At 37.5% G+C, this 72,089-nt stretch overlaps 1 protein-coding gene across 1 annotated transcript; it reads left to right on the top strand.

Annotated features, from left to right (window-relative positions):
• Positions 1–39,402: 39,402 nt before the first annotated feature.
• LOC149248424 (microtubule-associated protein 70-1-like) lies at positions 39,403–61,644 on the top strand. The gene is made up of 11 exons (XM_089458422.1): positions 39,403–40,592; positions 42,073–42,158; positions 42,261–42,326; positions 42,483–42,653; positions 42,764–42,934; positions 43,088–43,243; positions 43,378–43,524; positions 43,636–43,707; positions 43,808–44,365; positions 44,497–44,684; positions 61,051–61,644. Exons 1-11 carry the CDS (start codon positions 40,337–40,339, stop codon positions 61,067–61,069), a joined length of 1,890 nt encoding a protein of 629 aa, XP_089314548.1. The 5' UTR covers positions 39,403–40,336; the 3' UTR covers positions 61,070–61,644.
• The last annotated feature ends 10,445 nt before the right edge of the window (positions 61,645–72,089 follow it).

The following is a 72,089-nucleotide window of genomic DNA, read 5'->3' as shown; positions in this document are numbered from 1 at the left end:
AGATTGTGCGAGAGAGAAGAGGGAATTACAACAGATCTGTTGTAGGTTGTATCTCTTCATTTTGTTGGATAATATAAAAGGAAGGATTGGTTGTTTCTCTGTGGACATAGCCCAAACTGGGTGAACCACGTATATCTGTGTCTCTCTTATTTTATGTGTTTTCTATGTTTATATTTCTGCAATATTTTATGTGTTCCATTGCTCTGTAATGTATCATTTTCTAACACATTACTCCTCGATAACTGCAGTCAGAAAGCAACTTGTAATAGATGTTCAGGGAAATATCTCGTTGTGTCCATGTCCAGTTCATGCCAAGGAACTGCTGCTATGCACAATTGCATCCAGTAAGTATGCAGACATATAAAACCTTTCTTGCTCATCCTTGGGTAGATTTTGAGCCTTAGCCACGTGGGACTTCAATTATTGAGCCAGCAGATCCAACCAGTTGAATGTCCTCCCATCATTCACCAACTGGTTTAGTAAGACTTCCCACCCTTCAGGAAAGGTTTTTATGCTCTCTTGACCATATATTCTACAAGAAAAGATAATTAAGAACCAGTACGCTATCCTGAGGGACTTTGTCTTGTAAACATGGGTGGGTGTCTGCTGAAACTTCGATGGCTTTTTCATCCAGTGCTTGACAATGTCTCTTGTGTTCACATAGCTATATGTGGCATAGAAGAGTGAGTCCATGCACTTCACTGGCTTGAGCAAGTGATACATTTGCTGAAAGTCTTCTGCCCTAAAGGTGGCAAGCTTCTGCCCGTTGGCATTACTCAATGTCATAATTTGTTCATCTGTATGTGAGACAATCCAGCTAATGATGTGCGCACAAGGGAAGGCGGGGTACCTGCATGAAACCTTATACATCCCTGACTATCGGATACTAAGATAAACATTTCGGTCCTCCAAATCTCCCTCAAAGTCTTTTGCAAAAATGTATTTGATCTGTTACCATATCAGTGTTGTTCCCTTCTCAATAAACAATTGAGTATTAGCATGCACTGGTAAATGAACTGATGTCTTCTCAACTGCTTCCCCATTACTGCTCTCGGTGGTTTCCTTTGATGCAACTCTCTTTGATGTCATGTTAATTATGACTATTGAAGATGCTTAATAACTGTTGTTCCTGTGGGACAGAGAGGACACTCATGGCAAACAAATGTCAGTTTAAAACCAAAACAACTTCAAGGAAAGTTCAAGTAGCAAGTTGGGTGCTTGATGTGAGGGATTGTGCAATTTTCTTGACAGGGGTGACTTGCTGGCTATGGGAACTATTCAGTCCCAACAGTCAGGGTGGAAGCTTGATGACTGGAATTGCGCAATGTGCAGTTTAGCCTGGGCAAAGGCCTGGGAGAGACAGCACATTATGCAGTCTTGGTGGCCAAGCTAGGAGGTTGGCTCCTCGAACTTCATAGTGCGCAGTTGGAGCCGGAACAGGCTATGCTCTATTAAATTTCAGAGGCCAAGCTAGTGGCTTGAGCCTTTATATTGCGCAACGCAAGTTGTGCAAAGTAAGATCTGGCCAAGGGAAACCTGGATCTACCCAAGGGAAGTGTGAAAACAAGAAGATCTGAGAGATAGTGTGAAGATGAGTGCAGATATGACTAAGTGTAGATGCATGCATGTGAAACAAGTGCAACAATTGATTAAACAAAAGGAAAACGAAGAATGTGAGGAGAGTCGTCGCAACGACGACTATTGGTGCAAAAATAGGAAAACTCATGCGACACTTGGGAAAGGAAATATATAACTTGAAACAACACTTCTACAAGTTAAAATGCTAGAAACCATGCAGAGAAACAAGTGAAACAACACTCACACAAGCCAAACAACAAAAAGCGACAAAAAAAGCGGCAAAAGACGACAAAAGAAAAACTCACCTGGAAAAGTGATGATGATCGCACCGAAGGCTCCTTGATCTCCTTGGGAATGCTAGAGCTCCAAGATTGAGTGTGAAAATGAGCTCTAGCAATGTCGATTAAATAGATTTGGACAAATTCAGGTTTATGAAGCGCATGCCTAAAATCAAGGAAAAAGAGACACTCGGCGGAAGTTTCTAAAAATAACTCAAGTTCCTCCTTTGGGATGCTAAAAATAGATCCCTCTTTTTTAGAGATGCTTTTTTCTTTTTCTGTGGAAACTTTCCATGCACACTGCTGGGAAAGACAGCGCAGTTCTAGGAACTGGGCAACTTTCCGGCTCAATGCATTATGCAGTTTTCGAGCTCAATGAGGGTTGCATAATTTTTGGGCTCAGTGTTGGGCTTCCCCCTCATGACTATGCATTTTCTAAGCTCAAGGTTCACTAGCAGTCAAAATTGCGCAATTCCCAACAGTAAGACTAGTTTTCCTCAAGAATTGCGCAATTTCTGGGGGCAAGCCTAGAACTGTTGTGGGGCCAAGTCAGGAGATCAACTTGTGAGTTAGAAAATCAACTAAGTAAGCAAACACAAGCCAAAATGAAAAGATAAGTCTCATTTAAAGCATGAATACCTGGATCAGTGTGAGATGAGTTATTGTGGTTAAGAAGGAAGGCTCCAAAATAGAAGCATATGCAATGTTTTGGAGGGTGGTTGTAGCAGCTACAACATTGGCGACACACGGGTAGAACTCCAACTCTTTGTATGAACCTTGTTTCATGCAAAGTGAGTCTAACTCTTCCAGAAGTATTGTTTAGTTCTTCGATTATCATAGCTTCTTCACCTAGATTGAGTTAAAGATGTAGTCCCTACCATTCTCTTCATCAGCAACACACATACCAAACCAAGTCAAACTAATTTGTTTTGATTGGGTATGAGGGGTATATAGATGCACAAGTAAACTAGGTTGTCAGAGTTTTAGTTTCATCTTTGATGTTGCTCTGCTGCCAGCAAGCCTGGACAATGCCCCATCGAAGTCACTTCAGGAACACAAGAATTGCTCTGTTGTCATCGAGCCTGGACAATACCCCGACAGAGTTACTTGCTTCACCTCTCTACACTTGAAACCTTTCTCTTTTTTTTCCTTTATTTCATTTTTTTCTTTTGTTTAAATAATTGTGCATAAGCACTTATTTATTTCATGAGGTAGAAGAGGGATCCCGACTTATTGAGAGAAGAAGAGGTTGTCCCTTCAGAGAAGGATATATATATAGATATATATATATATATATATGACATACGTGTTAAGTTTTTCCCCTTCTCCTTACTCTACTTGACTGAGTTGACATGGGTTAATTGAAAATAGAAAATCGATTAGACTAAGTTGTACTAGTTGAGAGTGCAAGCATCGTGATTTCTCTACGACTCTCTCCGAAAGGTACGTATTTTCCATCAGGGTATCATCGACTAGAATAAATTCAAGATTCACATAAAGAGAGGGAATAGATAGATAACCAAGTGTTGATAATAGTAAAAGTTCCTCTTGAACTTCACCCTGCTTGTCTAAGAAGCCAAACATGGTTTCACGTGAAAACTAACCTACAAGCACAAAAGCAAACAAACAAAGGAAAGAAGCGGGGTAAAGAAAAACGAAGTAAAGAAAATCAAGAAATAAACAAGAAAAGCAAAACTACTCTTACTCCTAACCAATTAGAACATAGGCCAACTCACATAACGTGATACTTCCAATGCAGCCATCGGCACATTGGTTGGCCCATGTAGGCAAGAGCATGAATGTCAAAAAAGATATGCAAGCAAACCAACAAACAAGAAAGATAAGACAATGCAAACCAAAATGTTTGAAGAGAATGCATCTGCAGAAAAGTAAACATGAAAAGCGCATGAAAATCATTTTATGGATGTACCATGGTGTCCTAACACATTGTGAGTGGAAGAAAAGCATGTACACACTTTCGAACTTGAAAAAGGAGCAAACATGAAGAAAGAAGAAAACTTCTATTTTGCAATGGTGCTTTCTACGTATGACTCTTCTAGTGATTGATTGAAGGTATCGTGTGATACAAATGGACGGTGTGAAACTTGTAAGATAGATTTATTTTTAGTGTGAACACCAGAGTGATGAGGAACCTAGAAAGATTCAAGACATTTATGATCGGAAGTGGAACTGACCTCAAGACTACGAGAACCTGACATAACCATCAACTTGAGCTGAAGTGCCTCGACAGTGTGGGGAGGTTCCAGTTCATCAGAAGATAGATCATCAAATATCAGTGGCTTAGAAAGATCAACAGTGGACAAACCATAATCGTGATCAGATGAATGAATGAAAAGATCACGACAACCACGATTAGAAAGTTCAAGATCACGAACAGGGACATCCTCATGATCTAACGAATCATAAAAAGGGGATAACGGAAAACGAAAAATTTCACCCTTTATGTTTCCATAAAGGTAAGATGAGAGATTAGGAAGATCAAGGGAGACAGAATTGTCCTCTCCGCATTCAAATGAAAAATTGGCATTCCACGTATTGTGTGAATGATCAAAAGTAGAAACATCTAGAAATGAATTTGGAGAAGATTGAACAGGAATGACAAAATCGTGGAAGATGTCAGGATAGTGTGGAAGAGGTGTGGATGGAAGGAGGTCATCCTTCACCGCAAGCTCTTGTTCAGATTCCCACACATACTCATCAAAAATGATATCGCAGGTTGGTTGTTCAACACCAACTCTGTCCAGAACTTGATCCTCATGAACATGACAAGAGAGATCTAAGACAAATGAACTCAACACACCAAAATTTGAAGGATCAAAGGGATTGAAGGATGGAGGACGAGGAGATAGCACTTCATGAAAACCATCAGAGTTACAATCCAAATCTACATAGAAATTCTGAGCAGGTTGGGTAGGAGGAGATGGAGGTAGATCAACAGGTGGATTCTCAACTTCTCCCTCCTCAACCTGTGGAGCTAGAGTTGTTTAATGAGAAGGGGATGGAGGATCACTTATGACAACAACCTTTTATGTCTCAGATTTAGAAGCTCTAACACCGAGGTATGTTGGGACAGGTTCGAAAGATTCTAACTCATGTGGATTTTCATAAATGTGAACAAGATATTGAAATATTCTAGTTAAAAGTTCCTAGTGAACTTCATATTCAGGAAATTCAAAATAGAAATGATTAAAACGATCATGAAAATCTTGAAGAGATTCGTCAAGTGATTTTTGCAATTTTTTTATTAAGGGATTTACGATCACAAAGAACGAAAGCATGACATGATTCACCAACAAACTGATTGAAAGAGTGTATGGAGGTTGTGGGCAATGTGTGACACGATTGCTTTGAGTGCCCTCCGAACGTGAAAGCAAACAACCCACAGGAAACATCCTCAGACGAGATGTCATGCCTGTCACAAAAACCAAGAAAAGAAATTGTGTGCCTGAGTTAGGTTATTCCACCCTCGTCATTGAACTTAATTATGGAAAATTCATTTAAAATGCTCGTCGACTCTTCCCAATTTGCAGAGTTAGAAAAACATGTCGGGGTTATAATTATGGAAGATGTCATGAAATATGTGCAGAAATTCAAAACAGACTTCAAGGGCTCAACTTGTCATCTGACCCTCCTTCTAGTGCCAGAAATGTTGACGGTGTTGGACCCGTCAACATTCAGGGGATCTCCCCGATATGAAGTCCCAACTAGACCTCACACCGTTTGGAGTAGGAGTTTGGAGTAGGAGTCCCAAGAATGGGTGGTAATGTTATGCCTTGATCGCAAAAACGCGAAGAGGAAAGTATGATAATTTTGGGTAAGAGAAAGTATGTGACCCTGCAAACAGTCAAGTGCGATGTATGAAGGTTCTAACACACGAAGGGGAAAAGGAAGTGCGCCCCTTGGAAGCATGTAAGAGTACACAACTTGAAAGGAACACATGAGCGAAATGACATCAAAAGCTAAAATGCAGAATAGTCCACAAGTTAAAGTGATGAGTTAATCCAACAACACACATTCAACATGATTCATACAAATGCAAACAATGTAGTTCATAAGCATATGTGTAATTTAAATAAGATACATTGCCAATACAAAAAGAATAGTCCTATTATATTAACAACATATGCATGAAAGCGTGATGGCTCTGATTTTATTATTATAAGTGAAAGTTCCATCCATACATGCAACATTGACGACCACTAGCCCCAGTAGTGGAACATTACATTCGAGAACACCTGCTCCTCCAAACAGGTATACTCGCTCTACGCTATGGAAAAGTCAAGGCTCTTCACAATACTCCCAAGCTCTTTCTAAGCCTAATCCTAGCCAAAAGTTTGGCTCCCAAAAGTTTGTTCTATGAGTTATGAGGTTCTATTTATAAAAAGAGGGGGTGACTCTTCAACTCCCCTTTGTGACTTTTGGACTACCCTCATGACTCTTCAACTTCTTCACAAAGTGACACATTACATTACATGGTGACTTTTCATATTCTAATATTGACACTTGGAATTTCACTTACGACATAATTACAAATAATATTACATTTTCCACTCGTACCCATATAAGACAAAATAGGGTAGAGATAGCCTAACAAGACATAACACTATGGTTCTGAAGTTTGGGAAATCCAGCTCAACAGCCTCCAATTGCTGCTTCTCGGTCACATATTGGTGCCAAGCTTGGTATTGTGTGATGGTGTCCCCAAACTGCTTAACGATGTCTTTATGAAAGTGGACTCTAGCCTCCATGGCATCCAGGTGTCCAACTCGTTCTGAAGAATGAAAAACATTGTCTTGACCTTGACAGGACCACCGATGTATTTCTACATGTTGTTTGTGTTCAACTCCAAGTCTTTCCTGGTGGCTTATTTCCTTAGCTACTACAAGTACTCATCAATCTCCTACCATACTTGGTTTTTGGGTTTAACATCGATGAGGGAACCGATTGATGGGATCTGGTGTTTTCTCACCAAGGCATCCAAACTAGTGTACAATCGCACATATGAGGCCTGTGTGCTGCCAATGAATGAGGTGAGTTTCTCATTGTCCTGGATCAACATTCGAACCTTTGCTTTCTCCAACTCTGCTTATGGATTCATCTTCTTCACTAAGGAAAGTGGGGCCCCTTTGTACCGCATTATCCATTCTTGTACATGGGTAATGTTAGCATGTATGTTTTTGATTGTTTTAACAAACTCCTTGCTCCATTATCGTAGGCCATGTAAACAGACAACTACTTTATGCACAGTGACAAATCCATCATAGAGCTTCCACATGGTTTCTCCAAGTGCCAATACTTCAGCAAGTATCGTTGTCCTCATCTCCCCCAATGCAGAAACTACATTCTACGTTGTTGCTTAGAGTTGTTCTGCCTCTTTCCTGGTAGCCTACAAGTTCTTTTCCAGTTGCTCATTCTCAATCTAAGATACTGAACATTTGAGCTGGTTGCTCCTGCATAGGCCAAGTTGGCTTCAGCAATGCCAGTTGGATGCTTCCTAGTGTCCGACACTACAACCCTTTCTTTGATGAATGTAGGTGATGCATGATCATCCATAAAGTGCTTCCTTCATGCATGTACAATCCTCTTCTATAACTCATCAAATGATATATTTTACACATCCATGACCGAATAATCATCAAGGATAACAACATCTCCTTGCTTGCTCAAGGCTAGCTCTACTGCTGGAGGTGGTGGAGACTGAGGGATGACTGGTGGTGCTCTCGACATCAGGTCAACATCTTCATTTTTTGTTATGTTCCAACTCCATGTCTATCACTTCGATCAATTTCTCAATCTGCTAAGCAAGATCCTGATCCTGCATTTGTTCACCTTCCTCCTTAGTTGATGGTTGTTCGGCTCTTCAACCTGTATCGATGTTGTTTCCTCTGTCATTGCTTCTTTCCTTTGTTCTTCTTCCTACTTCTACTTCTCTTATAGTTATCTCCTCCTCAACTCTTATTACTCCTTTAACTTCTTCTATGTCTCCTGCAACCTATGCTTTTCTCTCTTCCTCTGCTCTGCTCTCTTCATCCTTTTCTCCCTTTCTACTTCCACTGCCAAAGTTGCCTTCGTGATAATAGGATCTGCCTTGATTTTGCAGCTTTTCTCTCCCTCTGGATTGTCAGCAATCTTCCTCTTTCCCTTGTCCTGCACTGGATTTATGCCTCCTACTGTTGTTGTTGTTGCTTCTCGAGTTGCTCCTATCCATGGAGGAGATTTCCAAGTCCTTGTTATACTAATCGACTTGTTGAGTTTGGAGGAATTGTAGTTGTACATCCAAGGATCCTCTTGTGGCCAATGAAATGCCCTGATGATCCATGGAAAGTAGACTCTCGTACAATGGTCCTTGCAAATACTGTGGGGATTATATAGATTAAATTCCTTGGTGCTGAACTCGAATTTCACTATGTCCTTAGCCTCAACATCTACATATTTCAAGTTCTTAATCTCGTATGATCCGATCCACAAAAGAAGAGTGGGTCATGGAACTTTCTTCTTCCTATGTAGTCCTGCTGACAACCCTGTAGCAAGGTTGTATAATACTTCTTGCATGATTAGTTTGTTAGTGGCATATCTTGGTAAGACATGTGGAGGCTTCTCTCCACCAAAGACTCCGATGAAGGTGCCATTTAGTGAGGCATACCAATCTGCAATGTCTACTATCACCTCCATTATTTCTCGGGACATGCAAGTTGAATCTTGCTCAAATATAAGCTTGTATATAGGGACGATAAAGTGGTTGGTCAACCTTACCATTACTCCTCGATAACTGTAGTTGAAAAGCAACTTGCAATAGATATTCACGATAGTCTCTCATGGTGTCCATGTCCAGTTCATGCTAGGGAACTATTGTTGTGCACAGATTGCATCCAGTAAGTATGCAGACATATAAAACCTTGCTTGCTCATTCTTGGGCGGATTCCGAGCCTTAGCCACATGGGACTTCAATTGTTGAGCCAACATATCTGACTAGTTGAATGGCCTCCCATCATTCACCAACTCATCCAGTAAGACTACCCACCCTTAAGGAAAGGTTTATGTGATCTCTTCACCATATATTATGCAAGCAAAGACGATCAAGAACTTGTAAGCCTTACTGAGGGACTTTGCCTTATAAACATGGGTGGGTGTCTGCTGAAACTTCGATGGATCTTTCACCTAGTGCTTGACAATGTCTCTTGTGTTCACATAGCTATGGGTGGCATAGAAGAGTGATTCCATGTGCTTCACCAGCTCGGGCAAGTGATACATCTGCTTAAAGTCTTCTGGCTTGAATGTGGCAAGATTCTGCTCGTTGGCACTGCTCAATGTCATAATCCGTTCATCTGTATGTGAGACAATTGTGGGGTACTTGCATGCAACCTTGTATAGCCCTGAAATTCAGATACTAAGATAAACCTGACAGTCTTCCAAATTTGCCTCAAAGTCCTTTGCAAAAATATCTTTGATCTGTTGCCATATCAATGTTGTTCCCTTCTCAATAAACAACTGAGTATCAGCATGCACTGGTAAATCAACTAATGTCTTCTCGACTACTTCCCTAGTACTGATCTCAGTGGTTTCCTTTGATGCAACTCTCTTTGATGCCATGTTAATTGTGACTGCTCGAGAGATGCTCAACAACTATTTTTCCTGCGGGACGGAGAGGACACTCATGGCAAGAAAATGTCAGTTTAAAACCCAAACAACTTCAAGGAAAGTTGAAGCAGTAAGCTGGGTGCTTGATGTGAGGGATTGTGTAGTTTTTCTTGACAGGAGTGACAAGCTAACTGTGGGAACTGTGTTGTCCCAACAGTCAGGTTGGAAGCTTGATGCCTGAAACTGCGTAATGCACTTTTCATCTTGGGCAAAGGCATGGGAGAGACTGCACATTGTGCGGTCTCAATGCCCAAGCTAGGAGGTTGGCTCCTAAAACTGTGCAATTGAAACCAACTCAAGTTATGCTCGGCACAATTCCAGGGGCCAAGCTAGTGGCTTGAGCCTCCAGATTGCGCAATGCAAGCTGTGCAAAGTGAGATCCGACCAACAGAAACCCATATCTGCGAAAGGAAAGTGTGAAAACAAGAATATCTGGGAGATAGTGTGAAGTTGAGTGCAGATCTGACTAACTGTAGATGCATGCATGTGAAATAAGTGTAACAATTGATTAAACGGAAGGAAAATGAAGAGTGTGAGGATAATCGCTGCAATGGCGACCGTTGGTGCAAAAACAGGAAAACTCATGCGACACTTGGGAAAGGAAATCTATAACTTCAAACAACACTTATATAAGTTAAAACGGCAGCAACCATGTAGAGAAACAAGTGAGACAACACTCACACAAGCCAAATGACAAAAAGCAACAGAAAAAAGCGACAAGAGACAACAAAAGCAAAACTCACCCGAAAAAGTGACGACAATTACATCGAAGGCTCCTTGATCTCCTTGGGAATGCTAGAGATCCAACATCAAGTGTGAAAATGAGCTTTAGCAATGCTGATTAAATAGATTTGGATAAATTAGGGTTTATGACGCACATGCCTAAAATCAAGGAAAAAGCGACACTTGGCGGAAGTTTATTAAAATAACGCAAGTGCCTCCTTTACGATGGTAAAAATAGATCCCTCTTTTTTAGATATGCTTTTTGTTTTTTTTCGGGGAAACTTGCCATGCACACTACTAGGAAAGACAACGCATTTTCGGGAACTGGGCAACTTTCTGGCTCAGTGCATTGAGCAATTTCCGAGCTCAATGAGGGTTATGCAATATATGGGCTCAGTGTTGTGTTGCCCCCTCATGACTACGCATTTTTTGAGCTCAAGGCTCACTGGTAGTCATAACTATGGATTCCCAACAACAAGGTTGGTTGCCTTAAGAATTGTGCAGTTTCTGGGGGCAATCCTAGAACTGTTGTGGGACCAAGTCAAGAGATCAACTTGTGAGTTCAAAAATAAACTATGTAAACACAAGCCAAAATGAAAAGATAACTCTCAGTCGAAGCACGGATAACTAGATAAGTGCGAGATGAGTTGTTGTGGTTAAGAAGGAAGGCTCCAAAATCGAAGCAAAGGCAATATTTTGGAGGGTGGTTGTAGCCGCTACAACACAACATAAAATCCTATTCTTACAAGAGTGTGGTTTAGTAGCACATTGTTAAATGAATGAGCTTGTGTTAGTCATATATTAGGTTTAAAACTAGCGCATTGTTAGATGAATGAGCTTGAATTAATGTCCGATATTGGGTTTAAAACTCATTGAGTGGATACTAATGAGGTAAGGTGCAAGTTTTTGGTTATTTTAATGATATAGAAATACCCTCATAGCATAACCACTAAACTTCAGGATGACTAGAAGCAACGTTTCATAAAAAAAATGAAGTGAACATTAAAAAGTTTTAATTTGTGTTTAAATGCTCATGGGGCACATGTTTAAGTTGTCTTTTTTGAAGGGAACTTGCGTATTGGATGGAAGACCCAAGAACAAGGTCATGTCATTTCAATTATTCTAGCTCCAAGGTTCATTTCATCTTGCATGGAGACTACATAGTTTAGCAAAAATGCTTATATTATGCTTGAAGGATTTTACATCGTGTCATTAGCGAGACTTGAACCCCAACGAAGGCTACATTACCACCACACTTTTACCAATTTAACAAGCCATTGTTGACAAGAAACGTGACTTATCTATGTGAATATAAACTCAACAAATGGCAATAAAGACGATGAAACTTAAGAATCTAAACCATGAAACTAGACATTAGTCTAAGGTACATATATTGTTGTCATAAAAACGTAAGGTATTAAATCAATAAAGATCGACGTGTTATGCAAAGTAATTGTAGTATGAGTTCAACCTAACAAGTATTAAAATCTATGAGAAAAAGAATATGAGAATGCAACAACCTTGGTGAAAATTCCATGTAAAATTATATAAATACCACGGATGATGGGACACGTATTCCAAGCTGAATGGTGGGCAAGACATCCTAGTGTGGGTGTTCATTTGGTTGTTTGTGGCTAAGGAAATTGGCAAAGGAAATGACTAAGGCTTTGGAAAGGCAAAATGACATTTTTGGCACATTTATTTATCAAAATAATGGAAATTATGAGAAAAGGAAGGTGAAAGGTCACAGGTTGCATGTGAGGAGGAAAATGAAGGAAAAATAATGGAAAATGAAGAAAATAGAGGCCTCATTGATAAGAATGATTTTGAGGATCAGTGGGCAAGGCTTGATCATTTCAGTTTTGGATCTCTCTCTCTCTCTCACACTCTTGGACACTTAGAGTTTCTTGGAGCGCTTTGGCATTGGAGAAAGAAAGGAAAAGAAGGTGAGAGGAAGCAAAGATCAAGCAGGGAAAGGCAGGATCAAGCAGCTACGGTAGTCTTCATTGCAGGTATCAACTTGCATGTGTATTTTCCTTGCTAGATTTGGCATGCATGGGATTGCATGTGGTTCTTTTCTATCATGGCATGGGTTTTGCCCGGTGTAACAGTATTTTCAGCCTAGCCTTTCCATTTCCTAATAGCATTGATGAGATGGGTTCTCCCATTCGGTTTATGTGGGATGGTCGGATTGGAGCTTATGCCTGATTCCGAAAGTGGGAAAAAGGACAGAGATTCCTTGGGATTTCCCGGGTGTTGTGAAACTTTCGATGCCTGCTGGTCATACTAGTTTAGCAGATGGTGCCGGGACTGTTACATAAAGTAATAAATAACAAAATGAATGTAATGTCCCTTAATAATAAATAATAAATAATAAAAACTTAACTTCGGGACGAAGTTCCTTAAAGTGGGGGAGTATGTAATGTCCCTTAATAATAAATAATAAATAATAAATAATATAATATAATATAATAGTAAATAAATAAATAAAATAGTAATAATAAATTCATAAATTAATTACGTGCTCTAAATAAATATAAATAAGAATAAAACAAGAAAGCGGTGAAAAACCAGTAAAGCTATCAAAAAGGAAAAACAAAAGAATAAAACAAGAAAGCAGTAAAGTTGCATATGGACACATGGAGTGTGTGCATGTGGTTCCCCTTCCACTGTTTGCTCTATTTAATAGATGGGGAGGAAGATGAGAGACATTCCATCATTCCATGATTCCACCATCCATTCTCCTGGGAGAATAGTGTTGTGAGACAAAGGATACCCTGGCAGTAGTACGTTGATTGAGGGCTCGGGGGTGGCCAGTTGTAGCAATATTTTGTGCAATTGAGCCTACGGTTGGGCAGAGAGTCATCCCCAAGACTTTGTTGCGGGTAGAAAAATTCAACTAGTGTTCCATAGGTAAGTTGTCTCTCTCTTCAAACAATTACTTGAATCTCTTGGTGGAAACGCGCGCGCTGCTCTGAACCGCGGAGCCGAGAGTAGGTTTGCCGCCGCCACAGTTCTTGGACGCAGCCATGAGTGGAGCTGGGGGTGGGGAGTCCGCTCCCACCCCACCATTATCCTCCGAAGATGCATTTCGAAGACTGTTAACGCAGAAAGGGAAGAAGCAACAGCACTCTGAGGTGCCGAAATTCATAAAAAAGCTCGATGAAATACCAGAGATAGCACTTCCAGAGGAACAACCGATTAAAATTGCTCTTGCGCTGTCTGACAAAGGCCTGGTAGGGCAGTTTATGGGCCGATGGCCGTCCACTAAAACCACGGACGATTGGATTCAACGAAACTGGAGACCTCAGCTGAAAAATAACGTGATTTGTTATGCTGTAGGACGAGGCTATTTCATCTTTGAATTTACCACCAAAGAAGATCGCGACCTGGTATTCAGAAACGGGCCGTATTTTATGGGAAATCAGGGACTGTATCTCAACAAATGGAGTCTTGATTTTGACCCATCCGTCGATGTCCCCAAGGAGGCGCTGGTCTGGGTTCGCTTACCTAATCTCCCTCTACACTGTTGGAGCTATCAATCTCTGCAGAAGATTGGTAATGGGTTGGGTCGATTCATTGACAAAGCTGATCACAAGGGCCAATATACATGTGCTAGAATCTGCGTGGAAGTCGACTAGGAAGCCGGGCTACCAAAAGCGATCAAACTCAAAGTTGGAGAATGGCAGCACTACCAGAAGTTGGACTACGAGCAGTTGCCTTTCAAATGCCGAACCTGTCATGAGCACGGACACTTCCAGAGAAACTGCCCAAAAGCTCCAACAGGGAACACAGTTGAAGAAGAAGGATGGAAAGAAATCAGAAAGGGAAAGGTTGTTCCAAAGCCTCCGGGACAGAACAACTCCGCTCCAATGGGGAAGCCTCACTTTAACCCAAAAGCCGCTGCTGCTTCTAAAGATGGATCCTCCTCTGGAGAAAAGGTGGATGATAAGGAGACCCAAGAGGAAACCGAAAATAAGGAGAAACAAGGGAAAGTAAATGAAGTTGAACCAACAGTCCCTCCACCCGAGGAGTGTCAGAGGGGAAATGAAGGCAATGAAGAACACATTAGTCTAGCCTCAGACTCTGAGGGAGAATCAGAAGAGAGAGATTCTGAAACTGACAACTCACTAGTCACTCCAATCAAGACGACTAGAGGGCGGAAATCCAAGAAGAAACAGAGAGAGGAAGAAACTTACAAAGATGTCCTCCAAGGCTCCCAAAAAACTCTCAAAGCAATGATGAATACCAGATCTGGGCGCAAGAGTAACAAGGCTCCAATAGGAGCCTCATCTCCCCAAAAAAGTAAATAATGAAATACGTCTCCTGGAACTGCAGAGGTTTAGGTAGCAGGTCGAAAGAGGAAGCCCTGAAAGATATAGTGAGAATATACTCGCCTGAAATCCTCCTCATCCAGGAGACAAAGCTGGAGGATCTTCCTCTCCTCCAATCCAGTAAAGTTTTTTGGAAAAAAGGCCATGGAAGAGCGGTTAGTGCAAGAGGCGCCTCTGGTGGAATAGCCACCTTCTGGAACAGCGCCATATATGACTTTATTCAAGAAAAAAGCAGCCCTCACTGGCTCTTCACTCAGCTACTCCACAAGGATTCTGGTCAGCAAGTAAGTATGTTTAATGTTTATGCTCCTGTATTGCCAAGCGAGAAAAAAATCTGCTGGAATTCGCTTCATTCATTTCTTTTAGAGCAAAATCCCGAGAATATCATCATTGCAGGTGACCTGAATGTCACCCTTGCTCTTGATGAGAAAAAGGGAGGCTCCATTGTCAGGGATCCTGCCAGAGAATGGGTTGAAGACATAATGCTGGGCTGGGACTTGGAGGACATTAAACCTTCTTCAGGTAAATTCACTTGGTCCAATAAAAGAATAGCCCCCAATCACATTGCTGCCCGGTTGGATAGATTCCTTATCCACTCTTCTTTCCTAACCTGCGGTCTTATGGCAACCTCTAAAATTGTTCCAAATCTCACCTCTGATCATAAGCCCATTCTTCTCGAGCTTTCCCTAGATTGCAATCTAGGCCCCATCCCATTTCGGTTCAGCCCTCTGTGGATCCAGCAAGAAGGCTTTCAAGAGGTGGTCTCCGATTCTTGGAATAGGCCCGTCCATGGTTCTCCATTCTTTGTGTGGGAAGAGAAAATCAGGGTTCTAAAAAGAAATCTTAAAGATTGGGCTAAAAGACTGCAATCCCCCACAGCCAAAAGAAAAGAAAATCTAAACAGGCTCGCTGCTCATCAGCTAGATATGGAGCATAGTCCTGTTTCTCAAAGCCTGCTACTAAAAGAAGTCGAGCTCCAAAAAGAGGTTCATAGATCTAGCAGGGAGGAGGAAGAATTTTGGCGACAGAAGTCTAGGAACCTTTGGCTGCAGTCCGGAGATAAGAACACCAGCTTCTTTCATAAGCAAGCCGAAGCCCGAAAGAATTTCAAATCAGTCTCAGAGATTAATTACCAAAATACTGTGATTAAGGATTTCGAAGGCATCAAGAGAGCTGCATATTCCTTCTACCAAGATCTTTACTCGGCTCCTGAAGAACCAGCTATTGATCCCCATTCCTATCCGATCGATTTAATTCCCAAATGCGTCAAGGACTCGGACAACGCCATGCTGACAGCTCCGATTAGTATGGAAGAGCTAAAGGATGTTCTGAACAACATGGAGCCTGATAAAGCCCCAGGCCCAGATGGGTTCTCTGTCAGGTTCCTTTTGACTTGCTGGTCAACAATTAAAAAAGACCTATTGAGGATGGTCAGAAAATCCCAGAATTGTGTAAAGCTAGGCGGTGGCATCAACTCAGCCTTTCTCGCCTTGATCCCAAAAGAGAAAGGCGCCTCAGATTTCAGCAGATTTAGGCCAATATCCTTGTGCAATTCCAGTTATAAGTTGGTCTCCAAAATAATAGCCAACAGGCTGAAAAACATTTTGCCAGACATCATCCCTGAAAATCAAGGCGGATTCATAAAAGGAAGAAAGATTTTGGACAACATTGTGCTGGTCCAAGAAGCAGTTCACTCTAGTTGCCAAAGAAAGGAGAAAGGTATGGTGATTAAGCTCGACTTGGCTAACGCATTTGATAGGGTGAGACATGAATTTTTGTTTGCTGTGATGAAGAAGCTAGGCTTCTCAACAAACTTCATAAACTGGGTGAAAGCCTGTATTGCCTCACCATGGATCGCGCCTTTGGTCAACGGCCGTTCTACTGACTTCTTCCAAGCTTCTAGGGGCCTGAGACAGGGATGCCCTTTGTCTCCGCTCCTATATGCTGTCCAGGCCTCGGTGCTTAGTTTCCAACTAGATCATAACCAGCAAAATCAAACTCTGCCTGGCCTCAGAACTACTCACAAGGTGAAAGACATTAATCATGCCCAATTCGCCGACGACACTTTGCTGCTTGGAGGAGCCAGCATAATCTCTGCCAGACATTTCAAGAGGGAACTGGACATTTACAGGTTGATCTCGGGCAGCAAAATCAATTATCGAAAATGCTCTATCTATGGCTGGAACTGTTCGACCAAAGAGCTGTCTGACATTGCAAGACTTTTAGAAATGGATGGAATTCGAAACTGGGAGTCATTTAAATACCTCGGGATTCCTATCTTCAAATCTAAGCCTAAAGTTGCTCACTGGTTGCCTCTGCTCGATAAGATAAAGAATAGAATCCAAGCTTGGGGTGCCTCTTGGCTGAATAATGCAGGGAAAGTCATCCTTATGAAATCGGTCCTAATAAGTATGCCTCTATTCCAAAACTCTATTCTCCTTGCCCCCAAAACCTTTCTCAGCAAATTGGACAGCCTGTTGAGAAGATTTCTGTGGGAAGGTGGGAATAACAATGATAGAAGGATCCATTTAGTGAGCTGGGAAACTCTCAAGCGACCATTTCTGGAAGGAGGCCTCCATCTGCGTAACTTGGCTACCCAAAATCTTGCTTTGGGATCCAAGATTCTGTGGAATTTAGTCTCTGGAAATACTAGCTGGAGTAAAAGAGTCATTTGGAAGAAATACTTCCAAGGGCAGCGCTTGAGATGCCTGGATAAGCCTCCAATAATTCTAAAAGGTTCTCCAATCTTCAATCTTTGCAATGCTGCTAGGGAGCAATTCAGCCAATACCTTTATTGAATCCCTGGTAATGGAAGGAAAATCAAAATCTGGGATGATTCGATCTTGGGTGACCAGCCAATGAATCATGTGGAAGGTCTTGCAAACATCAAAGATTGGCTTCAGTCTTGCAATCTGCACACATTGTGGGATATCTCGAATTGGAAGGAAGCTCCTGATAGAATCTGGGATGGTTGGAACCTGGGGGAGGTCCCCATAATGCTGCAGGGGGAAGCTTCTTTACTATTAGATATGCTCCAAGGTAAATCTCCTTCAAAAGCCACTGCTAAAGACAAAAGAGGCTGGGGATCCATCTCTGGCCATTATACTGTTTCCGAAGGTTATAAAAGAACTATGGCTGTCCCATATGCTCCTCCAAATCCAGCCCAATGGAAATTTATATGGGATTTCCCAGCTCTCCCAAAAATCGACTTCTTCTGTTGGACCGTTGCCCACCAAAGCATTCTTACCAGAGATAACTTGCGAAGAAGAGGGATGGAAGGACCTTCCAGATGTCCACTCTGCTGGTCTGCTGAAGAAACTATCAGTCACCTGTTGCTGCTTTGCCCCTTCGCTCAAGAAGTCTGGAGGGGAGTTCTGCTGTTAGAGCCAACTAACCTTGATCTTCCAGATAACATTCCTGCCCTGTTCAGAACTTGGGCCAGCTTATCTCCCTTCTGCCTTAAAAATAAAAGTCTTCTTAAAACCAGTTGGATGTGGATCCCTAAATTCATTTGCTGGAAACTATGGTTGGAAAGGAACAACAGAATTTTTCGAGAAGAAAGTTGCACTGCAATAAGAGTTATCTCAAAAATAAAAGCTTTGCTGGGCGAGGCATTGGAAGCCAATACTTCATCAAGGAACGAAATGAGTCTGGTCAAAGAAGAGGAGAAATGGTTCAAAGAATTGGTTCCAAATCTGAAGGAAAGGCCCTTTCATCCTGTTTCCGTACATGCCAATTGGGAGATTAGGCTGGAAGAACTAGAGTTCATTAAGTGGAGATCGGCCCTGGAAGATCACTGTTTATTCTTCGATGGGGCCTCTAAAGGAAACCCTGGGGTTGCTGGCAGTGGTGGAGTTCTATTGAGCCCTGGAGGTTCTCCGGAACTGAGATTCCATTGGGGTCTGGGAACTGAAACCAACAACAGAGCGGAGGCTCTTGCATTGTGGCAGGGGCTGACACTGGCGATTAAAAGAAATATCCTTTCTCTCTCAGTCTTTGGAGATTCAAGACTTATCATCCAGGCCATGCTACACCCTAAGACCTCCCATCAGGTTCAGTTAGCCACCATCATCAGGAAAATCAGGCTATTACTGCCCAAATTCAATAAAATCTCCTTCTTCCATATCTTAAGGAACCTCAATTCCCAAGCTGATACAGAGGCCAATCTTGGCTCCCTCTGTTCTCGGAGATCCCTGGTGGTTAACTCAACTGAATCTTCTTGTTCCATTCCTTAAAATACCTGCTGTTCGACCCTCCTTTCCTTCCTGAATTAAGGGCTGCCTATTCCCCCCTCTTTCCTGCTCTTCGGGACCTATGCTCAAATCAAACTATGTAATCCGATAATTCAAGCCTGATATCAGCCTCCGTTTATTGACCTCTGTTTACTGTTATGTTCCTGCTTCCCAAGAGCCCTCAAAGGAACCTCAAGGGCGCATCTCAGTTTCAGATTTGATCTTCACCCCACTCTCTATCCTGAAGGTTTGGTTCAGCATAATCAGAGCCTCTCTCTTCCGGAAAGCAGCATTCGCTGTTCTACCCAAAATTGCGTTGGAGCTCCCAGCTGATGAAGCAATCTCTCCAAAGCGTGGTCAATCAGGTTCCTACGCCATTGATGCTTTTTGGAACAGCAATTTCAAGATCCGCAGGAAGATCAATAGCATCGATGCTCTGTGGCACAGTAAGTTCAAGCTCCGTTTGAAGTCCTCTGGCACTGTGCGTCGATTCATCTATTCCAACAGCCATCACTATGCGATCTTATGTCAAAGTCGACGTAGCTTAATTCTCTGTCTCAGAACACCGGATGGACTGGCAAATCTCCGGATTAGAGGCGAACATTCTCTTCTCCATTAAGAATTTCCCAGTTCTCCGTCTATGAATCTCCAGAATTGTAAAAGCACGCGGTAGCTTGTTTACCGCCCAAATAAAACTAACCGTTACTGTCCAAAAAAAAAATTTGTCTCTCTCTTCACTCGTATTTTAATTAGTTAATAAATTGCATGTTGACTATGAATCACATGATTAATCTAATTAATTACATGTTTTTATTTCTGGGCTGTTACACACGTATTCCAAGCTGAATGGTGGGTAAGACATCCTAGTGTGGGTGTTCATTTGGTTGTTTGTGGCTAAGGAAATTGGCAAAGAAAATGACTAAGGCTTTGGAAAGGCAAAATGACATTTTTGGCACATTTATTTATCAAAATAATGGAAATTAGGAGAAAAGGAAGGTGAAAGGTCACAAGTTGCATGTGAGGAGGAAAATGAAGGAAAATAATGGAAAATGAAGAAAATAGAGGCCTCATTAATAAAAATGCTTCTGAGGATCAGTGGGCAAGGCTTGATCAGTTCAGTTTTGGATCTCTCTCTCTCACACACTCTTGGACACTTAGAGTTTCTTGGAGTGCTTTGGCATTAGAGAAAGAAAGGAAAAGAAGGTGAGAGGAAGCAAAGATCAAGCAGGGAAAGGCAAGATCAAGCAACTACAGTAGTTTTCATTGCAGGTATCGACTTGCATGTGTATTTTCCTTGCTAGATTTGGCACGCATGGGATTGCACGTGGTTCTTTTCTGTCAGGGCATGGGTTTTGCCCGGTGTAACAGTATTTTCAGCCCAGCCTTGCCATTTCCTAATAGCTTTGATGAGATGGGTTCTCCCATTCGGTTTATGTGGGATGGTCGAATTGGATTCAAAGATGAGTGGGGTGGATCTCCGAATTGACAAACACATGATCTAGTGGTCCCTGAACCGGATTGTGGATCATGAATCCACTTGCCTAGTAACCTCTGAACCGGATTGTGGGTTGCGGTAAAGCCAGATTGTATGCCTTGGTGGGCCTAGGAATCCTTGTCGATGAATGGTGGGATATACGGTAAAGCCAAGAGGTGGATTTTCTCTCCATTGGGCCTAGTGGTCCCGGGATGGGACACATGGTAAAGCCTGAATAGTATGTCTCAGTGTAGGGCTTAGTGATCCCTAGATCAGACTGTGGATTGCGGTAAAGCTTGAGAGACTAGGAGGCACTCAAATTCCTCTCACGGTGTAGGCGAAGGACTCCGGTGGCAACCATGTTGATTAGTGTTTTTGGGGTGTTCTATGAGTCCCACTTTCATGCTTGGAATATGGCATGAGGATGATTGGCTAAAGAGAGACTTGGCTCAACTAATCTATGGTTAGGTGGAACGTGGTAGTCCCATCTCCGGTTGGTTCATTGCATTCATTAATAAGAAATTCATTCCCTTGATTTTCATGTGTAAATGTACTAATGTATATATGGATTTTGATGGCTAATATGTTTATGGTATTTATGTTCCTATTATGCTGGTTATATGTATATTTTATGATAGCAACTATATATGGATCTCAACATGTTTTACTTGTATATGAATGGATAATGAGTATATGACCTAATAGATGACAATGTAGCAAATGGCATGAGGGGACAATGGTTTGTAACGATTCTTAGATAAGTATGAGATCCCTACACTTAGTTTTGTTGTTTACACCTGTAGGTTACATCTTGATGATATGTTTGACGAAATGGTTGTCATGGCTAGTAGGGGTCTGGTTATGGTCTTGTTCAGCTTATTTCTTTTGCATCATTGTTTCCCTGTATTTTTATTGATTCTAAGCTATCACTCCATTATGGGCAGTGACCTGGGCTCTGGCCTGGAAAAGTGGCTTAAACCATGGGATTGCTGGCACAAAACTGGTAATTTTGGTCTTTGATCGCTTGTAGGCAAGCCTGTGAGAGCGACTTTGGGTTGTTGGTTGCTCCCTTGCCCATAGCATGAGATAGACTATAGCCCAAGAGATCCAGAACAACAGTGGGACCCAAGGACAGACTGTCTGAGTGGCTGACATGTCTCCTGAGGATTATGAAGCTGACGTTGGATGAATGTGTGTGATATTTCCTTTGATTCCACTTCCTTAAGGTTACATAGGAGGTCGAATCTGATCATAGTAGCCTCTCGTCTCATGTTTACCTCGGCTGGCATGGTTACTTGGGTAGATGGTGGAGGAGAGTGTTATAGAGTGGTATCAGAGCATGGTTCACCCCTCAGACTAGATGGGCAGTGTGTGTTGGTCATGAATGCATGTAAGTTGCATGTGTGTCCATTACACTTGCATTGGATGTGCTTGTTGCATTTTCATAATGTCGATCAGGGTTGCAGTGATGTCGTCATGTGAAACTTCAAGTTGTCATGAGGAACTTGATGTTGATTTTAGTGGAATTCATCGTCATGAGTATATTACTGGTTACATATTGTTATATGACGTTTACATGTTTTTATATGTCGCTTGATTACATCCTTGTATGGTAGGTTGCATTCTTGTATGTTTGATTACATGTATCAGCCTTGTAGGTTGGTTACAAGAATTGATCGCTTATGCTCGACTACATGCGTTCATGTGTATGTGTAGTTGATTATGCATTACTTATGCATGTTTATGGTTGCATAGGGCAATGTGTACAGTGGCGTGATGTGGTTGTTGTTTTCATGCATAAGGTCATGGTTTGTGAAGTTGATATGGTCATGCATTTATGACTGGACTCTAGCTAGAAGGATGTGTATATGGTTTTATACTCATGTGTTGTATGTCTATATGCAATCATTATGCATGTATGGTCTTGGTTATAGCTATGCATGAATGGTAGGTCAAACATGCCTTATGAAGTCATGGTATGCAATTTAGGTCATTAGGGTGATATTGGTTGTTATGATGCTAATGTGTTAGCTAAGATAGAGCAGGAGATGCATATCATCATAATGAGGTTGCAACATTGGATTTTGGGGTAAGAGCATATCGTCATACATGTATTGTATGTTTGGCAAGCAGGTATGTAAGTCAAGGATTTTTATATGCATTAGGTTTATATATATTAGGTTTATGTACATGTATTTTGATGTTATGGTTACATACATGATAGATGATAGTTGATTAGCATAGTGATATGCACATGAGTCAAATAGTCAAGAATGATGGTAACTTGGGGTTGTATGCATTACTATTGTTGTTTTATATTAGATAACCTGATGATTATGTCATATGTTATTGATGAATTATCTTATAGGTTAACTTGTTGTTGTTAAATGATAGTTAGCTTGACGATTTGGGTTATTTCCTTGAGATCTTGATCTTGTAATTTGGATTGGTCATATGCATGATGGTTATATTCATTGCATTGAAGATCTTGATGCTATATGTATTGTGTTAACCTGGTTTGACCTATGCATATGGTTATGGTTGCGATATTAAGGTATGAGCCAACATATTTGTGATATGGTGTTGCACTAATCTGGATTGACTTTGCATATGTGATTGATATGTATGAACGACCAATGTTTATGACTTGGGATGTGAACATGATAGTTAGTGATTGTTATGGATAGCATGATCTTATTTATGTTTAAGTTGATATGTTGAGAAGTTATATCGTTCTAACTAGCTTGATTGTGTAGACAAGATAGCCTCCCTTGAGATACATTAAGGTATGAGTTTGCTTATATTGTCTATTTTTATGTGTTGAGTGTTTGATTATGTCATCTAGTTGATTTAGTTAACATGGTATGTTTGCAAGTTGTTTGAATGTTTGATGAATTACATAATATGAGTATGTGTTCCAATGATCTTATTTTAAGATGATTGTACTGATACATATGTGTTGGGATGGTTGATATGTACTTGAGTGTAAGTAGGTGATAGTTGTAGCATTATGACTAATGACTATGAGTTGACTATGGATTATGACATGATTGTTAGTGTTGAGAAATGGCAACAAGAAACTCTAGTTTAATTTGTCCTTGAATTAAACTGAGAATTAAAATCGAATTCTATTCTCATAGCAACTTGTAAATAGTTAATTAAGTTTAATTAACTTAATTAGCATAGGAATTTCGAGTTGGAAGTTTTTCTGTAGTCATGTATACATTCTCCCTAAGTTTTAGGGGTCCAGTATGAGTTTAAATTGAGTTCAAAATTAAATCACTTGGTTTACTAAGTTAACTTTAGTTAAACTAGTTCCAAACTGTTTGAGGAACTAATAGATGACTAACAATCAGTTGGTTCACTATCCACTAGTGCTACTCCAGTTAACTAAAGGTTCCCTCATGAGAAACTAATTCGTGTTAGTTCATAGAAAGACCTAGTTGAGACTAGAGTGCGGGGACAATGTACTACCAATGGTATTATCTACTAGAGTGTAAATATCATGCATGCATCAGATATTGATCCTATGTTTGGATTGCGTAGTTTTGGAAGCATGAATTCCCTTTAAATGTGGACTATTCATCCTAGGAATTACACAAGAGATCAAGAGCTTAGAGAGCTGTAGAATTGGCTAAGTGTTGGCCAAGAGCTAGCTTGTGATCTGAGAGAGTTGAGCATACTTGTGCGGAATTGTTCTAGTGAGAACAAGCTTTGTATCTTCACTCATATTTCTAGTATATGCAATACAGATAACGACGTTTTGAGCAGTGGATTTCCCTAGATACATCTTGTGTTACCTGCCATTGATTTATCTTCTTCTTATTCATATTGTTTTCATTGATCTATTGGCTTTCGCTAGTTGAAAGTAGAAGTAGATTCTTGTCTTTTGCTTTAGTACATTGCATGAGCTTGTGAATCTACAAGATTTTCTACAGTTAGTCTTGGTAAATGTTGATTTCAAATTAATACATATGATTGTCTTGATGTTTGGAACATGTGGTTGATATTTGTGAGCAGTTGCGGGAAACATGCTTGGTATTAGTGTGACAAGGTAATAGTTGATGTGTTTATATAACTAACAGTTGGGTGATGTGACAATGCATAGTAAGCCTCGATTGCAACAAGGTAAAAAGGGAAAAAGAAAGGAATTGGGAAAGAATTCCTTTGGCTATGTTTGGAAACCCTAATTCCAAACAAATGAGTGCTTTGCATACAAGGATTCTTCTTAACCTTGATCTCGTCTGACATTATGTGGATATGTGCTAGATTCATGAACATGTACTTGACAGGTATATTAGCTAGTATTTAGTTACAGGTGGATCTGTCAAAGGATTGGAGTCCCTTGAGAGATGGCATGGATGTGTTCAATTGTAAGCAATGTGCTTGGCACAACAAGGTAAGGTAACTAGTATGTTGTTATGTTTATTTTTGCACTGACAATTATGTGTTTATGGTAGTATGATGCAGGGGATTGCATGGCAAGAGACTGCCATGAAATATTGAAGAAGGCTTGGCTTGAGCTTTCCCTGGGAACCATGGCGATTGAGTCATGGTGTCTATTGTTAGTCATGTGCTTTTGGTCTTTGTGATTTGCTTGTGCTTGATTTGCAGCTTTGTTATGTCTAGTGCATGATCATGCCACTTTTTTGCGGTGTCATATTGCTTTTGGTTTTCATGGTTTTCTTCTTGCTTATTTCTTGTGCTTGCATTTTAAGTTTTGAGTCTTGGGAATTGGTCGGGAAAGAGGAAAGTTGATGGATCTTGGGGAGAACTGTGTGGTACCCAATAGGTAATGTGAGATTCAGATGAAGCTTTGTGCATGAGTAAGCGCAACGGAAGGTAAGACTATGACAGTCAGTTGGACTGGCTGGGTCCATTGTGGTAAATGGACGATGGTAGTAAAGTCATGAGAAAGGTAACCAAAAAGGTAAATTAAATGGATTTTAGGCATCAAATGCCTTGGCTATGTTGGGAATGACTATTCTTAATGTTGCGCATGTGTTGCATGAATAAAGGAAGTTCTCTTAACCCTTGAATTTGATATCTAGTAATTATGTTATGATCATGATTATGCTGATGTTTATATAGATATACATGTAGGTGTGTATGTATGTCATGTTTGACAGGGTCGTCATGGATCATGACTATTAACGCTAACATTTATGTGTATATATATGTATGTATGCATATTGTTGTCTGACAGGAACATGATTGTTTGTGTTAATGTTTACGTATATGTATGTATGTATGTATCCATGTATCTATGTCACTGTCTGATAGATCATCAAGAATCGTTCTTGTGGCGAAATGATTGCTTATGCAGGAAAATGGCATGAAGAAGTTCCTGGCTATGAGGAATCAAGTGGGAAGAGTAGTCATGACAAATATATGAGGTCAGTATCATGTGAATATGAATTTATATTGTATGCTTGTATTATGCCTATGCTTATGTTATGGGCAGGTTATACCGAGGGATACATCAACAAAATGAAATCAGTATGGTCTGCAACATGTTGGGATAAGCATGGATAAGACACTGGAAGCAAGGCTTCTTGGTAAGGACAATGTGGTTTTGGATGTGTGGTACTACTGTTGTGCCTATGTTGTATATGTCGCATCTATGATGTGTGCACGCTTGGTGTTGTGTATATATAGTGTGTGTACATGTTGTTTATGCAATGTTATGTACAAGATGGTACAAATAGTGTTGTGCGAATATTGCATATGGTGTTGTGCGCATGATTGGATATGCAATGTTGTGTACAAATGATGCTATGTACATGTTGGATATGCAGTGCTATGTACAAGTGGTGTTGCGTGCATGTTGTACATGTGGCGCTATGTACATATGGTGTTGTGTGCATGATTGTACAAGTGGTGTTGTGTGCATGTGGTGTTGTGTACATGTTGTACAAGTGGCACTGTGTGCAGGTGGTGATGTGTACATGTCATGCATGTGGCACTGTATACATGTGGTGTCATGTACCTGTCGTGCGCATGGTATTGTGTACACGTTGTACAATAGTGCAATGTACATGAGGCGTTGTGTACACGTTGTGCAGGTGGTGCCGTGTACGTGTGATGTTGTGCACACGTTGTGCAGGTGGTGCTTTGTACATGTGGGATTGAGTGCATGTCATACATGCTGTGTTGCGAGCATGTAGTACTATGTATATGCATTGTGTAGTCATGGTATCGTGACATATGCATTCATTGTGTTGCACTCTATATACATATTTGTGTTGTGTTGTGCATTGGGTGTAGGTGTATGTGTTGTATGTCAGGTATCAGTGCATGTATTGCATGGTGTTGTATGTAGTGTGTGATGGTATGTGTGTGATGCACACTATGTGTATGTGCACATGGTTGAGGAGAAGGCACTGGGTGATCGTTGGGTGTGGCAACCGATCTAGAGTGTGTACAGAATAAAGACAAAGGTAGAAGCTAAGGCTTGATTAAAGAATAAGTATCAGTATTTTACTTCAATTTTATTATGCATGTGATTTATGATTTTGGTTTATGATGATTACATGTGATCTATGACTCTGGTTTATGATGGTTACATGTGATTTATGATCTATGATGGTTATGTTTTGAGCTAACCTGATGTGATATGTTTATACATGATGATTTAGTCAAATATGCTAGTTTGACTTATTGTGAAAGGAAGCGAACAAGATTGTGAGTGTACCTTATTGACGAGCTACCAATGAGGTATGATTTGAAGTTATTTCAATTTATTTTAAATCTAATGGAAATTATGTGCTTGGAACAAGAATGCATGAACATGCTCGATTGGGTGGTTGAAATCGATAGCAAGAATTAGCAGCAATAGTGAAGGAAATTGGAACATGATGCAGGATGTTGGTAGAGCACTTAAGGAGCAGGGCCATTGTGGGACACTGGTACCCAATAATGTCCACTGATTTCCATGAGCATGCTATGACCGATATGATGACTTTAAGGCAGGGATATGCCTTGGTTTTTGTATCTTATGATGCGAGGAAGCCTTGCCGAGGAATGGACTGCCCGAGATGGGGGTGCTAGCGGAGCTTGGAAGGTGAGTGACTGCATGGAAGGGGTTGACCAGATTGGCTGACGGATTGTGTAGAAGAGAAGGGAAGACCGAGGATGGATTTGTTTTGGTCATTGACATTTCTAGATGGAACTAGATGCACATTGGGAGTGCGCCCTGGAACAATGAACCGGTAACTGTTCACTGAAAGGACAAGTGGCACAAGATTGTAGCGCTGGACATTGGATGTAGAATTGACTTTGCAGTGGATATGGACTTCCTAGGAACGAGGTGAATCCTGGTATTACTACGAGGGTGGAGGTGTGAGCCTCGGGATTCCCTTGTTGATTGATACAGGCATTGTATTCTCTTGTTTGTTGGTTTAGATTCCATGTAACAATATATAAATACCACAAATGATGGGACATGTATTCCAAGTTGAATGGTGGGCAAGACATCCTAGTGTGGGTGTTCATTTAGTTGTTTATGACTAAGGAAATTGGCAAAGGCAATGGCTAAGGCTTTGGAAAGGAGAATTAACATTTTTGGCACATTTATTTATGAAAATAATGGAAATTAGGAGAAAAGGAAAGTGAAAGGTCACAGGTTGCATGTGAAGAGGAAAATGAAGGAAAATAATGGAAAATGAAGAAAATAGAGGCCTCATTGATAAAAAAAGACTTATGAGGATCAGTGGGCAAGGCTTGATCAATTCAATTTTGGATCTCTCTCATTATTCTCTCTCTCTCACACACTCTTGGAAACTTAGAGTTTCTTGGAGCACTTTGGCATTGGAGCAAGAAATGAAAAGAAGGCAAGAGGAAGCAAAGATCAAGTAGGGAAAGGTAGGATCAAGCAACTACAACAGGCTTCATTGTAGGTATCAACTTGCATGTGTATTTTCCTTGCTAGATTTGGCATGCATGAGATTGCATGTGGTTCTTTTCTATCATGGCATGGGTTTTGCCCGGTGTGACAATATTTTCCTGATAGCTTTGATGAGATGGGTTCTCTCATTCGATTTATGTGGGATGGCCGGATTGTATTCAAAGCTGAGTGGGGTGGATCTACGAATTAACAAACACATGGTCTAGTGGTCCCTGAACTGGATTATGGATCATGAAGCCACTGACCCAGTAATCCCTGAACTAGACTGTGGGTTGCGGTAAAGCCAGATTGTGTGCCTCGGTGGGCCTAGGAATCCTTGCTGGTGAATGATGGGATATACGATAAAGCCAAGAAGTGGATTTTCTCTTCGTTGGGCCTAATGGTCCCGAGATGGGATGCACGGTAAAGCCTGGAGAGTATGTCTCAGTGTAGGGCCTAGTGATCCCTGAATCGGATTGTGGATTGCTGTAAAGCGTGAGAGACTAGGAGGCACTCAAATTCCTCACGGTGTAGGCAGATAACTCTGGTGACATCCATGTTGATTAGTGTTTTTGGTGTGTTCTATGAGTCCCACATTCATGCTTGGAATATATCACGGGGGTGACTGGCTGAAGAGATACTTGGCTCAACCAATCTATGGTCGGGTGGAACGTGGTAGTCCCATATCCGATTGGTTCATTCCATTCATTAATGGGAAATTCATTCCCTTGATTTTCATGTGTAAATGTACTGATGTGTATATGGATTTTGATGGATGATATGTTTATTATGTTTTTGTTCCTATTATGCTGGTTATATGTATATTTTATGACAACAGCTATGTATGGCTCTTAGCATGTTTTACTTATATATGAATGGATAATGTGTCTGTGACCTAATAGATGGTAATGCAACAAATGCCATGAGGGAACAATGGTTCATAGCAATTCTCAAGTAAGTATGATATCCCTACACTTAGTTCTATTGTTTACGCCTGTACGTTACATGTTGATGGTATGTTTGATGAAATGGCTGTCATGGCTATTAAGGGTTTGGTTATGGTCTTGTTCAACTTATTGCTTTTACATCATTGTTTCCCTGTATTTTTACTAATTCTAAGTATCACTCCATTATGGGCAGTGACCTGGACTCTAGCACTGAAAAAGTGGCTTAAATCCTGGGGTCACTGGCACATAACTGACAATTTTGGTCTCTGGTCGCTAGCAAGCAAGCCTGCGAGAGCAAGTTTGGGTTGCTAGTCACTCCCTTGCCCATAACATGAGAGCGACTATGGCCTAATAGATCCAGAACAACAGTGGGACCCAGGGACACGCTGTTTGAGTGATTGACATATCTCCTAAGGATTTTGAAGCCGATGTTGGATGACTATGTGTGATATTTCCGTTGATTCCCACTTCCTTAAGGTCACATAGGAGGTCGAATCTGATCATAGTAGCCTTTCGTCTCATGTTTACCCTGGTTGGCATGGTTACTTGGGTAGATGTGGGAGGAGGGTGTTACAAAGAGGCTAATAAGTGTGTATATTTATGTAACCAAGTACCCCTCAATGTTTTGTTAATCGATTACTTGATTTTTACTTGTTTGAAGGGATTTGAAAAGTCGGTTTACAATTTCCATTGTTTACAAGAAAATGGTCCAATGATTAAGAGAGGTGGTCTTTAATAGTGAACCTCGTGTGTTGGGTGAGGATGATGATCTTTGTGTTCCGTGAAATTAGGGACAAAAGGACACATATTAACCTTGTCAAACTTAATTACATATCTCAATGGGCATGTGATTGTATTCCCTATTTATTTGGAATATCCATGTCAACATTCAACATGCATGAATGCTTGGCATACACAACTCACAATAACCATGATATAACATATGAACATAATGCATGAATCAAAGCCATGATCATAAAATAATCACACACAACATTGGGGCTAATCTTTGACCATTTAATTAGTTTCAATAAAACCACAACATAAAACTAGTTACCTCATACGCGATTGTATCCTTAATGGACTCCTTGATATATCACGAGGACAATACTCTTTGTATGTTAATGAACTACGAGAGACAAAGTTTGTTCTTCTACCTAATCCACTAATCTTCCATGCACTTGTTCCTTTACCAAGTGATACATTACCAACCAAGCTCTACGTCAAATAGTCTCTTTTGGTTAACATTTACTTAGTAATTGATCAACATAGCTACAAGCTCTGGTTAAATCAAACTCAATCACTAATACCTAGCAACTACTTAATTTCATTACATGGAACATCAATGAGATAATCAAGCATCTCTAAGGAGATCCAACCATTGAATCATCTATATAACTTTGTGAGTGGACGTGTCATTGATTCATCTCTAAGGGATTTAGTCGATCGCCTATGTGTAACTTTTAGAGTCATATTTTGTGAGTGTGTGTGTCATCAACCATCTTAAAAAGATTTATTCAACTACACGTTAATGGAATTCATTGATAATCTTTATTATATTAAAACATTCACATATTTCATCCCAATCATTACAATTTAGTTTAAGGATACAACAAACTTCAAAAGTCTCCAGCACATTTCTCCTTAGAGGGTGAAGTAGAGAGCCTTGAACATATTTTTTCTAACAAATTCGAGTGGAGATTACAAATGTCCAAAGACATACTATACTATAAATATAACCAATCACAAATAACTTTAAAATCCCTCGACCTACCCTTTCCAAATTCCAAATTCCAAATGATCAAACACTTAATTTAAGCCAAACACAAAATGATTCAAATTACGATGCCTTTGCCATTTATCCCTAGTCTTTTGTTGACAAGGGGAACATTTTAAAGTTGTCCAAGAAGCAAGCAAAGCAAAGCAAAGCAACAGAGAACGTACTCACCAGAGCATCTCATTCACAAGCCCTATCAAAACAAATAATTGGGAGAAATTCCCTACCGAACTCAACAATTTGGCCCCCACCAATCAATTATTTTTATAGTTGGTGCCCATAAACCTAAGCAAAGGAATGGGCCATGCACTCGAGAGGCTGAAATTTTCTTCGTAGATGCAAACACATCATCCGTTAGAAAACAAACGAAGAAAGCCGATGGTCATGTCACCGGGGCAACGGCACGAGAAATGAGAGCAAAATTTGACCGGTGTCCCTACCCTTACTTAAACCTAATCTTTCTCAACCATGCGAGGGGCCACTCAAGTACTGTTGGAATCCATATCTCCATTCCCCACACAAAACCCTCCGGAGACTTTTCCACTACGACCTCTCTCAATCAATGTGCTCGCCACGTCTAGTGAGTTGTATATGTATTTTGAAAGTGTTTTTCTTTAACTTGAAGACAACTATTACCTTCACGTTCTCCATGGAGGTTAGGTATTGTGGAGGTAAAAAAAAAATAACCTAATAAAAATACATGTATTTTAATAAATGTTTATGTATTTTTCAAGGAATTAAATTAGTAGATATGATAAATGTTAAGAGGTGTTAAAGTTTTAATGATTTTTTTGGTTTGTTTGAAAGTGAAAGATTTCAGGCCTTCTATTTTAAAGTATTTGATGTTTCTAGAAGATTAATAAATGTGATATTAAGATTGATTTTTAAAATTTACTTTTATATTTTATAGATTAGTGTGGTGAGATATATAATTTAATTTAATATTAATTTAAAAATAAAGTATAATATAATAGTGGAAAATTGTTTATTATATATTAAATTTGAAAGAGTGTTATAATCAATATAGATTACAAAAGTTTAAAATCAAGCAATATTAAAAAAATCAATATATATATATATATATATATTTATTTATTGATTGTGAACTGTAACATTTTGTATCACTTACTTAAAAAATAAAATATATGGTTATTACATTCATAGTGTTTTATGAGACCCTCCATATAAGAAGAGAGTTGGGCTTCTCCTAACACACACAAACTATAATTTCTACTCCTATAGATCTAGACAAGTGAGAATACATCAACAAAACCGAAACACTAGGCATCTCGTAAGACCACTGTAGGATTACATAAGCAATACAGATCACTAGGCATCTCATAAGCCAAGACAAGAATAGAACTACAGTTCTAACAAAGGTTTATCCATTGACCTAACGACCCATCATCAAAGTCAACCATAACAACAACAACATTAAAACACCACGAATATAAAACATAATTGAAACCTTTCAAGTTGCATCGACCACGAAAGGATTGTCCTTGTAAGTTGCACCTGCCGCAAAAAACGTGTCCAACATACCAAAAGGTTCACCATTGCGCCCAATTGTCGGGACCAAAACATTGGAAACATCTAGCAATAAACATGATTAAAGAGTTGATATAACAAATTGACTGTGAAGAGTGACGAGCAATTAAAAATACCAAGAAAAAGCACTGCAAAACCCTGCTCACACCAAAACAAGTGCGAACCCAAAAGCACCCCCAATTCGACCCACTAGCTCCACATATCCCTGACCTGTGCCACACCATTACCAAATGATGACAAGTGTAAGCCCGACACTTCTTCCAATACACTGTTCCCTCCATGGATCACACCTCCATCTGGGATAGAAGTTTATACACTAGTTTATTAGTTTCGTTTTAATTTTTCTTCTTTGACAGATTTGTAAAGAGAGAAAGGAGAAACATTTTTCATCGAAATTCTTCTCCAAATTTAATAGGAATTTTGTTAAAAGTTATAGTTCCACTTGATTGTTGAGAACTTTGACTATATAATTTTATGTTTGGCAGTCTTAGCTCATTTCAAGAAGAGCTTAATTGTTCAAATTTCAAAAAACAAAGGTATCAAGGTAGAACTTTGCCTGGCTAGGAAAAATAAAAGGCATAGTCTAACTTATAGATGAACTGACCTTCTTTACGACCATTTTTTAGGTTAGTTTTAATCAAAATCCAACAGAGATTTTTTAAAACTTGAGTTTAAATTGTTTAATCTAAATTATTCAAGTGCTCCATGGGTTTTCAAGGGTGCTCAATCCATTTATGCATTCAAAAATTTATTTTAAACAACAAAAAATCCTAAAATTGTATTGTTGGATTTTGGTAAATTGCGGTGAAAAAAGCTATTTCGTCTATAAGTTAGACTACGCCAAAATAAACTCATTGGAAATGTCAAATTTGATCATAGAACTTTGCGCTTAGGAGTTTTAACCCATTTTAAGAAAAAATGAATTTTTCAAAAAAAAAAATAATAAAAATAAAAATAATAAAAATAAAATAAAATAAATTAGTGTATCAAAATAAAACATTATCTTGCCAAAAAAAATAGACTCTTTAGAAAGGTCTAGTTTGACCATAAAACTTTGCATTTAGGGGTTTTAGGCTGTTTTGAAAAGAACCAAATTATTTAAATTTTAAAAATGAGCATATCGAGGCATAACTTTGCCTCGCTAGGAAAAAATATACTCAATGGAAAGGTTGAGTATATCAAATATTTAGTGTGTATGTGTGTGTGTGTGCCATATGTTCATCATGATGTGATTTAGTGATTAGTTGGGGTGATTGTTCCGAAGAAGACCCATGTTCAAACGCTAGCAAGCTTTCCCTCACCTTATGTGGTGGATCATTAGAGGCGTCCTTAATGCGGATTTGCCACATTGATTATAGGAAATTTGTTGTTGATATTGTATTGACTTGCATGTTATTGATGATTAATGTAATTGTGACCTAGCCATCATTTATTACTGAGCTTTTGAACTCATATAACATGACTTTGTTTTGATATGTGTATGTGTGTGTGGGTTTAACATTACTAGATGTCAAATTTGATTCCATTTTAGTTGTTGTATATGACATTATCTTTTCCATATTATGTTGTAGAACATGTTTTTCATAGAAAAATATCATTGCCATTAGCATTGAACCATATCTCCATTGATAAATTATACATTGTAAATAAATACATTATGTACATACTCCAATAATAATTTTAAAGAATCAAAATTTTGCATAAACCTATATAAAAGTTAATCCTCTAATAGTGGTCATGGTACCAAAATTATAAACATATACCTAAACTGGACTTATATGTGAACTTTCTCAACCAATTTTACACAAGTAAACTACTCCTTGTTAAACCAAATTAAATAACATGATGAAGATGTATTTTTTTATGTAACCAAATGTTTTTTTATTAATTTATATGGAAATGTAAGCCTTAATTTTATATCAATATAATACAAATGCCCACTTTAACATGAGAGAGAGATTTGAGACTTGTAACTTTTCTATACGAAAGCAATGATCTTGCTAATAAGGTGATCCCTTCACCCCCATATGAAGGTGTTAAGGTGTACAAGAAAATCAAATTGTGTGACTAATATTATATGGACCATGCCAACAATGTATTTCAATATTAGTTAGTGAATATATGGAACATCTATGGAGATTAAAAAATACACCTATGGAATTTTTTGGTTAGAATTTGTGACACGACTAAGGTGTAGTGTCTTTTGAATTTTGTTTTGTCCTATAATTACTTATAATTACATGGACATAAAGAATAATGTTATTTAGTATGTGTTTTGCACTCTCATTTAAAAACAAAATACAATGATGGGGCAACCATATACTAATGTAACAATTCTCTAAACATAAAAATTATAGATATAATCGAGAATTACGAACTCTTTATTCCCTACTTCTTCTCAACCAACTCATTGAAGTGTCCTCTATATAACAATTCACTGATACTTTATTAAATCATTGATTTGATTGGCCAAGTCAACTCTAATGTCTATCATGTTCCTTTTTTTTTCATCACTGACTTGTAAATGTCTCATTCAACTCTTCATCCTTGGTCACGACTTTTCATTTTTCTTCAGCATGTTGTATTTGTGCGTCACACCATTATTTTCCTACCACATCGCTCTTCACATTCCTTATCACAATATTGCACACTGCAATGTCCATTTACACATCCATCCATATACAAATAATAGAAAACCAAAACCTACTCATGGGGCAACAATGTACAAATAATGCTTCAAAAACAAGATTACATATACAATCAAGTATTGTTAGTGCTTTTCTTCTTACTTGGTTTTTTGTCAACTAAACAACACTCCCTCCATGTTTGCATGGATCAAGTAATCTAACTCTAATATCTCTCATGTTCTTTATTCTCATTCACTGGCTTCTCAACAACTTATTTTACTCTTCATCCCTTGTCATGACCTTTCATTTTCTTCACAATCCCTCCTCTTTGACTTCCCAACTACCTATCTAACTCCTCGTCTTTTGTTGCTATCTTTTTTTTCCTTCAATATTATCTATATCTCTTATAACTTTCATTTTCTTCAACACAATCCTGGCTCTTTGACTTCCCAACCACCTAGCTAACTCTTCATCTTTTATTTTCCTTCAATGCTATCTATGTTATCTATATCTCTATAACTTTGTTACATTGTTCTTTTCCTATTACACCACTTTGTATTCTCACATTGCATTGTTACATTCATTCTAGTGGGTATCAATTTTTTGCGTACTCTATTTTTAATAAGTAATTTAAATATGTTATGATTTAGATCTATCTTATGAACTTCACACTCGCACATTTCATTATATTGGAATTTCCTCTTTCAAACCAACACACACACATAAACTATAAACTATAGCTAAGTACTCCTAACACACATAAACTATAATTTATACTCCCAGAGATCCAGACAAGTGAGAATACGTCAACAAAACCCAAACACTAGGCACCCCGTAAGACCACTGTAGGATTACATAAGCAATATAGATCACTAGGTATCCCGTAAGCCAAGACGACAATAGAACTACATTTCCAACAAAGGTTTATCCATCGGCCTAACGACCCATCACCAAAGTCAACCATAACAACAATAATAAAACACAACGAATATATGATACAATTGAAACCTTTAAAGCTGCATCGACCACAAAAGGATTGTCCTTGTAAGTTGCACCTGCCACAAAAAAACTTGTTCAACATACCAAAAGGTTCACCACTACACCAAATTGCTGGGACCAAAACACTGCAAACATCTAGCAATAAATAGGAACAGAGAGTTGATATACCAAATCAGTCGTGAAGAATGATGAGCAACTAAAAATGCAAAGAAAAAACACTACAAAACCTTGCTCACACCAAAACAAGTGCAAACTGAAAAGTACCCCCAATTCGACCCACTAACTCCACATATCCTTGACCCGTGCCACACCATTACCAAACGACTACAAGTGTAAGCCTGACACTTCTTCCAATACATCGTCCCCTCCATGGATCACACCTCCATCATGGATAGAAGTTTATATACTAGTTTATTGTTTTCTTTTTATTTTTTCTTCTTTGATATATTTATAAAGAGAGAAAGGAGAAACATTGTTCATCGAAAAATTCTCCAAATTTAATAGGAATTTTGTTAAAAGTTATAGTTCCACTTGATTGTTGAGAACTTTGACTATGAAATTTTGTGTTTAGCAGTCTTAGCTCATTTCAAGAAGAGCTTAATTGTTCAAATTTAAAAAAACAAGTGTATCAAGGTAGAACTTTCCCTGACCAGGAAAAATAAACTCTTTGGAAATGTCGATTTTTTCATGGCTAGGAAAAATAAACTCATTGGAAATGTCAAATTTGACCATAAAACTTTGCGCTTAGGAGTTTTAACCCATTTTAAGAAGAATTTGAATTTTTCAAATTTCAAAAAAATGGGTGTATCAAAACAAATCATTATCTTGCCCAAAAAAAAATAGACTCTCTCAAAAGGTTGAGTTTGACCATAAAACTTTGCATTTAGGGGTTTTGTTCTATTATGAAAAGAACCAAATTATTTAAATTTAAAAAATGAGCATATCAAGGCATAACTTTGCCTTGCTAGGAAAAAAATATACTCAATGGAAAGGTTGAGTATACCAAATTTTTAGTGTGTGTGTGAGAGATGTTCATCATGATGTGATCTAGTGATTAGTTGGGGTGATTATTCTGAAGAAGACCCATGTTCAAACACTAGCAAGCTTTCCCTCACCTTATGTGGTGGATCATTAGAGGTGTCCTTAATGTGGATTTGCCACATTGATTATAGGAAATTTGTTGTTGATATTGTATTGATTTGCATGTTATTGATGATTAATGTAATTGTGACCTAGCCATAATTTATTAATGAGCTTTTGAACTGATATAACATGACTTTGTTTTGATATGTGTGTGTGTGTGGGTTTAACATTATTAGATGTCAAATTTGATTCCATTTTAGTTGTTGTATATGACATTATCTTTTCCAGATTATGTTGTAGAACATGTTTTTCATAGAAAAATATCATTGCCATTAGCATTGAACCATATCTCCATTGACAAATTATACATTGTAAATAAATACATTATGTACATACTATAATAATAATTTTAAAGAATCAAAATTTTGCATAAACGTATATAAAAGTTAATCCTCTAATAGTGGTCATGGTGCCAAAATTATAGACATATACCTAAACTTGGACTTATATGTGAACTTTCTCAATCAATTTTACACACGTAAACTACTCCTTGTTAAACCAAATTAAATAACACGATGAAGATGTCTTTTTTTATGTAACCAAATGTTTTTTATTAATTTATATGGAAATGTAAGCCTTAATTTTATATCAATATAATACAAATACCCACTTTAACACGAGAGAGAGATTTGAGACTTGTAACTTTCCCATACAAAAGCAATGATCTTGCTAATAAGGTGATCCGTTCACCCCCCCAATGAAGGTGTTAAGGTGTGCAAGAAAATCAAATTGAATGACTAAGATTATATGGACCATGACAACAATGTATTTCAATATTAGTTAGTGAATATTGGGAACATTTATGGAGACTAAAAAATACACCAATGGAATTTTTTTGTTAGAATTTGCGACACGACTAAGGCGTAGTTTCTTTTGAATTTTGGTTTTGTCTTATAATTACTTATAATTACATGGACATAAAGAATAATGTTATTTAGTATGTATTTTGCACTCTCATTTAAAAACAAAATACAATGATGGGGCAACCATATACTAATGTAACAATTCTCTAAACATAAAAATTATAGATATAATCGAGAATTATGAACTCTCTATTCCTTACTTCTTCTCAACCAACTCATTGAAGTGTCCTCTATATAACAATTCACTGATATTTTATTAAATCATTGATTTGATTGGCCAACTCTAATGTTTATCATGCTCTTTTTTTGTTCATCATTAACTTGTCAATGTCTCATTCAACTCTTCATCCTTGGTCACGACTTTTCATTTTTCTTCAACATGTTGTATTTGTGCATCACACCATTATTTTCCTACCACATCGCTCTTCACACTCCTTATCACATTATTGCACACTGCAATGTCCGTTTACACATCCATCCATATACAAATAATAGAAAACCAAAACTTACTCATGGGGCAACAATGTACAAATAATGCTTCGAAAACAAGATTACATATACAATAGTATTGTTAGCGCTTTTCTTCTTACTTGGTTTTTTGTCAACTCAACAACACTCCCTCCATGTTTGCATGGATCAAGCAATCTAACTCTAATATCTCTCATGTTATTTATTCTCATTCACTGGCTTCTCAACAACTTATTTGACTCTTCATCCCTTGTCACGACCTTTCATTTTCTTCAACACAATCCCTCCTCTTTGACTTCCCAACTACCTATCTAGCTCTTCATCTTTTGTTACTATCTTTTATTTTTCTTCAGTACTATCTATATCTCTTATAACTTTCAATCCCAACTCTTTGACTTCCCAACCACCTATCTAATTCTTCATCTTTTATTTTCCTTCAATACTATCTATATCTCATATAACTTTATTATATTGCTCTTTCCCTATTACACCACTTTGTATTCTCACATTGCATTCATAGTGGGTATTGATTTGTATTCTCACATTGCATTGTCACATTCAGAGTGGGTATGCATTTTTTTGCATACCCTATTTTTAATAAGTAATTTAAATATGTTATGATTTAGATCTATTTTATGAACTTAACACTTGCAAATTTCATTATATTGGAATTTCCTCTTTCAAACCCTGCCTTGGGACTCATACTTAGACCTTCCTTGGATACTCTTGCATCAATTCGTGAACCCTCGCGCACATAGGATACTCCTTTCTCGTAGAATAAATCGCAATTGAGAGCAGGTTCGAGTCCGGCTTTTCGAATCTCTCTAATCCCACGTTGATTAATTTAATTTTTCGGGTGGAGTGGCGCAGTGGTAAAATGGCAGAGTTACAGCGCGGTGCTAAGGGATGAAAGTGAAACAAGGTGGCCGGTAAAACTTGGCTGGCCCAACTTACCAAGCACGCGTCTGACATTGGCCCTCCCTCTCACCAAAGAATTCAGACAAGCGAGTTCATACGAACCGTTATGTTAAGACAAAATATATTACATTAAGCTAACAGTCTGACTGTCACTCGACACCTGTTTAGATTCAGAGTAAACCGGAACATAATAGAAAGGAACAGCGTCGAGGACGACGGGAAACAGAGCGCAAAGGCTTCTGCTGGAACTTTAAGATCCGGGAGCTTGACGGCCGGAGGCTCAAAATAAGGTAATGTCGTTATTTTTTTGAAGAAATTTATGGGTCAAATCCCTTGAAGCGGCTGTAATTTTGCTGAAATGCGAAAATTGCCGTGATTTCGAGCATTTAATGGTAGAAGCCGTACATTTTGAGCTGTTGATGGGGAAGGGGATCGTTTCGAGCCTTTTAATGGTGTAAGCTGGTGATTTGGAGGGAGAAAACTGGCGATTCTGAGCTATTCGACGGTGAAAACTGAATATTTCGAGTCTTTTGGGGAAAGACTTGTCCCAGAAGCTGTCGCGGAGCCGAATGAATCTATGAACGGTTTAAATAGTGTCCGAAGCCTTTTATTTTGTGAATTTGCGGAAAATAGCTGTTTCTTTTGGAAACTAGCCAGGGTTTGATCTTGATTTTTAGTTGTGTAATACTGAAGACTGATCCCGGAACGCTTGGCGGAGGCAAATGAGGCTTTGAACGGTCTGAACGGGTCCTTGTGGTTGCTGGTTCGGTTAACCTTGTAAAGCTGGAGATAACAGGTAAATTTGTGGCCAGAGTTTGATGAGATTGGGGCTTGAAGTTTCTAGGTTTTGGATGTGAGCGACCAAGATCCTGAAGCAGCCCTCATGGAGGACTTTTACAGTCGCCCGGGGGAAGAAGACCTCTTGAGGGACTCGAATGTAAATGCTAAGCAATGTGGACCGGAACTGGCTTCCTTGGGGTCTTCGCTGACGCCTTCAGCGTCTTTTAGAACGGATGTCAAGGGGAGCAAGAAGAAAAACCCAATAAGGCCCAGTCTGGAGGGGGATGACGTCTTTCATTATTTACATGGCTCTGATCCAGTTAAGGTTGAGCTTAACCGGCTTGAAAATGAAGTGAGAGGTACGATTTGTGCCATAACTGTAAAATGGAGAAATATATTTATTTTTGTTTCTGGTTTTTGGTGAGAACTTGCGGTCCTGATATCTTATTAAAGCTTCGAGGCTGCAATATCTCTGTTTTTCCCTTGTCCCGTATTCAAACAAAGGAATCGAGTTCTTAACGTAGCCTTTCTTCAAACTTTATTTTTCGATTTCATTATTAACCACTAATAATTTTTTCACACATTTCGTGAAAGCTAACTTTTCATTTAGCCATCATGTTTTGCATTTCAAAGACACACCAAGAAAGAGATTCTCGCCATGAAAGACTTTGATGCTTATTTTTTTCGTGACATGTCTCTAATGCACTTATTGCATCCGTTAAAATTACTGAAGGGGATCGGTTTATGAAATTGTTGTGAAAATTATTAAATTTCATTCATCATGATAACTGCAACATATGTTTTTTTTCTTAATAATTTTTGAATTTTTTTTGGTATGTTTTCTGTCTGATGAAATGATTTGTCTTCTGTCTCATAAAATGGCTTGTCAGGGACAATGTGGCTGTTTTGATGCTAACTGGTTTGATCCTTTAAACATAAAACGTTTTGCTCACATATTTGTATCTTATCTTCGATAAATTGGCTTTTTAAGGGAACTGGTTTTTACTATGATCAGCATTTTTTTGGTCAAATGTGTGGTACAAAGGACATCCTTCAACAGGAAATATCTAAATATATATAATGTAGTTTTCTTATTTTGTTGATTCCTGAGTTGTGACATCATCAATTTAAATGACCGGCATGCCAGGTAGACTCTAAGTTCAAAGCTCATTGTGGTTTGCCTTTTTTATTTGTTTGAGTTTGCTATTAGGATTTCTTACAAATTGCCTTTTTCAGAGGTGTTTTGCTTCGGATTCTTGAGACTTCCATATGATATGTTTTTGGCTTGTACAATGTAAAAATAAATGGTCTTCATGAAACAGAATCATTTTGCAGAGTTTTCCAAATCAGCATCTCCCGAAACTTGCAATGGTTAAGACGATTCTCCTCTTCCTCTCAAATATGGCACACCGATGCCCAGGTTTTACAAGTTGGTCTCCAAAACTGGGAGTTGAGTGAGTGTTGTTGAATAAAATGACTCTCAGAGGGAAAATGCGCCTGTTTTAACCAGTTATTTTGTTTTATAATGTGCCTGTTATTTAACCAGTTGTGAAACGTGAATGCTTATGTTTGTGAAATATATTTGTATGTTTTGTGACATCTGAGATGTATATGAGTAATAGGACAAACATAAGGAGATGCAATATATAAGTTTTATTTGAACAATTTATTACGGAAGAGTGAAAACATGTAATTGAACATTTCGCGTGACAGTGTCAACATAATTGGTATCTTTTGGCAAATGACCATGCCATGGCGATTACATACGGAAACTGATAAGGTTTCTTTGTGTTCCATGCTTTTGATATACTTAGACACCATTCTTTTCTTGCTTTTTAGATAAGGATCGTGAATTAGCTGAAGCTCAGGCAGAAATCAAGGCTTTGAGGTTGACAGAGCGCATGAAAGAAAAGGCAGTGGAAGAGGTAATCTCAGGGTCAATAGCACGCTGGTTGTAGATCGCAGATCACTCAGTCCATAACTTTTGCTTTATAGTCTGCTACTTATTTAATGTTGTTATTGTCCAGCTAACGGATGAACTGGCGAAAGTAGATGAAAAGCTGAAGAACTGTGAAGCTTCTCTTGAAAGCAAGGCATGTTTATAGAAACTTCCAAAGGCTTCTAGTTGATTTTATGTTCTGGAAACTTTGCTTGATAGTATGTGCCTTTGCTTGATGGTATTTTCGATTGAATGCTTCCTGTGTTAGACTGGTTTATGAATGATTGATATTGTAAATTCAAATTTACAGAACCTTGAAATCAAGAAAATTAATGATGAGAAGAAAGCAGCATTGGCTGGCCAATTTGCAGCAGAAGCAACTCTTCGAAGGGTCCATGGTGCTCAAAAGGATGATGACATGCCACCTATTGAAGTTATTCTTGCTCCACTTGAAGCAGAACTCAAGCTTGCACGACAAGAGGTATTTTTATATGACAAGATTTCTGCTGTCATTTATATGCATTGGAATTGGCCTATGTTTGCACTTGCTCTTAGTCTTCTAGGGTTTATGAAGGTTCTTGGTTTTGGCAGATTTCAAAATTGCAGGAGGATAACAGGGCTTTGGAAAGACTCACAAAGTCCAAAGAAGCAGCCCTCCTCGATGCAGAGAGGACAGTGCAGTTTGCTCTGGCAAAAGCTTCGATGGTTGATGATTTACAGAATAGGAACCAGGAGTTGATGAAACAGATTGAAATATGCCAGGTTTCCTTTTGCTGATTTGGATTTTAGATTATTGCTTTTAGTTTGATAAAATAATGTTGCTTTGGTGGAGCTCAGGTTTCTTATATGATAAAACATGCTGGGCAGTTGGCTGGTATGGCTTTGTCTTGACAATTGATGTCTATTGTGTTACAGGAGGAGAACAAAATATTGGACAAAATGCATCGGCAAAAGGTTGCAGAAGTTGAGAAGTTATGTCAAACAGTTCGTGAACTAGAGGAGGCTGTCCTTTCAGGCGGGGCTGCTGCCAATGCTGTGCGTGATTATCAGCGGCAAGTGAATGAATTGATTGTAAGTCCTGCCATGCCATGCATTTTGACAATTTTGCTATTAAATGAAAGTTGAAACATTACTTTTTTTTGGTTAAATGACCATTCCAAATGGTTCAATTTGCATGCATATCCATATGTGTTGCATGTTTTCAGGAAGGTAAGAAGACACTTGAGAGAGAACTAGCTCGGGCAAAGATAACGGCAAATCGAGTTGCTTGTGTTGTTGCCAATGAATGGAAGGATGGGAATGACAAAGTCATGCCTGTAAAGCAGTGGCTTGAAGAGCGTCATTTCCTGCAGGTAGTTTGTAGCCTTATATTGTAATGGTTCAAGAATCCTTCAATTTGGACAGGTTTTTCCAGTTGTTATGGTTTTTTCCCTTAAGATTGGTTACTGTGTTTTTGTATGCAGGGTGAAATGCGGCAGCTTCGTGATAAATTAGCCATTGCAGAGCGGACTGCGAAAAGTGAAGCAGCACTCAAAGTAGGAAAGAATAGATTCTCTTCATTGTCTTTTTTATACCTTTACTTGGTTTCCAACCTATATCTTTGGTCATTGTTGCTAAACAAGCCTGTGCTTGCAGGAGAAGTTTCAACTACGGTTGAAAGTAGTTGAAGAAGGAATAAGAGGATCACCAAATGGTGCTATTCGACCATCCTCCTCCGATGGACGAAGCATTAGCAATGGTCCTTCTCGCCGCCAATCAATTGGTGGTGCAGAGATTGCATCAAGAGTCATGCCAAATGGTTTTGGTCCAAGGAGATCTTCACTTTCTCAAATGAGGTCTTCACTATCCAGTAATGCCAGTACAGTTTTAAAGAGTGCAAAGGGAACATCTAGGTCATTTGATGGTGGAAGATCATTTGATGGTGGGAGATCAATAGAACGCAACAAGACATTTACAAATGGACTCAGTGAGAACCGCACAACTAACAAAAGTAATGGGATATCCAGAAATGCCGAATCACATGATGCTGGGAAAGAGAATTCAGATAGCAAACCACCTGAATTTGCAGAAGTTGGGCCTGATGATTCTGTTTCAGGTGTGTTGTATGACATGCTACAAAAGGAGGTGATAGCCTTGAGAAAAGCTGCCAATGAAAAGGATCAAAGTCTTAAAGACAAGGATGATGCAATTGAGGTACATTCATTTTCAATCAATAGGTTACACTGTTTATCACTTCCGACCATTCCTTTCGCTCCGATATGTGAAGCATACATGAAGACTCACATTAACACTATTGAAATAAATTACTTAAATTGTTCATTCAGATGCTAGCTAAGAAAGTGGATACTTTGACAAAAGCAATGGAGGTGGAGGCAAAGAAAATGCGCAGAGAAGTAGCTGCCATGGAGAAAGAGGTAGCTTCAATGAGGATTGATAAGGAGCATGATCAAAGAGCAAGACGATTGAGTAGTTCGAGGGGAACTGTAAATAGCTCTCAGCTTTCCTCTGGAAGGTATGGACTTGCATAATTTTGTAAGATTATTGCCCAAATGTTATGCTGCTTTTTTAGAGCCTTTTGCAGAAGGGTAATTTTGTTTTTGGGACTAACCATATTTTTAATCTGATATATAGAGATTTGATCTTCTGTCTTTAATTGAAGTTTCTTCTTTAACATGTAAAAATAAATATCAAATTTGTAATGTTTTCCCTTAAGTTCCTTGTAGATACTTCTAGTAGATTGCATGTTCATGTTAATAGAAACTCAGAATTTTAACATAGAGATACAGTTATTTTTTACTGAATAGCCAATTATCCATAGAACCTTTTGAATTTCAGAGGTTTTGCATTTCACCTCCAGTTCAAAGTGTCTTTTCTGGTATTGTTTACTCCCAAGTTGTTGTTGACTCTTTTGAAAGTTGTTGCCTTTGCTTCATGGAACACAATCAAAAGTTTGGTATTCACCAATAGACTGCCATTATTTGACTATCCTATCCATGCCAATTCTTGATCATTTCTGGCTATGAATTATCTTATTCTGATTGTCATTGGCGATCAAATAACAATTACACTTATCTGGCTGGCAGCATGGGGGTCATCTTACTGGTTATGGTTCTATATGTTTATTCATTGAAAAACACTTTGTTGCATATCACAGCATCAAATGATCTATGTTCAACTGTGATTTAGCATCAAAATTTGTTTACAATTGCAGAACAATAACAAATGGTGCCAAAGGTTTGGTACTTGACACATAGACTCGCTTGTCACATAAGTTGAGAGTTTTCAAACTGGAAGTTTGTCCTCCTTTTACAAATAAAAAGGGAAAATGGGCAGAAAGTGATAGCTATATAATAACATTACAGATTATGGTTGACATTCTGATTTATAGAGGCTACTATTGGTGCATAATGATATTGTTATTTGGGTGTTTATGTGAGTCTATTTTGTACATTAATACTAAATTGTTCCTCAAAATGATTTATAGCTCAATATAATTGACCTGAGCAAATCCTAGTTTAAAATTTAAATATCTATATTCTATAGGTTGTCAACTTTCAACTAGATGGCACCACACATTATAGTGAAATTAGTTAATTACAGCAATTTTTTTTTTTTTTTTTTCTTAATTTTTTTTTTTCCACAAGAACTCTGCTTGATTTTGAATTAGAGAAGTTTGCTGCCAAATCTTATAGTAGTCTAATACAAAAAAACAGGTAAGAAGGCCATAGCAAGCGATGAAAAATACTGTTGTTTATCCAATTATTTTGATTGGACCCTATCCTAATCCATATGAGTAGTCCTGGCAGGGACACTATTCTAGTCCATATGAGTAGTCCTGGCAGGTATACCGCCTTATGAACTGGAATAGAAATATTGCCACGAGAAAAAACATTATGACGATTAAGATTGATAAGAAAAACTGGAAAATCTCTCCATTTGGGCCCACCCATGTATCCATTCCTGTGTCTTCACTGCGCATGGTTACTGCTGTTTGGTATGTAGGATTCATAGCTCCTACAGTGTCTTTCATAACCAGGTCAGGAGTTCATGGAACTAGAGTCCCAGAGAAACCATTGCAAGTAGGGTCTCCAGTGGACAGAAGCCAGAGGAGGAAGGGGATGAATTGCCTTGTGTGGAATCTGCAAATACCCCACTACTCTGTTAACCGAAGATTTCAGTTCTCCAAGCTGAGCATCTAATTCATAGATAATGCCTATGAGAAAATTGCGAAGGTAGAGAATTCCTTCTCAGCTTCTCTCAATTCCAACAGTTGAGTTGCTGTCTCCATGGCCCAGTCATCATGAAACTCCACTCTCTGCCCCTAACTTGTGTACACATTCCTCTTGCCATTGAACCTATCTGATGGTGGAATTTGACACCCTGCATTGAGCCTATAGAAGGCTGTGTTGGACCTTGTGTAGGCCATACAAAAAATAGCATAAATGATGACAGTGATAGTGGTCCATAGTGACGGGGGAGAGGAGACAAGTATCAGACCGACAGAGGTATCTTTGAGAATTTACCGAGAATTATACTAGGCAGGACTTCCCTGAACCCTGTCACCACTATGATATAGCAGCCATGACCAAGCATGGATAATACAGTATAAACCATGACTGAAAATACCACAATATAATAAACAACAAATCCTTCCAAAAACCTCTCCATATTAAATCTGCATTCAATTGTCTTCACACCTGGAGTACCATTCTGGACATCACAAGCCAGAGAGGTGATGGTATAGTATAATGTGTGCTGGAGTATTGTGACTGCCTGTCATTTCCAAGGTACATGGCTGGCATCAGAATTTGGAAAGTCCTTATCGTAGATGCAGGTATTATGGGAAGGTTTTTAAGGTTATTATCACCTCATTAACCTTTACAAAGCCAATCTCTAGTTGCATTGCTATGTTGGCTTGGAGATCCTCTAATGCATTCTGAATTTGTAAAAGGTAATTTTTTCAATGTAAGTCTTGACTTAAAGAAATGATCCTTTGTGTCAACCATGACAAGCTAAGATCTTGTAAAGGCACTGTCGATAAAAATATCTGATGATGGAGTCACCAATAACTGTTACCTTGCCAATGCCTTTCTCATTGAGTATGCTAAGGCCTTGATAAACTGCTAAAACCTCTGCTTTGTTGTTAGATGCTATCTGTGATACCCATGCATACTTTAATTCTTTCTGTTTGAGGTTAAAAATCTCATAATCAGAGAATACAGACCATCTACAATAATATCAAAAGAAGGCATTAACATATAGTGGTGGTGGAGCTGTGGAGGAAATAAGTAATCCCAGCCAATGCAAAGACAGATACAGAGTAATAGAATGTTTAAACCAGACATATGCTTTCAACATGGATAATGTTTACAGTGCTTTTCCCTTTTTAGTTTGTTTTCCGTGCTCAATGATCAATGCAGGCATTAATGGCAATAGATTCACTTGCAATCTTTATTTTTATATTTTTTTACTTTTAAGTACACAAACAGTGTGACCCATGGTAAATTTGTTGTGTTTCATCTTATAATAGATTTCTCTCCCCCAATGATATGTTGGTTTCTGTGTATATTATTTCATGCATGTTTGTGTTATTCTCTATTCTTTTTTCTTGGTTGAACTTTGCTACTTATGTTGTAGAGCAATACACAATGAAAAGACTGTTGCAACATAATATTTTAGGAACCTTACCTGCTATCTGTATCATTGAAACCGATGTGAGCTTTTTGTCTACTTGAAAGTATGTTTCTACCATAGTTTTAAAACTAGGGTGGTCTGACTCGGACTCAGCCTGGTTGACTGAGCCATACTCGTGCTCGGACCGACTAGGTCGATTATCCGGCTTGGCGGCCATTCCTTTACCGAACCGGCCGAATTGGTCACCGCACTGGCCGGTTCGGTAATGGACCAGCCGGACCAGTTGATCCTTACTTAAACCTGCCAATCTCGGCTGCGGGAAAAAAAGGCGGGCTAGGCAGACTTGAAATCAATTTTTTTTTGTTGTTTAAACTATTTCAGCCCCTCTACTGCTCTTACACGTCAATAAAGGTGACCCAACCCTCTCATATTTTCTCACAGCTAGCTCATTGCATTTGTGTGAGCATTTGTGAGTAGTTGTAGTTGGTTTTTGGAGCAGCATTGAGGAGGTTCTTGGGTGATTTTTGGAGTAGCATTAAGGAGTTGGTTTTTGGAGCAGCATTGGTTATGTGTTTTAGTTTTGATCTCTATATATTACATGTATTGGATAGTGCTTTGGGTGCCATTTTGATATAATAGATATATTCATGAGCATACGTTGATCAAGTGTTGTCTTCTCTCTATTATTCTAATGCTTTGAGTTTGGAATCATGAATGGAAATCTTTAAAAATATGTTTTTTTTTATTAAAAATTAAATATTTAATGTAATTTTTACAAACACTGAGTCATTGGAACCAACTAGATTGAGTCGATACTGAGTCGGAGTTGACCATTAGCTGGTTTCGAGTGTGAGTCCGAGTTTGAAAACATTGGTTTCTACAAGTCCAAGGATGATTTTGGAAAGTTTGGATATGGTTGGACCAATCGATTGGGGATTTATCGTGTATGTCGCATTTGCTTGTCATGATGAAATAAGATCCCTTTTGGATTCATTTCTAAGTAGTCTTCTGTGTTTAGTGGGGATAGCATGTTTGAGGATTGAATTCTTAGCTCTAAGGCTTTATAGCATGAAAATGTGTTTTTGTTCTTGAGTAATGACAAAAGTAATTTCTAGTGGATATGTTATTAAACTTACAAGAGTAAGTAGTGGTGCCATATAGGTTGCATGATGATCAATACGGGTTCTCTCTTCCTGATTGGACAATTGCCGACATTGTTGCATTATAAATATGACAATTTTCTTACCTCAAACTTTTTCTCTGTTTTGGCATGCTTGTGTTCTTGTCGCAATTAAGGAAAACTTTAGGATTTGTACGATTTGGTCTGTTGGTTTTTGCATTGATGGTGTGTGTTGATTTGTGGTAGCATCGGATGTGCTTTAGCCACAAAAATTGGTGGAGAGGTGAAGGCACATACGATCTCCAAGACTCAGAAATCGTTTGGGGAAATTCTGTTCGGTATATTTTGCAGGTATTGCCTTTTGGGAATACCTGCAAAATATCAATTGGCTCTCAAGCTTCTAATGAGCAACAAATACACAGTGAGTGAAGGGTTGATAACTTGCCCAACATCTATGCTCTTCTGCATCAGCAACTTTGTGGGCAGTCTTCTTCCCCCAGCTCTTCCTTCAAACAACATTCTATTATGAGCTTTCCTCATTCGACCTCAAATGCTAGGAGAGATGGATCTAGCAGATCATGACATACAAGCATCACTTACTTTCCAATTCTCGGTAAGCATCACTTACTAAACTTAGGAAAATTAAAATATTAATGGATATTAATATAACACTGGGTGAGAATGTTCTAAATGACATGGATCAAGCCAAATCTAATCTTAGCCATTGATTAGAGACTTAATCTCGGCTGTTGAAGACTAGACAGGAAAAGTATAAGAGGAGGCTTGAGGGTCAGTTGGAGGTACACCAAATTGATGAGTCAGTGCGATTTTCTAGAGTGAGGTTATTTTTGAGAGAATCAAGCAAGTGATCTGTTGCAGTGAGGGGCAGTTCTGCACGAGGCCGAGAATACATAGCAGAGAGGCAGAGATAGTGCTAGAGAGACAACACAGAGCTTGGAGAGGTTGACGCAGAGCTGGAAGCTACGTAGAGTTTGAAGAGGCCATCGTGGGGGACGCAAAGGGTCTGAGGGTTGACGCAGAGAGCCAAGGGGTTGACGGAGAGGCTTCAATAGTTGTGCAGAGGCTAGCAGAGCTGACGAAGGGCCAAGAGGCAGCGCCGAGAGATTTTCGTGGGGCAGACTGAGTGTTGGTGAGCTGAGAGGGTGACACAGTCCCTATTAGAGTGACACGTAGCAGTGAAAACTGCCATAGTTGTTGTGGGATCGTTCATCCTTTGATTAATCAGCCGTAATATTTGTCTTCGAGAAGAGGTACTGTTGCCGAGGGCATTCTCTGTTGGGTGAGCAATTTCTGGCACCATAGTTGTATTCATAAACTACATAATAATAAAACCCTCATATTTGCTGCACCGGTTTTCCCGCATTGGGTTTTTCTGGGGACGATTGTCCAAAAATAACAGTGTCCCTTGTGTGTTTGTCTTAGTTATTTCAATCGCTGATCTGTACATGAGTTAAGGGTGCATTTGTGTTTATTTTCAGTATTTCTATTTATAAATAACTTGTTAATGAAAAGAACAAGTAGGAGAAAATAAACCAGATAATGCAGTAAGGATTTCTAACATGCCAGACTTAGAAATTTCAACAGTGTGTTAATGCTACAGAGTTCATCCAACTATATAAAAATTGTTAGTGGGAAATAGAAGGGATTAATTGGACAATGTTGATCCTCTAGCGATGCTAGGATATGGGCACCTAATAAGAGTTGGGCATATGCCACATATGTTTTAACCTTGAATCTTGCCAATTTCTAGTCAAATTCTCAATCAACATCCAGAAAAATACATCTTGATAGACTTTCCTGAACCAAAGGTCATAGCTATGTTTGATATATAATTGCAACCTACCTATCAATTTTTAAGCAGTCACTGTTGATTTAGCCATGCTAGAACATGGACACCTAATAAGAGGGGCATATGTTTGGATCTTGTATCTTGCCAATTAAAAGTCAAAATCACAATCAACCTTTTGCAAATTATATCTTGATAGACTTTCTCTTCAAATGCCATAACTATTTCTTCCCGATGAATGCATTTCTTCCCAATGAACATATCAATAGACTTTTCACGACATGGGCACCTAATAAGAGTTGGGCATATGCCACATATGTTTTAACCTTGAATCTTGCCAATTTCTAGTCAAATTCTCAATCAACATCCAGAAAAATACATCTTGATAGACTTTCCTGAACCAAAGGTCATAGCTATGTTTGATATATAATTGCAACCTACCTATCAATTTTTAAGCAGTCACTGTTGATTTAGCCATGCTAGAACATGGACACCTAATAAGAGGGGCATATGTTTGGATCTTGTATCTTGCCAATTAAAAGTCAAAATCACAATCAACCTTTTGCAAATTATATCTTGATAGACTTTCTCTTCAAATGCCATAACTATTTCTTCCCGATGAATGCATTTCTTCCCAATGAACATATCAATAGACTTTTCACATCCAAACTGTTTCTACCCTATATGTGCATCAGACTTTCCAATATTTATAATATTTAAATTGAACATCTTTTCATAGGATGGAACTGGAATAGATACCTCATGCACTTTGTTACCCTTAAAGATATTTCCTGCGTGAAGTGTTCAATAGCTTAAACATGGGCTATATCCATGTCTAGCTGTCATTACCAATCATAATGTGCTCATTTTTACAATTTTTCCCAATGGGCCTCAGCCAAACCTTGTGTGATCTAATTTTAGAAACACATTTAAGGTTTCTGACATAATGTTAGGGATGGCATCATATATGTGGGCTAAAATAGAGCTTAAGATAGCATGCCTTAATAGCGAAATTTCAAAACACATTATATAGAAACATATTCTGTAGGGATTGCATAAGCTTTTCTAGATACTGCCTGATGACCATCAAACTCAACCATTTTCTGGTCGCCGAGTCTCTGAGCCTTTACTTTGTTGTAACTTTTTGGATTATGTTCCATGGCCAATAAACAGATCTATAGCAAACTTAAGCTGATCTGCCGTTAAATCTGCCGGAATTGAGGTTAAAGCCAAAATGATGCTGGTAGAACACCAGCAGTTTTGTTTGAACCTTTGGGTAATTAAAGCATGATAGACATCATGTCAAAAGCAAGACTAAACAGCGTGCTTCCATGAAAAAAATTCGTTCCCTAGCTTTCTTTGCAATTTTTTTTTTTCACAAAGACGTTCCAAACACAATTTTTTTCAAAGAAACAAATTTTTTTGAGTGGGGCAGCCTAATATTCAGGCATATGGCCCTAGTATTGATATGCAATTCATGGTAATGTTAAATTCTTAAAGTAAAAGTGACATTCTCCTTTTACTTAAATTTTTAACATTACCATGAAATGATTCAGGATGTTTGATAGTGGTTTCAATCTCATTGGATTTCATATGGGGAAAGTAGAATTTTAGATCTCACTCAAAATCCAACAGACTCATCAGTTTTTCAGGATTTTGGGGGGATTGCAATGTTGACATTGGATTTTGTCATGTATTAGGGTATGGAACTCATATTTAATTAAGAGCACCAAGCCCTCTATGTACCTTGATGTTAGTGACATTGGTTGTCAAACTCCTTTATCATGTGACCCTACTAAAAATGTACCCATCACTCGAATAAAACCTTGACTTGACTTGCTATGTTTTTTCTATCTTGTTTTAATGCTTAGAGGGTGATATTAATGACAAAGATCCCAAGATAGACAATGATTTTGATGATATGTAGGTATTTGTTGTTGCATGATTTTTTTGGATGCTAGAGGCCATCTAGAGCCTATTTGTTGATGTATTTTTGGTCAGAAATGGATTTCACTCGATGCTATTTTGGTTATGTGCACCGTTTAATGCTATATAAATGAGAACTCGTAATTTGTAGACATGTGGTTGATGAAGATTATAACTACTAGATGAATGCTGTTATATGGTTTAATCCATGTTTTTGTTTTTTGTTTTTTAATCACTAATTCATCATTCTACATGCTTTAATTAACATATATGCATCAAAATACATAAAAATATATATTATATAAAAGTCGCTCCCAAAATCGCTTTTGTCCCAGGAGTTTTTGAAAATGTCGCTCCCCACTCCCACTCCTGCTTCCCGCTTCTGTTCCTGCTCCCAAGCAGCCATGGGATACGTAAATATGCACAATAGGACTAAAAAGCAATGGAAGGTGCCTATGCTTTCTTTTGAGCAGAGCAAATTTTTTCAAATGCTTACTCCAAAGTTCTAGGGATCACTACCATTCGTATGCTTACTCCAAAGTTCTAGGGATCACTACCACTCCATTCTCAAAGGTGACAAGCTGTCTTCTGCCTAGTTATATAGGTTTTTTAAGCAGCAAGTCTTTGCATATGCTTACTTTTAAGTCCTAGGGATCACTACCATCCCATTCTGTAAGGAAACCCATCTATTAGACTATTTGACTTGCCACAATGCCCAAAGTCATTCGATCAATTTGATTTGCTTTGTCCAAAGTTTGACTTTTATCAAACTAACTTTCTGGTAGAATATTTGTCCATTGAATCTCTGTAATCATCTAAATAAGGCAAACACCTGACTTCACTTTGTAACAAATTTAGTCAGAAAATTTCTAGATTAAAAATGGTATTTCACATTTTTGGAACTAAGGTATCTGGAGACTATGGTTTGCCTGCCTTGTTACAAGTTTGTTAAGATAAACTGTAAGCAGAAAACGCGTTTACACCTTTTTAGATCCGTGGCATCTAGAAATGACCTTTTGAGCCCTAGTGTGCCTTGTTATGTTAATGCTCTTAATGCTGTTTTCTTAAAGATGGCCTTGTAGGACAGGAAATGGAATCGTGCAGCCAACTTAATTTTTAGTTTGTTCTAATTTGGTTCAGATTTATTAGCTTTAGGAACTTTTCCCTACTTGTTATACCCCAACATGCTGATGCACCCTTTAGTAGTACTGGCATATCGTCTATTTGAGGACATCTCTTCCTACATTGTCCTGGAAACATGAATTCGGAACACTTTGTTGTATATGTAGCAAAAGTACTTTTCTCCCCCTTGGATGACACATTCCAAATACCTGTTACAGAAATGATCACATTCTTCATTTGGCAACTGTAGGATTTTTTTCTTGCTTTAGTTTTGGTATGTTTTCCTGATGGATATGACATGTGAAACAGTTCTGGTTTTTATATGATTTAGATTTTTGTTTTATGTTTAGCATTTTGTGCACTTAAAACTTAAGTTACCAGGTATGCACTTACTCCTGGATATTTCCATATCTGTGCCCTTGCTCGATATGTTTGGGATACATAGGAGAAATCCCATGTGCATGCTTAAAACTTAAAAGAAAAATAATTAAAGCATAAAATTAAAATGTAAGATATAAATAAGAATCCGATGCCTCAGTTCAGACCACTATACAAATTCAAGCTGCAATCCACATCAATTATATGCAACCTATTTTAATGGCAGAAGGCAATTTTCTTGTTGATTTTTGTTTTTTGGCTGAGTCGATGGAGAATTGATGGAAGATTGTCTTCATTGTTCAGTGATTTAATTCAATCTAGGCTGATTTCTTCAACTTACAGGTATAAAATGCAATGCATATCTATATATACTATATTTTTTATTATATATTTGTAATACCCTGATTTTGATGCTTGAAATCTAGTGATCAGCTTATATATAAATTGTAAATGCATGGTTATAGTGGTAAAGTCAAGCCATTTGAGCTTAATAAATGACCCTATATGTGAATGATGTAAATATGGTCGCATGGAATTTTAGTGTAAAGTTCAAGGGCAAGGTTCAACTATTGAATGGCTAGGCATGCAGATCCACCAAAGGGGAAGAGCAAGGGGGGCCATGGAAAAGAAAGTAAATCCTTTATTGCCAAGTGTCAACCAAGTGTCAACCTATGGACTTCCTTTTTCCACCACGTTCCTTAAATGAAGCACCCACCTCCATTGACTTGTAAAACCAATCATTGAGTACATGTAAGAGGTTGGTGGAGAAGTTTTGTGATGTTGATATTGAAGCATGGGTTGAGTACAATCATCATGGGTAAGTGCAAAGAGTACTTCTTTTCTCTTGTCAGAATGGTTGCAATTTTCCAGTTATCATTTCCCTCAACTGTCTCATTTGTCATTCATTTATTCAATCTCAAGTTCACACTGTAAGCTTCTCACGCTGTGCTCTCTTTGCTAACTATGAATCGATCTGAAAATTGACCAATTCAGTGCCAGGAAGAGGAAATTGCAGACCTAGGGTCAGAGACAGATGGCTTTACATAAGATAAGATAGATAATTTTATTAATGTTCAACAAATAAGCACAAAAAGGTAGGTTGATGGGATTGTTGAGTACATTGATATCAATACAAAGTGGAAATACCAAATTGGCTCCTATAGAAAGCAATATACAAAAAGTAAAAATATCTATCCATTCTAAAGATTGAAAAACCACCTCAACTCCAAGAGCAGGTGGCCATATTGGGAGAGAGATGTACAAAGTAGATAGATCCGAGAATTGGAAAGTAAGTGATGCTTGTATGTCATGATCTGCTAGATCCATCTCTCCTAGCATTTGAGGTCGAATGAGGAAAGCTCATAATAGAATGTTGTTTGAAGGAAGAGCTGGGGGAAGAAGACTGCCCACAAAGTTGCTGATGCGGAAGAGCATAGATGTTGGGCAAGTTATCAACCCTTCACTCACTGTGTATTTGCTGCTCATTAGAAGCTTGAGAGCGAATTGATATTTTGCAGGTATTCCCAAAAGGCAGTCTAAAAATTGGACTTATTTTGCCTACATTGAAGAGCACAGGAAGGGAAGAATATTTTCAAGGGGTTTTTGAGCAGAGAAAGAGAATATCTTCCTTGTGTTGTGTGGGGCAGTGGAAGAGAGTGCCATGGTTGTTTGATGGTTGGATTAGATACTTCCAGTGCTTTGTAGTGAGTAGATTGGCTAAACAGCATTCAAGCAGTGGGCTGGGTTGAGTGACGTAGAAGCATGTAGCTTGGTTCCTTCACCTTGGTGGCCTCATATATCAGCTTGGGAGTGACATTTACTTTGGATGCCTATTGTTGGGTGGAAAATTGCTCGTATGTAGGCAGTTAAAAGACAAGTGTTCCATCTCTGCTGATGAATCTGCAAATTAGTGTTATTTTTTGTTATGGAAATATATGTATTTGTATGTTGTGTGTGTCATTATGGTTAATTATGGACATGACCACTTAGCAACCATGGATTTTTGTTATAAACAATACTTGTTTAATTCTGTTGCATCTTATTATTTTACATTCTGCATTTATTTACTTCATTTTGGGCCTCCCTGAGAGACTGTCTTTTGGGATTATGGAGATATGGTCTTTGAGGGATGGAACTTTGATGCCTTGTTTTGTGGCTACGTATTGTATTCAAATTCTTGAATGGCATTTCAAAAATTGTGTGTTTCATGCTATTTTTTGCATGTATATTATCTCGCATTAGTACTTTTTAATATGTTTAGTAATTCTAATCATGTTGCACCCAATTTTTCAATTTTTCAAAAATTGTTTTATCCATATCGGATTATGTTTTTGATTAATATTGATGCAACTTAGCTTAAAAGTCTTCATTGATGAATACTTTTGAAAAACGTTGTTCTAAATTCTAATTCATTGTAGCGTGTATCAATGTGTGTATGAAAGTTTCTGTCTTGTTGAAGTAACTTGGATCACTGAAATAATCGGTTGGCTGAATTTGTAGTCCATTCTATTAAAGATCCATATTACTTTTCTTTAAACCTGGACTCTATTTTTTTATTGAATAAACTTAATAGGATAATCCTTTGTCAATCATCCATTTTGAGAGCTATAATATTTGTTTTTTTTTCAATTTTTTCCCAGCATTATTAAAGTTCCATTTATTTTAGTGGAAAGGCATAGTACAAGCCGGGAAAACATTCCAAAATCTTAATATATAGCATATATGGAAAAAATATATAAATATAACTAAAATATATAGAAACTTCGGAAAAATTGCAAAATAAAATAACAAAAGAGTGCTTTTATTAAAAAAATGAAATAATTAAGAATGATTATTTATTCGAGGTAAAAAATAAAGAGGAAGATATTAAAAATAACTAAAAATTGAATCAGGATTGAGTAGATTGAGAATGCATAATGGGAAGTTACTTGGTTTGGATGGGTTATCATATCTACAAGGCCATGTGGGACACAATTGGGGGATGACTTCTGTTGTTTTGCTACATTAAGGCTTTTTTGATGGGGACATTGACCAAGTCCCTATTTAGGGACCTATCAAGCTTATTCCAAAATGCGTAGTCAATGATTCCATTGGTGGGCAGCGACCTATTACTTTGTCCATCATTGCCTACAAGGTCAAAGTGGTGGCTCTTACTGTCCAAAATGTAGCTAGGAAAGTGGTTTTATAGGAGCAGAGAGGATTTGTCCAAGAGTGGTTTATTTTGGATATATTGATTTGATGAGTATATGGAGTGGGCCAAATTTTGGTCAATAAGCGCTCTACTTGAATATAGAATTGGACAAGGCCTATGCTTGGATTGGCTCGTACTTCATCACAGAGATGCTGAGATGCTTGGGGTTTGGGCCACATTGTGTAGCTATGGTAAACAATATTTTCTAATGCTTCGTTGTTTGTTTCAGTCAATAATTGTCTCTCCTTTTTGATTTTGTTGTATCAGTCCATTTGATGCAGGATGCCCTTTAGCTCCTTTGTACATGTTGACTGTTGATACTTCTGGCTTGATGTTGCTTGCATTCATGGGCATGCTTTTGGTGTCTCTTTGTGATGGCTTGGAGATGATTAACAGTCATTTTGCTGATACCTCTTTTCTTTTATTTCATGCTGACGAGGAGTCCATTACTGGTGTGAGGGATTACTTAGATCTCTTTTGTGTGGCTGTATGCATTGGATTGGATGACCCACTCATATGGAATAGCTGATGCGACCTTTATAGTGAAACTCTAAAAAGATTAGGAATAACTCGTGTGACCTTTATAGTGAAACAGGACAGTGGACGCAATCTAAGAAGAGAGCGAGAACTTGTACAATTTGTACCGTACAAGCCATAGAAGCTGGAAGTCTTCCTCTTATATTGTTCAGGCCACAGACTCATTACTAATAAATACAAAAACATTCGTGATTATAATTCTTTTTTAGATATTTTATACCATGAAGACCAACATAAAGTATGAAATTTATTGACCGAGTTCAATCACAGAGATGGACTCTTAAAACCAATGTTGCATTAATCGTTATCGGGATAATATCGACGCGAGGAAAAATCGGAAAAAATTGTAATTATCTGGAAATAATCGGGAAAAAATCGTTTGGTACAAAAATATTCATTTTTTTAATATATAAACCATCTACAACATAAAATAAATACATTGACACATAAATACGATAAAAGAACTAATAAATAAGATATTTAATATCATTTCTAGTGCTAAAATCACACATAACATTGAATCATGTCCTGAATAGTAAGTCCTGACTCTTGAGTCCCAACTCAGCCTCAATATCAACAAAAAAAATAATAATGTATGTCATCATGTCATAATGTCATATACAATAAAATGAAGAAAATAACTAAAGTCTAATCCTATTGATTTCCTATGCCCCTCTTGCGAGAAAATGACACAACTTTCCCTTTCCCTCTAGATGTAGACGCTGGTGCTGGTGGAGTTGGCAGTGGAGTCTGCTATGCTCTAGAAGCTGAAGAACTAGAAGTAGGAGCTATAGGAGGTAGACCACGTCCTCTACTGGTGGCAGGGATAGCCCGGGCAGGTGGTGTCACCTTGAAACATTACAATTTCCCAATCTAGAAATCCTGAAAAACTGATAAGTCTGCTGCATTTTGAATGAAATCTAAAATTCTACTTTCTCCATATGAAATCCAATGAGGCCGGAACCACTGTCAAATATCCTGAGTCATTTCATGGTAATGTTAAAAATTTAAAGAAAAGGATGAAAATCCTTTTACTTTAAATTTTTTTAACATTACCATGAATAGCATATGAATACTAGGGCCTAGACTTGATCATTAAGCTGCCCCACTAAAAAATTATTTGTTTCTTTAAAAAAAAATTGCATTTCAAACATTTAGCATCCCCCTTAAAAAACCAAAAAAAAAAAATTATAAAACCTCGCTGCCGGAGACCCCCACGATAATTTTAATTGTTATCACGATAAATTCGAATTGAAATTATCGCGATAATTTCATAAAAATCGTGCAAAAAAAATTACCCGTGATAAATTCATATAAAAATCGTGATAAAATCGTTTTATTGAAAAAATCGCGATTAAACGATAAAATCGCGATTTTATCGTGATTTTCACAACACTGCTTAAAACCTCATTCTCTTAATGGACATTAAAATGAAACAAATAATAACCAGTCATTAATATCTGTATCAAGGAAATATATATGTATATTACAATAAACAGAAATATTCATTGTCAGCGCAGCTATACCTGTAGTCAATATATCTTGAGCCCAAAACTAGTAACAATGATTAGTGAATTTAAGCTGTTGTTTGCACTTCTGATAATTCCTTGTACGCTTGCTGTTTTTGTGAGAGTTGGGAGAGACTGATTTCGACTTGTTGTCTATTTAAACATGAACACAAGAGCAGGCTTAACTGGATTAAGCTGGATGTCTTCATTTCTTTCAAGTTGATAACTAGGTTATACAAATTGGGCAATATTTATTATAATTTTGCTAGTTTTCTTTCCATTGGTATATTGCGGTGGCATTCATATAATCTCTTTCCTGGAATAAACGTTCTTACAAAAAATTGATTATTCAGTCTTAAGATTCCCTTCAGCTGATAATTCTATCAGTTAACTACTGGAGATGATGCTTTAGATTCCTTTGTTGTTTGATTTCAATTTTTGCATGGTGGCATTCATATAATCTCTTTCCTGGAATAAACGTTCTTACAAAAAATTGATTATTTAGTCTTAAGATTCCCTTCAGCTGATAATTCTATCAGTTAACTACTGGAGATGATGCTTTAGATTCCTTTTTTGTTTGATTTCAATTTTTGCATGGCGCATATCAATATTTCGAGGACTGAATGAGATTATGCATTTAGGTTCATATTGTATCTATTCCTTTTTCCCTAACTCTATATAGTACACTCTTATCTTATCTATGTTAATTTTTGTTTCCATGTAAAAAAGCACCCTACCCTCTATCCTGTAGGGCGAATGTAAGAGATTCTGTAGGCTCAAGGCCATACAAGAAGGCTCAAAGCCAATATATCACTTGCGGGAATTGAACCTGGGTGGGGAGGATAACAATCATTCTTCCCAACCACTTGAGATAAACCCAATTGACTTATCTATGTTATATGATGAGATCAGAACAATTTTATTTTTACCCCATAATGACCATAAATAGGTCGAAGGGACTGCTATGTGCAGGTGCGTCCTATTCAAAACACAAGTGGGAGTGTGAATTCCTATAAAAGCGGAATTTAAGGCTCTTCATTAAAATTTGTGGTCTTGTAGTATACGTATGCATCTGGTTGCATGATATGTACTATTGGAATGATTTAATAGCAACATAACTGAATTATAAAAAGAGCATGAATAACACGCCTGCATATTTTCCACCGGACAATATGAAATATATTGTGCATTAAGCCTTACTGTAATTAATTGTACCACCATTAATATTGACCAAGTACAGATACGTGTTTATTGCTGAAACATTGCCATGGAAGTTAACATAATTCTAAATATAGTAAATGGCTATCCTGTAGGATTTATGGTTACTGGTTTACTAGAGCTGCTAGTAAAAAATTACAATTGTGATCTGACACTACATGGTTACTTGGACTTGTGTTATAAGATAAGAATAGAATAATTTTAATGATGCCCACCCTTTGACCATAAATAGATTCAAGGGACTGCTAGGTACATCAGAGTCAAAACCCAAGGAGTGTGAATCCTCTCTACTATAAAAGCAGATCTAATCCATATTATGTAGCTGATAAATTTTCTTCAAATTTGCTTTGAATACAGGCAAATTATTTTCTAGTGCATTCACATTGACTTATAATGGTGGTATTGAATCTGACTCTTTGCGTGGTTGTTGCCTTGCAGAAGTATGAGACACACTTAAATTGTGCCTGGGTATCAGGAATGCAAGCAAACTCGGCCTAATTTTCCAACGTAATGCCTATGCACAATCATTTTGGACAGACTGAATGTACTGTTCAAAATGATTATCAAGCACGTAGTCACTTGCATGGCAGTACATTACAGTGTCACAGATGAGAATGTGAAGGTGTCTGGTTGAGTAAACTATTAACTAACTATATTGCATGTTTCTGCTTCCCTGTGATGGTGTGACAATTGGCACTACTGGAAAAATCCAAGTACTTGTGGCTTGTGCATACACAGATGATGAATTGAAGGCATGGTATACAAGCTCATGTGTTTACAAAGCAGACTGCTGGCATTAAATTGAGGTGGAAGGTTGAGCTTGCTCACTTTTTGGGTTTATCTTTTGTGCTGCGTTGTCAACTTATCGCTATTGACTAGTCTCTAGGTTTATGTAATATGTTGTGCTACTTGGGTTGAGCCAAGTTCAGATTTTGCATGGGAAGGCAGTGTGTTGACATTTCTAGTATCTGTGAATATTTATTTGTCTATAGGTTATAATCTGATTTCTATTCACTTGATGTGTTTCTAATACTGGCGGCCTTACAGCTTTCCTCACCCTTTCAATTCTTCCCCTGCTCATTTTGGTGTGTAATGCTTGTCGTTTTGGGAGGATTACTAATCTTCCAGATAGATTATTGCCGCGACCATAATTATTCATTTCGGATATATTTACTAAGACTTTGCAACAACACAGGATTCCCAGTCTCTGTTTTGAAAAGAGAATTCTTTCAAGACTTGTATTTGTTCTGTTTTGAACGAAGTTAAACAAGTTGGCTGCAGCTCGGTTTCTGGTTTGTTATATGCATATATTTCGTAATTAGCATATATTGTATACTGGATCTTGTGCATGTGTAGGATCTTGGAGCATTAAATTAATAAATGAAAAGAAAGTCATTTCTTTCTTGTAAGTTACAATATCTGATATGGAAAGCACAGCTGAAGTTGTCACTACTTTGTTTAGATGAAAGACATACGCTTTAGTAATTGTGCTTTTCGGTTCAGGATTTGTGCTTTTCAGTAATGTCTGACCATTAGATGGTATCAGACAGCATTTACATAATGAGTAAATCTGTTCTGGAGTTGGCTAGGAACATGCATCCGATATGCAGGCTTTCTTGTATCTGATTGTTAGCCCAAAACAAAGAAAGTGACAGTCTTTTTGTAAGCCCTTTGAGCAAGTTAAAATTGCTTACAAGCATGGGTGCTATATTTAATAGGTAAACATTTTATAATTCTTCTATTCCTTCCTATGATTAGGATCTTTGACTGTTTTTGTCATCCCAGAGTTGAATCAATGCTCTTAAATAATGCAGGAGGTTATGCCACTATAATTTTGTTTATTATATATTTCAGGTTCTGTTCTTATAAGACAATTTTTCAAACTAGTCTTTGATAAGTTTTGGGTGCTGGGATTCAGTAACACCTGATAGCATTGCAGCTAAAATTAGAATATTTAGGTTCGAACATGGCCACGATGGTCATCTGGGTCATGCTTCCTTTGCTGAAAAGCGGAAGATAAAGCGGAGGTACTATCCATTGTTGTCGCCCTCAAATCTACACTTACATTTCAGTTTGCTTTTTTTGGTATACGTTAATATTTTTGATTAATCAGGGAAAACTGTGAAACCAAAACGCATTAACTCAGAACAAATACTCACTTTAACATGGGGAGAGAGACCTGAACCTTTTGTGCAGAGGAAAGACTTGTCGATTGATTTTTGAGTGATCTACAAACACTCTTCATAATGTAATTACAATATCCTTGGATAATTTCTATGGACTGTAATTGGAGGAGCAAGAGGTTTCCGTGTCTTCAATTTATAGAGCCTTTTAATATTCTTATTAATAACTTTGAATGTTATGTGGAGACTTGAACCCTAAATTTATTGGAATCATGATCAAAATGAAGTTGACCATTGCTAGATTCTTGTGCCTTAGATTAGTGTATACCGGATGAAGTGGTGGATATTGGAAATAAATTATACCTGAGCAAAAGAGCGGACGACCTTATTTGGTTTCTTCAAGCGGCATTTTCACACAAGAAGATGAGCAACATCAACATTCATTGAGAAGTAGCAGAACCGTTTTTTCGTCTATGCAGGTTAAGATTAAAAGGCATTATATTCTAACTACGAGTATTACATTTTAGTACTTTCTGGTAGTATAAGTTGCCTTACCATAATCTTCACTTATGGCGGGATAAAGATTGAAAGGCATTACATCATACTATTCAATGAATCAATTCTGGCAGCGTTGAGTCATAAATTATTTGCGTCTAAATGGCAATTTCTGAAGCAGTTGTTCCAAGACATTCCATGTGAAGTTAAATAGATTCTTTAGCATTACATCATACTATTCAACTAGTACTTCATAGCATTCAACTATTCCAGTCTGGGAGCATCAGGTGCCATAAATTCTCTGAGCCTAAATGACATTCTCTGATACAACTACCAACACACAATATATACAGTTCAAAGTCTGCTAATAAATTGACTGCCCTAGTAATAATGGTGTAGCAAACAACTCAGTCATTAACGCTGGGTTGCAGCTGTCAGAACAACTCAGTTACTAACGCTGGTACGCAGCTGTCAACCTCGGGCATTTCATGTGGTAAATGCTAGGTAAATTTGTTTGTCTTTGTAATATTCGTGTAACAACTGGATACAGTGTTTGATGCTTCAACTTCAATCCTATATATAATCCAAATGCATGCTAATAAATTAGTTGTCCTAGTAATAATTGTGTAGCGAACAACTCAGTTATTAACACTGGAATGCAGTTGTCAGAACAACTGAGTTATTGACGCTAGAATGCAGCTGTCAACTTCCAAGCATTTCATGTGGTAAATGCTAGTTAATTGTTCGCTTTTGTAATATTTGTTTAACAACAACACACAGTTTTCGATTCTTGAACTTCAATTCTAAAAAACTAACGAAATTGTTTACATGTTCAGAATGTATACGGTATTGGATAAAGTGGGAAGGAGTAAAACCTCCTTGAAATACGGTATTGGATAAAGTGGGAAAGAGTAAAACCTCCATGAAATCCCGTTGTCTCCATGTTCAAGATGTGAAAAGTATGGGATAAATTGGGCGGGAATTGTGCTTGGAGAAATCTTTATTGAAGATCTTGAATTTTTTATACTGCTGTTCTCGGTTGCCTTTTATCCCTTTTGATGGTTCAGCGGCACCATTGAAAATAGTGCAGTGGGTATTATAGCAACACCGCAAAATATTATTATTATTTATTCAATAGTGCAGTGGGTATTGCAGCAACACCGTAAAATATTAATAATTTTTTGATAAAACGCAAAATTCTTTGGAAACCCGTGACATGATCATACTGAAAAACATTTACATCCCATGATTAAGGGAAGAAGCTTGGGATTGAAAAAATGAAAGGTCCCAACATTTCCCTATCAGGTAAATTAATTTGGAGATTGTACACAAAGAGATCGGCGTTTTGGCACACCATGTGACAATCACAAAATCTTACAATAACCACTTTATTCTTATTGTATTTTATAGTTGGAACAACGTGAAAAAGAGGATGAACATGATCTTCAAAGGCTGCTTTTTTGGGAATACAAGTCAAGCTCAACTTTCGTTAGTGGAGATTTATGGAGAATGCAAATCAACAAGCTTCAAGCGCGTCAATGACATTGTGGTCAACTAGGAATGTCAACTAGGTGTGTGATGTTTATTGATATCCAGAAGCCCATGACCATGCAACCTCGTTAACAATTACTACAAATGGAGATTATGGATTCATGGCAGGAAGAAATGCCCACAAATACATAAAATACTAGGTCCAAATATATTGAGAGGGGGCAGGCAAGGAACCATAATTTTTGATCAAATATTGATATTCCCAACCACTGGATATTTTATACGGATGAATTAGCCGTATGAATCAATGTCTTGATGTCCTGAAAATTTAATTTTAAATGGCGATTACTCTAGAAAAGGACTCTGGAAGGGATTACTCTAGATAATGCATTATAATGCACAATGTGAGAGAATTCTAGAATCCCTTGGCCACTTGTTTACCGGGGCTCTCTGTAGTCAACATGTCTTCCATCATAATGCATTATAATGCACAATGTGAGAGAATCTAGAATCCCCTAACCACTTGTCTACCGGGCCCCTTTGTAGTCAACATGGGACACATTTACTAAGGATTGATAATCAACATTAGTCCTTACGAGAATATGGCTATGTATTTTTGAATACGAGAATATGGCTATGTATTTTTGAATAATGAAATTTCATGTTGAAAGGACTTAAAATCTACTAGGCAATTATTCCGGGATAGTCACTAGGAAGAATAAATGGCCAAAGAATAAAAATAAGAGATGAGTAGAGCATCACTACACATTTATGGTAGGATGTCTAGGAACGCTTGTAAGGCCATATCATTAACGTAATACATGGCTAGAGAAGAAAGTAGATGAGTAGAGCATCACTACACATTTATGGTAGGATGTTCAGGAACGCTTGTGAGGCCATATCATTAACGTAATACATGGCTAGAGAAGAAAATCTTAGGATGTCTAGGAATGCTTCTGAGGCCATATCATTAACGTAAGACATGGCTAGAGAAGAAAATCTTAAGAAAGTAGAGCATCATTACATGTTTATGGCAGGATGTCTAGGATGTCTAGGGACATTTGTGAGGTCATACCATACGCGTTTATGGTAAGATGTCTATGAACATTTGTCAGGCCATACCATCCAAATGGTGGGATGATGAACATTTAAAGGATGAGATGATGAACATTTAAAGGATGAGATGATGAAGATTTAAAGGGTACATTATTAGAAGACTAACAAAAGTTTGTGCACTTAGGGATAAAAGTTTTCCACATAGACCAATTCAATGCAATGCATGGTCAAAACCAATATCAAAGAACTAATGTGGTTATACCTAAACCCTTCTCTCCATAAGCTCAATTCAATGCATGGTAAAAAGCAATATCAAAGAACTAATGTTGTTATACCTTAAGCCCTTTTGTCCATAAGTTCAATTTTGATGGAGTTTTACAAGCCATTTATGGTAGAGAAATGATATGTGTGGTTATGTTGGTGGGCATTGGGAGCATTACATTAAGGTGCTTATGCTTTGCTCCATGTTTTGAAGCTCATCTTTGTTAGTATACTCACTCAACTTTGCATACTTTATGCATTGAAAGACCTTGATCTAAGTTAACCCCCCATCTCTTTAGAAACCCTAGCTAATGAAATGAAATGGTTAATCCTTCATCTCCTTAGCTAATGAAATGAAATGGTTAATCCTTCATCTCCTTAAAAATTCTTGAGCACTAAAATGAAGTTGCCAACGTTTTACATATCCCTTAACAACCCTTAGCTAATAAAAAGGCATTAGGTCATCCCATGTGATTACTTCGTTCCATTAAGGCATTAAAGTGACTCTCATGTGAAGGGTGAATACTTCGTTTCATTGAGGCATTGAAAGGCCTTCATGTTAGCGGTGAAAGGCATCATATATCAATTTTAGTATGGCTTTGAAATGCCATGTTTGTTGGATTGCTGGGGCATCATGTCGCAACAAGCATTTCAAAGGTTTTCTTATGGTTTGGATACTTCGTAGCAATTAAGCCTTGAAAGTGCTGATGGTTGGGATTGGTCAAAATCTCAAAGATAACATTTAAGAGACATTTCTGTGATGTTTTTATAAAGGTGACATTCCTCTTTAATAAAGAACAAATAGATAAAAATGCGGACAAGAAATGGTTGAGAGAGTATCACACTTCTATATGAAATGAGTATTCACAATAATATGATACAACATTTACATAATCACTAATAAAGTTAAATATTCTTTGACATCAATTTCTAGCATAATAGAAAGTAAAGAGTCACATTTGAATAGAAGAAATAAAATGGAATGCATTTGTAAAGAAGTTAAAATGATAACTGCATTTAAACTCAAACTCTCAAAGATGAAAGGTGTTATACATTGCAATCTTATATTGAAAGTTAAAAGATCACACTGTCTATCAATTCGCGCTAGTTCTCTAAGGAACCTCTTTAAAAAATATATAGATGTTTATATAAGAGTTTATAGTATCTCGAGATATCTAAATGAATTTATCCATTTAAGGACAAGGATGGCGATCTTGTCAACTATATAAATAAAACAGAGATTTGGAAGAAAAAATAATTTGCAATTAGAAATCAACCTTGATATTCAAAAAGAATTCTGAAGTGTAAAAGCGTTGAATGATTATCTAACGAGTATAAATGATATGAAGAAAGGAGGACCAAACTAGACACTTATAATGCTGTAAAAAGACAATTCTTCTTGTTGAAGATTTCCTTTCTTAAAATGGATGCAAGTTGAAAACTTGATTGTCAGAACTGTTGATGAACCATGTTGAAGTTGTTATATTCTTCAAGGCATCTTTCAACGGTTCAATGTAGTCGCATAAAGGTGCAACTGTCATCTCATGCTTTACTTGGATCTCAAATAATTCATTTTCAATCTCCTTGACGTTGTGGCCAACTTGAAGCACTATTGTTGATTGGTGTTCATTTCTACTTACGAAATGAATTAACCATTTCTCACTTTCTTATGTGATAAAATCAACAAGGTTGGTTAAGTCATTATCCCATGCGATCTTTAATACATCAAAATGCTCTTGCATTTGCTCTCAGTTAATAACAACGTATCTATAATTTAGGACTGTCTAACTCTTTAGTCACATCAATTAATTTAAGGAACAAGTCACTTTTTTTTGTTGTCTTAATATTGTCACATTTGGAGGTCATTTATTAGAGTGTGTGAATCCTTTCCATTTAACAAGATTTTAGTTGCTTCATTTTGTTTTGGGATGATATATTTTTTTCTCTCCTTCAAGCTTTGTTCACATTAGACACTTTATTGATAAAGGTAGTTAAGGATTTTTTTATAAGACATCTCATCATTTTCCAAGTTCTTTTGCCAGTATTTTATGAAAGAAATAATATTAAAACAAATTAGTAGAAGTATAACTACTTGCCATCTAGGATTATAATAGTCATTTTATTAATATTATCGATGACATATTGTGTATTCCCATCAATAAACTTGAAGCTTACTTGATTCTTGAACAATTTTTTGGCATGTCTTAAGAGATCTGAGTTGGCTTAGTAATGGATAATGTTTCAACGAACAATTGCTTTGGTAATAAGGCCATTTCTAACTCCTTGATTCTCTTTTTCAGCGTTATGCTTTCCACATCTTGTTTATAAATTGAATATGCAAGTGCATCTCAAGTTGCTTGATGAAAGTCAAAAAGCTTGGATGGTTTAATACTTTTAATGTCAAATTTTGAATTTGTTTTATGAACAACTTGCTTATTTTTCAATTTCACCTTTTCAGTTTATATATTTTTAACACTTTTATCATACATTGCATAATGCAATGCCAGTGATTGCTCCTCAAAATCAATGGGGATTTTTGAGCTAACTCCTTTACGATACATTGACAATCACGTAATTATTTTTCAACCTAGTATGGTATTTCAACAATTTCATCGAAGATCATCATTTTCCATTAGTTTCCTTGGATAAGCCTTTAGTTTTTCCTTCAATAGTGCTTTTCTTTCGCTTTGAATTTATTGCAATAACATGAGTTTTTTTTGCCAGATTATGCTTAAGGTGATTACCATCACCACCCTCTTTAGCACTACCAATAATGTTTTTCCTTCGTTCCTTTTTTGGATTGAATTCTACCATGTGATGTAGAAATATTTCTCTGAGATTTTTGTGGAGTCGAACTGACACTTGTAGATAGTGTCCATATTGTTTGTATTGTTTATTCAACATGTGCAAGCCACTAATATATTTGTGAATTGCTTGAGGGGTATCAAGTAAAACCTTATTATCCCATTCACCTTTTGCATGTTTTGCCCAAGAAAGTGCACCATATCCAACAAAAGTAATATGAGCTAAGAAAATGGCCTTAGGGTCAAAACCTTCAACTGTGTCCAACTCCTTTAATTTGGACATTTCCAAATAAACAACATATTCATCAAGATGAGAAATACTTTTGATACTTAGGTGGCCAAATTTGATAAGTTGCGTGAATCGTTTCTTCTTCTTTTCATTAAAGAAATGAGCCCAATGTTTGTATTTTCGGTAGATTTCTTCCAAGAAAACTTATCACATACATCAATTGGAAGCACACAGGGTTTCCCTTCAAACCTACACAATCAAATGAATGAGTAGTCTTGAACATAAAAAAAATCCCTTTCCTTCCAGTGAGGCTAGGGATTAAAGAGAACATCTAGCATCTAAAGAACCTTCCAACATTTTTTTTGCATTCTACAAGGACAAAGATTTGTATTTGATAAAAATAAATCTAAGTCTTATGCTTCTACAACAATGGATACCAAAATCGTACTCAATCCATGTCAAAGTTGAAGTGTAGTGACCTTTGTAGGCCCTTGAACACATTGCAACGAACACTATCATAAACAAGGTATGAAGTCATAAAGAACTTGGTCTAATTAAATTTTCCAAATTGGTATGAAATTTCAGTTGAAATTTTATGATCTCGATTGAATATGGCTTCCTCATGAACATTAATGTAGTACATATAGAAAATATCTAGGTACAAAATTAGTAGACTCTTGGCCGAGAGTTCTTGTGAATAGCCAAACAAATTATTTATATGGGCTATTTAACATCAATTTTACTGGCATTGACTAATTCTTTAATTGGTTTCTTAAAAAAATTCTTGATAAGACTATTTCCTTTGTCATTATTGTTAAGAAAAGAATCTGTGTTTGCAATCTTGAAGGTCTGTTGGCTTCTATAATCTGAAGCATTTTCTTGAATACTCTATGAGTTAGAGCAATAAGAGCCTTGCCGCCTTCTTCAAGTTGTATGTATTTTTCTAGTTTCAAACTTGCTATCACACTAGGAAACCAACTCTGAGAATTTGAAGACTTCATGCATGCACCTAGTGTGTACAATGCCTGAAGCCCATGCTTTATTGCTATTATTCTCTTCTAAATTGAATTTAGAATACCACCTCTAAGCAATAGACCATTGGAAGTTGTGGTCTTTCTATCCAAGTGTGTTTATTGTGCCTCCACAAAAGGATCCTCTCGTTTTGCTCACCATCTTTTATTTGATACTTATTAAAAATACTCAATTTGAATATGAGCTAAATTTCACTTAATTGAGGACATGAATGGCATTTTAATCCCCTTTGTGTCAATACATGCCATTGAGGGTGGTTCATGAATAGAAACTGTCACTTTAATATGAAAGAATAGCCAAATCTTAATGTAAAACGTCCCTTATTCAATATAGGAGTGAATTTAGATCACGAGAAGTAGTAACTTAATGTGTCTCAGAAAAAAAACATTGAGAGTTTAAAGAGTAGCGGAATGTAGGATATGGGATGTGAGACATATGATGGTATAGAGTAAGATCTCTCGCCTTGCACCCATATGTGAAAGAAGTGATCAATTGAAAAGTGACAAAGTATGAAGCTTTGCAGGTCTTTTTGAGTGGTGTGGGTCATGGAAATGTGGGGAGATGCATAAGGTGGTCTCCTCCACCCGCAAATATATGGGTACCTTTTGAATGTTGTAGAGTGAAATATGAGGATTGTGGGATGCAGGATGTGGGGTGAGCCCAACGAAAGGAGTTTCTCACAACTTGTAGGGATTGAAATGACAAAGTGTTTCATTGTTTCAGGTTATGAGGTATGTGAGGAAAAACATAGGTGGAAGGGGAAGTCACAACCCGCATATTGATAGTAATGACTAAGTGTTTAGAAAGACAAGGTGTTAATCTTAGTGTGAGGAGTTAAGAGAATAATATTGATCAATGAATGTTGGTCAACATTTGGATCCAACCATGGGACAATGACCCTCGATTCATTGGGAAAATGAATTCAAAGTGAACATATAATTGGAATTTGTGTGTTGTAAAATATGAAAGTGGAGAAATATATGTATAAGGAAAAGGAAGGTAAAAAAATATACAACTGGGGATGATGGATTTTCACAAGAAGTGCTTACGATGTTAACCATTTACAGGCCACCTTTAAATGATATTCATAACCACCTTTAAATGATATTCATATTTTTGAGTAGATAAGAATTGAAACCACAAATTCTTTTTATTTGGTATGGTTAAATCTAGAGAGCTTTGAATTTTGTATCAATGGATGACTTTTATTTTACTTCATTGAAGAGCAAAACCAATTGATCTTTGCAAAAATCCTTCATGATAAAACTCTGATAAACATGTCTTTTAACAACTTGTTGCCTCTTCTGTATACTTGCCTTTTCTTGTGTTCGTTTCTCTTCTAATTAAAGGAGTTGATATTGTGCTTAAAGTGGAGTAATCCCTTCTTCATCATCAATCCTAGTGGAAATTGTTAAAGCATTTAATTCCAAATGTAATAGAATTGACCACAAGGAAAAAATATTATTATTTTTTGAATGAAGTGGAAAGGAAGAATATTTATTTAAGGATTAAGTGCTTTAAACTAGAGAAAGGAATCACGAAGGTTAGGCTTGGTAAAAAGGAAGGGGAGAAAAGGGTACTAGGTTCCAAAGGTTATCTATTAATTAGAATTTTTATTTAGTTCATTAGGTTCAATTTATTAATAATTATCTAGGTTAAAAAATGGATTATACAAATAAATAAATATTATTAATTAGTTTAATCTTGTTAATTGAAATGTTTAGTTAATTTTTTTAACAAAATAATTTCTTATATATCATAATGCCTGGATTACATAGCCAAAACTATTTACATGAGATAATACAAAACACAACTCTGTCATCTACACAACTTCCATATTCCAATAGATCTAGAGTAGGGTCTTGTTGCATCTACGGGCTCTTTGAACTAAAATTCTACATTGAAATCTTCCATATGGATGACAAAATTAACCCAATAACAAAATAAACTTGCAATACATGAATTAACAAAAAATTAGGCAAGCTT

Source organism: Pinus tabuliformis, chromosome 7 (assembly GCF_031772625.1).
Source record: "Pinus tabuliformis cultivar Carrire ecotype Pingquan chromosome 7, CPIR1, whole genome shotgun sequence".
NCBI classification, from domain to species: domain Eukaryota; kingdom Viridiplantae; phylum Streptophyta; class Pinopsida; order Pinales; family Pinaceae; genus Pinus; species Pinus tabuliformis.
This window is presented reverse-complemented; position numbering and strand designations above follow the sequence as displayed.

Coding starts and splice junctions, on each gene's coding strand:
- LOC149248424 (XM_089458422.1), top strand. CDS start 40,337: ATGGAGGACTTTTACAGTCGCCCGGGGGAAGAAGACCTCTTGAGGGAC. Junction 43,708..43,807: donor AAAGTGAAGCAGCACTCAAA/GTAGGAAAGAAT, acceptor CTGTGCTTGCAG/GAGAAGTTTCAACTACGGTT. Junction 44,366..44,496: donor ACAAGGATGATGCAATTGAG/GTACATTCATTT, acceptor TTGTTCATTCAG/ATGCTAGCTAAGAAAGTGGA.